Source organism: Rattus norvegicus, chromosome 13 (genome assembly GCF_021556685.1).
Source record: "Rattus norvegicus strain SHRSP/BbbUtx chromosome 13, alternate assembly SHRSP_T2T, whole genome shotgun sequence".
NCBI lineage: Eukaryota > Metazoa > Chordata > Mammalia > Rodentia > Muridae > Rattus > Rattus norvegicus.
Window position 1 is genome coordinate 48,017,241 of NC_141546.1, and position 60,948 is coordinate 48,078,188.

Here is a 60,948-nt window from a genome sequence, read left to right on the forward strand (position 1 = left end):
GGGGGCAGGACTCTGAGGCACAGGGCTCTATGGCTAGCCCGAGGGGAGAAGAGTCATGAAGTTCATTGCTACTCCTCTACTCCTGGTCCACATAGGGATGCCTTCACTTCCCGCCTCCGGCTGTGACTTACTCCTGTGTGCATTTTTGCTGGGGTTAAGGAAAGGAGAAGGAAGAGTTGCCATGCCAGACTCTGGTGGTAAACTGATTTTGAGCCCATTCAAGTGCCAGCTGCACACCCCTACACACACACACACACACACACACACATACACACACACATACACACACACACTCACACACTCACTTCTACACTGACTGCTGCCCACCTCTAGTCAATTGCCAGATTTTATTCTTTCATAAAAAATGGTTCATGTCTCCATTTTATATGTGACTCACTGAGTTTAATTAGCTTTTTTTTGGGGGGGGTCTGTATGTGGGTAGAAGGTTATTTACTGGAACAAGGGGCTACACTACTGAAGAAAATGACACCTTCCCAACACCCTTTAACTGCCAACAATCCCTCAGGGAAGGAGGGAGCCTTATGCAACCCCCCCCCCCCACCAATCTTAATCATGTACAGGTCTACATCATGTCCAGAGGACATCTATGCTGCCCGTCTCCCCTTCCTCTGACTCTCACAGTCTTTTCTTCTCCTCATCCTTGCTGATTCTTGAGCCTTGAAAGATAGCTAGCACCCCAGTCTTCATTTATACGCAGTAATTTCAACAGTTATGACCTGTATTAATTGTTCTCTGTCCCAGTAAGAAGCTTCTTTGAAGAAATCTGCACAGTAGTAACCTATTAGTATAAATATACATATTTAGGAGGCAGCTTGACAACATGACCACTTAGCAAAACAATATTAGTAGGTACCCACTGGGACCTTTGACTTTGCCAGCCACAGGTTCTTAACCAGAACAAAGCATGCGTTCCCTACATGCTTTGGTCACTACAAGTGGTTAGTCACCCCTTTAATAGTCATGCCACTATTGTACTAGAGGGCACATCTTTCCCAGTCATCATTGTAGCTTGTAGGATTCATGACTGGTTAGACTGTTGGAAGACTTTTCTTCCCTAGATCCCTGCATAAAACCTCTTACCCAGTGGAAGCTAGCCAGTGGGGAGGAATCTTTCAGCTCAGCTCCAACTTGATCTCTTTGTGAGCTATGGTCATGTGTGTTGTCTTCAGCAATAGGGTTTTAACAGGCTCAGGTGGGCAACCAAGACCAATGGCAATCCAGGTATTGTCCTGTGGGCCTCTGGGACTTCCTTGACCAACAAGTCTTAGGGAGGAGTCCCACACCTGACACAGGGATTTCCCTTTAATAACTCGTGGTTTCTGAGAGGAACATTATCCGCCCATGGACAGTACCTTGTCCAAACATTATATGTCAATACCCTTATAAACTAGAATAGGGTTCCATATGACCTTTTCATATGTCCTTAATATTGGCTACCAGCTCCTCCTCCCACTTCTCCTTTATCCTTCTGTCCACTCTATGCTTAGACCTTCTGTCTTAGGCTTCTATTGCTGTGATAAGACAGCATGGCCAAAAGCAACCCGGGGAGGAGTTTATTTCACCTCACACTTCCAGGTAACTGTCTATCACTGAGGGGAGTTAGGGCAGGAATCTGGAAGCAGAAGTCAGAGAGGCATGCTGACTACTGGCTTACTCCTCACAGCTTTCCCAGCCCGTTTTCCTACAGCACCCGAAACACTAGCCCAGGAATGGCACTGCCCATGGTAAGCTAAGGTCTCCCACATCAGTCATCAACCAAGAAAATGTACCAAGGTTTGCCCACAGCCACGTTGGAAGGGACACTGTCTCAGTTGAGGGTTCCTCTCCCAAAATGACCCTAGCTTGTGAAGTTGACAAAGCCAGCCACCGTTCTGTCACATTAAATATTAATTAATCCCAGCGTGGGGTCTTGCTACCCGCCCCAATGGTCTCTGTTCCCGAATGAAAGACACACACACACACAGCCTTTATCTTTTAATATACCTTAAGCAACAATAGCTGGGCCACTGCCTGACCTCATGCAGTTAACTCCAAGTACCTACTAATTCTATGTTCCATTTTGGCTGCACTGGACCCAGTTGGGCAGCCATGTGGACTGCACCACTTTCCCAGCTCCTTCACATGGCAGCCATGCCTCTCTGTCCTGCCCAGGCATGGCTCTCCCCTCCCCTCCACACTCTCCCAGCATTGTGGATCTCTCTTCTTCCCCCTTATCCTCCAGGTCCCAAACCCAGGAATCCTAAAATCCCGCCTCCATCTGTCCTCCCCAGCTATTGGCTGTTGACATCTTTATTTACCAATCAGAACAATGGGGGGGGCAGGTTCCCGGGAGCTACATGCAGTTTTGGGGGGGGAAATAATTAGCATTTGTAATACAAGCAGCTACACCTTTCCAAGGTCACTGTCCTCCTCCACTCTTAGGTCAAATGTGCCCCACTGCTTCCCTCCCTGAAACCTCATCCACTCTACTGAGCCCTTGTCTTCCGGTCCTTTTTTTTTTTTTTTTTTTAAGATTTATTAACTGTCTTCAAACACACCATCAGATCTCATTACAGATGGTTGTGAGCCACCATGTGCTTGCTGGGATTTGAACTCAGGCCCTTTGGAAGATCAGTTAGTGCCCTTAACCACTGAGCAATCTCTCCAGCCCTGTCTTCTGGTCTTTATCAGGACTCAAAGTTAAGTGCGATACTCTAAAAATGTGTAGCTAGGATCCACATTCGGGGAAGAACATATGGTCTTTCTGAGGTTGGGTCACTTCACTCAGTATAGTATTTTCCAGGTCAATCCACTTTTCTAAATAATACAGCTTCCTTCTCCTTTACCAATGGATAAAATTCCAGGCTGCGTGTACACCACATTTCTGTTATCCATTCAACTATATGGACACCTGGGCTGGTTCCCTTTCATCTGTGCTGTGATTAGCATCACAGCGGACAGGGAAACACAATTACGCCATTGTAGGAGTTAGAATCTTTGGTGTATATGCCCAGGAGCACTGTAGCTACATCACACAGCAGTTCTGCTTGTAGCCTTTTGGAAACCTGCACAATGCTGTCCACAGGGCTTCACCAGTCTCCATGCCCATCAACAGTGAGTAAGGGCTCCCCTCTCCCCGCATCCTCACCGGCCTGTATAGTTCTCTGTTTTCCTCATAGCAGCCATTCTTTCTGTAGTAAGATGAGATCTGAGGGTAGTGTCCTTTTGCATTTTTTTTCTGTGCCTAAGGATGGTGAATGCTTTTTGAAAGCAGTATTTATTAGCTGTTTTGTTTCTTTTGAGAACTCTCTGTTCAGTTCCATGAGCCATTTTAATAGGGTCGTTCACTTTCTGGATGTTTGGCGTATTCCAGGTAGTGATCCTCTGTCAGAGGACTAGCTGGCACTGACTGTCTCCCATCCTGCAGGCCACTCTTGATTGGATTAGCAATTTCCTTTATGACGAAGAAGCTTTCTAATATCATGAGGTTCTGCTTGTCAGCTGCTGGCTGTATTTCCTGGGTGCCATTCAGAAAGTCCTCACCCGTGCCCTTACCTTGAATGTGCTTCCTACTGTGACCTTTAGCCGCTTCAGAGCTTCAGGCCTGACATTGAGGTCATCGGCCCATCTGGAATGGACTTGGGTACAGGATGAGAGATTAGAACTTAGTCTCACCTTCTGCATTCAGATACTATAAAAAGACTGCACCTGCCCAGCCGTGGTCCCAGCACTCGGGAGGCAGAGGCAGCCAGGTCTCTGTGTTTGAGGCCAGCCTGGTCTACAGAACAAGTTATATGAGAGCCAGGGCTACACAGAGAAACCCCGTCTTGAAACACAAAGAAAAACGTCTTTTATAGCTTTACGTTATGAAGTACTTTTCTAAAATAATAATGGGAGGTGGTGAGTATTCTCTTGGTTCTGCTGCCAAAGTGAAAATCTCTGATTACTCAGGTTTTTCTTTTTCATTTACTTTTCCTTTAGAATGTAATTGAGTATGAAACTTAAAAATATCAATTTCTCCACTACAGAGTCCTCAAGTCTGAATCAAGTGGTCTGTGGCCTTCAGTCTTTATATGAGGTGGCTTAAGTAAAGCGTTCTTGGAGATGCTGTTCCAGCTATCCAATCTCAGGTCAGGCAGAGATAGACAGTGAGACCGTGTGCCAACAAATCAAAAATAGACAGACAGACAGAAAATGGAGGGAAGTGTCTGGAGAGATGGCTCAAAGGTTAAGACTGTATACTGCAGAGAACACAGGTTCTGTTTCCAGCATCCATGTCTGGAAGCTCTCCACTGCCTTCTGGCCTCCCCGAGTATGTGTACTCACACGCGAACATACTTTTCTATTGCTGTGAAGACCAAGGCGACTTACAGAGGAGCGTTTATTGGGGCTTACAGTCTCACAGAGTTATTGTCCTTAGCCTGCATGGTGGGGAGCATGGCAACAGACAGCAGGCCTGGCCTTGGGGCAGTAACTGAGAAACTTCAAAGACACACCTCCCCCAACAAGGCCACCATCTCCTACCCTTCCCCAATAGTTCCAGTAAGTGGGACCAAGCATGCAAGTCTATGAGCCTATGGAGGTTACCCTCATTCAAACCGCCACATGGCCCTACATAAACATATACTCTGTAATTCAAAGTAAATCTTAAAAAAAGAGAGTGCAACATAGTGATCTGCAAAGTTACTTTCAGCCAGCCGTAGTGGCTCGCACTTGCAGTCCCAGCACTCAGAAGGACAAGGCAGACAAGGGCAGCCTGAGCTAGGGTAGTGAGATGCTCCTGGAAGGAAGGGAGGGAGAGAGAAGCGGAGGAAGGGAGGGAGGGGAAGATGAAGGGGCAGGGAGGAAGGAAAAGAAAGCAATTTTCCTTTCCTGTTCAGATCTAGCCCCATTTTAATTCCAGCCCTGTCTGTGCCTGAGAATCCTTGAGATGGGCCCAAAAGGAGTCTTAATTCATGGGCTCAAGTGTAACCTCCTTTGGCCCAATCCTGAATCCTCAAAGTTAATGGATCCATAAAGACCAAGACATACCTTGAGCTCTGTGAAGGAGGAAGTGAAGGCAAGAGTATGGGTCATGCGGGATGCGGTGACAAACACCTTTGATCCCAGCATCTGGGAAGCAAAGGCAAGTGGATCTCTGAGTTTGAGGCTAGCCTGGCCTACAGTTTCAGGACGTCCAGAGCTACACAAAGAAATCCTGCCTCAAAAATGGTTGTCCTGATGTGTGCTCAGAATAATTAAGTGTCCCTCATTTTCTGGACTCTTATCAAACCCCAGCACTGATCAAGAGGAGGCCAGGCACTCTTTGGGACAGACAATTGGTACTTACTTTAAAATAAAAGCCAAGTGGCCTATCTCTGTAATCCTAGCTGTCAGAAGGCCAAATCAGGAGAACCACAAGATCAAGGCTAGCTTGGGGTCCACAGTAAGAGCCTGTCTTTAGACGGGTACACCTCAGTGACACAGCCTTTGCCTAGCATGTACAAGGCCCAGAGGTCAGTTTCCACAACACAAAATGAGGCTGACCAACCCTCTTTCTGAAACAAAACTAGAGCAAGCAATTAGGAAGAAAGGAATCTACACCATTTTGTGGCGTTTTTGTTGTTGTTGTTGGTTGGTTTTTTGTTTGTGTGTTTGTTTGTCTCAGAGTCTCTGGTAAAGGAGGAGAACGTTCAGTCTCCTAGCAGCCAAGGACATTCTTCAGAAGGGCAGTGGAAGCCACAGAACTGCTTCTACTATGAGATCAACCTGCCAAAAACTGAAGACAGAGTTAGATGTGCTGGGTTGGACTGGGCCCTTCCCAATTTGCGAAAAACCAAACAGACAGCATTTGTAGGAAGGGGTGGCTGTCAGTCCTTCCACCACAGGCACTGAGATGAAAGACGGGTGAGGGCTTCTGATCTGGCAAAAACCCAAGGACTTTGACAAAAGGAATTAGGAGTGAACAGAAGCACACCAGACTACCAGTCTTGCGGGCCAGATGTGTCTCCAGAATCGGAGGAGGAGAAGCAGCTGTTGGATGTCAGGCAGGGATCCAGCACTGTTGTCTCTAGGCTTTGCTAGACCTCACCAGTAGATGCAGGAGTTAAAGCAGGGAGGGAAGGATGCTAACCTTAGCATCCATCTTCTTTTGCTGTAGATGACCATGGGGTGGGACCTGAACTGCTTATGGAGCCAACTCACTACAGATTGGTGCTATCGGGGTGGGATTTAAGAAAGGGGGTTGGCAGAATGAATCATTCTCTTTAGTAAAGTGTTTTCCACTCTGGTGATGCCTTAGCAAAAGACAGAATGAGAACAAGTTACCTACCTACCTAACGGAGCCTGCATTATATCGAGATCCCACGTTTTCTAAGTGGTGGTGAGTCTGAGCTCAGTTCTGATCCTACCAAAAGAGGCTGGAGAGGAGGGGAGAGACTTTCTGTTTTGAGTGTGTGGCTCCCAAGAAGGAATTTCTGGTCCTGCCCAAAGTCAGAAGCTTTAAGTGATCCATTTCCTCCTCCACCATCTTTACCTGCTTCCTCCTTTATCTTACTGCAGAAAGTACTGTTATTTGGCGGGAGTGGGGAGGTAGGGGTTGGGGGGGTCTGAAGATCTCCCAAACACTACCTTCCACAGGCCTGCCCTGCCCCCCATTGTCCGTCGGCACTCCTGGCCTTTAACCTTCTTGGCTCTTCCTATGAGTGATTGGTTAGAGAATGTCAGGGAGGGAGTGCTCTTACAGCAAGGACCTCTGCAGAGTGCTCAGCCATCTCCTGGGACCCCGGCTTATAAGAGAAGCTGCTCTCTTGGCATCCCAGGTGTCTCTCTCTCTCATGCACATGTACACGCACGCACACATACATGCACTTGTTAGAATTAATATAAATAAATTCCATAAAGCTGTAGTGCATGGGACCAGCAAGTTGACTCAGTGGGTGAAACCCAGCAGCCTGAGCTCGACCCTGGAACCACAAAGTGGAAAGAGAGAACAGACCCCATTAGTCACCCTCTGACCTCCACACACACTGTGGCGTTCTCCCCTCCCCTCCCCCATCGCACCCCAAAAACCAAATGCAAAATAAAAATCTTTAATCACAGGATGCAATGCCAACAACATAAAAGTCTGTACACTTTTGTATGTACAAATGATGACCTAGCATTTTTGTATACAAGTGACGATCTAGAAAGCAACAATTCTATTTGTGGTGACTTAAAAATAAAATTCCTGGGTCTAGAGAGATGGCTCAGCAGTTTAGAGCACTTGTTGCAATTATAGACGACCCAAGTTTGATTCGCATGGCAACTCACAAACATTTGTAACTCCAGTTCCAGGGCATCCAGCACCTTCTCTGTCTTCTGACTTCCGAGGGCACTGGGCATGCAGGTGGCACACATGCACGCATATGGGCAAAACATTCATACGCATGAAATTAATTAAATAAGTCTCTAACAGTTAGAAATAAAATTCTTAGCAATAAAGCTAGCCAATGAAACAGAGGGATTGTGTTTCCCACGACAGTCTGTGGTGTACCTGAAGCATATACAATAAGATCTGTGAATACGGGACTGGAGAGATGGCTCAGCAGTAAAGAGCACTGGCCACTCTTCCATAGGTGGGTTCACTCTACATGGTGGCTCACAACCGTCTGTAACTCTAGTTCCAGGGGACCCGATGCCCTCTTCTGGCCTCCATGGGCACTAGGCACGCACATAGCACACACAGACATACATAAGATAAATAATTTTTTTAAAGATTCAGATAGAGAGATAAATAGGGCTGAGCTGGAAAGGATGAAAAGTTTCTTGAGCAAAGCCCCAGAGATGGTGAGAGGATGTCTTGACCCCTTGCATCCTGACACCTCCATCCGACAGCCAGCACTGGCCGTTCTTAAGGCTTTTGGTTCTCCCAATACCCTGGCAAATAGTTTTTGTTCCTTACCTGCTAGAGTCCATCTATGGGTCACTATCCTCCGATAGCCATTCAAGTTTAAGCAATGTCTTAAAAATAGTGTTTTGTTGACGCTGTTGATAAGGGAATCTTTAATCCAGTCTGGCTAGTGTTACAGAACTTTGCCGCCACACCCAGCTTGTTTCGGTGATTTTTATTATGCAGCTGACCACAAGTAGTTTTTACAGTGATGTCAGAGGAATGTAACAGTCAGTCACGAGGCTGACAAATAGTTATAAATATTTAGAAATGAATGTAACAGAGATCAGTGATTAAAAAAAAAAAACCTCTTTAAACTCTTGGTGACATTTGAACCAAGATTCAAAAGGAGTAAGGGAGCAGCCCCTGGCAACAGTTGAGGGAAGAGGATACTGGAGAAAGGAAAGAATAACCACAAATGAATAAGAAGAGGGAATGCTGGGTGCTGGACTGGTGGTGGAGTGGGACGGACAGCATAAAGGAAGGAGTCGGAAAATGAGCAAAATGTCTGGACATCAGTGGCCTTTGAAGCCACATTTAGCAATCAGTTGAAATTTAGACAGGTGAAGAAGCAGGAAAATAGAACCTAGTAGGAGACCAATAAACAGACCAAAACATGGCATAGATGTTAGAAGTAAGTACACAAAACACATGAGGATAAACATACTCTCTATGCCCAAGGTGAGGACAGGACAGGAATGCACATGCTCGGTAAGGAGAGCGTGGGAAAGAGAGCCTAACTTACTCTATGGAGTTTTGTTTAGTGGCTGGCTTGGTTGGTTATTTCTATCTGCTTGTTTTGGTTGTTGTTGTGAGCAGATCTTGCTGTGTAGCCCAGGATGGCCTCAAATCCATGATGATAACACTTTCAAGTGCAGAGAGTACAGGCACAGGCTACCACATTCCCCTGATCTGACTTCTAGATTCCAAAACCATACTGAAGGAAAATAACAGATTAGAAGCTCTTACAGGCATGTTCAGCCTTCGACATTGTCTTAGTCAGGGTTTCTACTGCTGTGATGAAACATCGTGATCAAAAGCACATGGGCGGGAAGGGTGTATTCCAGTTGGCACTTTCGTATTACAGTCCACCACGGACGGAAGTCGAGGAAGGAACTCGAGGCAGGAGCCCGAAGGCTGGACTAAAGCATAAGCTTCGGAGGACTGCCGCTTACTTTCCTGGCTTGCTGCTATGGCTTTCTCCGCCTTCTTTTTTTATAGCATCCAGGACCACCAGCCGGGGGTGGGGTGGTGGGACCATCCACAGTGAGCTGGTCCCTCCCACATCACTTGTCAATCAAAAGTATGCACCCCAGGCTTCACCACAGGTGAATCCTGAGGAGGCATTTTCTCAACTGAGGTAGCTTCCCTTTTCCAAAATGACTCTAGCTGGTGTTACGTTGACATAAAACTAGGCAGCACAGGCACTGTGACACAACACTGCCATTTATAAAGTTTACAGTCAAGGACTGTGTGGCCGAGTTAGAATTAATCTTCACAACGTTTTAAGCAAGTTCACAGCTTTGCGTTGGGCTGAATTCACAACTCTCCTCAATCATACAGGCTGTACGCAGCCCCTAGAGCACGCATGTTGGACAACCCTGCTAGAAGAAAAGACCACTGAGCTTGGAAACACACCAATAGAAACCATTCAAATTGTATCACCAAGAAAAGGTCTGGGGCAGAGCAGATGACTCAGTTTAGAGGTTGGTATGCAAACAAGAGGTGGCTCACAGTTAGAATCTCAACACTAGGAAGTCAGAGACAGGAAGGTCCCTGGGGCCTGCTGGCCAACCCGTCTATGCAAGTCAGCATGTTCCGGGCGCAGTGAGAGATCCTGTGCCTCAAAGAAGGCAGAGATGGATTGGGGAAGAAAGTCCAACTCGACTCGATCTCTACATATTCACACACTTACACGCCTTACACACAAACGTTTATACACACAACCCCAAACCCACAAGGTGTCAGGAAGTTGATGGAAAATATCAAACTAATAAATATGAAATCAGGATCCCAGAAAATGGTAGGCAGCAAAGATGGGCTTGTTGTTGTTGTTGTTTGGTTGGTTGGTTGGTTTTTGTTTTGTTTAAGATGACCAAAACTTTGAATTTGATGAAAGCTACAGATATCCAAGAAGCTGAGTGTACACAGCAAAGTGAAAGGAACAGGAGGAAAGCTTCGTCCAGGTGTGTCACAGTCCAACTTTGTTGTTGTTGCTATTGTTGTTATTATTATTGTGTGTGTGCTTATGCGCATGCGCATGTAAATAGAGGTGTCGCGGGTTTAGGGGTCAGAGGACAACTCAGGAAGTACATTTTCTCCTCCCTTCTCTAGGGCTTGGACTAAGGTCACCAGATTTGCACAGCAAAGCAAGTGCTTTTACCTGCTGAACCATCTTGTCAGCCTTCAAATCTTAACGCTAACCAGAAAAAGAAAATCTTAAAACACTGAGAAAAAAACCTCTAGAAGACCAGAAAAAAAAAAGGCATGGTGGACCAACCCAGTACTCTAAAGGCTGAGGCAGGAGGATCACTTCAAATGGGAGGCCAGCCTGAGCTATATAGTGATTTGAGGTCAACATGAGCTGTGTGACACAATACTGTCTAAAAACAGATCAGAAAATAAATTAAAAGAATTTATTTGAACAAAAGAAAGATAACACCGGTGTCTTAGGGTTTTACTGCTGTGAACAGGCACCATGATCAAAGCAAGTCTTATAAAGGACAACATTTAATTGTGGCTTACAGGTTCAGAGGTTCAGTCCAGTATCATCAAGGCAGGAACATGGCAGCACCAGGCAGGCACGGTGCAGGAGGAGCTGAGAGTTCTACATCTTCATCTGAAGGCTGCTAGCAGAATACTGACCTCTAGGCAGCTAGGATGAGGATTGATTAAATCCCACACTCACAGTGACACACCTACTCCAAATGGGCCATACCTTCCGATCATGCCACTCCCTAGGCCAAGCATATACAAGCCATCACAAACAGCTAGAAACTTGGATTTACACAGAAGAAATTGCTGGAAGTGGTCAATATGTGGGAACATATCAAAACTGTCTAACTCAAAAATACCTTTAACAGTGCTGAGCATTGCTGGCATAGGCCTTTAATCCCAGCACTCAAGAAGCAGAGGAGGGACAGATCTCTGAGTTCGTGACCAGCCTGGTCTCAGGACTGCCAGGGCTACACAAAGAAACCCCACTATAAAAACAAACAAACAAACAAACAAAAAACAAATAAATATCTTTAGGAGCTGACTTCTGTAAGAGAAAGGTATTAGAGTATTAGTCAGTTTATACCATCTGTTCTGTGAAATGTATGTTGGGAGCAAAGAAAGGGGCTGTGCTGGGGAATATGTTGCATGACAGCCGCAATAGAACAGAACAGACAGGGAGACCAGGAGGCTGGGGCGCCACCATGGATGGAGGAGCAACAACGGGAATAAGGAGAGCCCAGTGGGGAATGAAGACAGACTACATGGGAGAAACAGGCACAGAGAGACCTCTACAAGTCACGTGAGGTATGACTCATCTTGCCTTGTAGTCAAAGGCAGAAACTCACTTTGGGTTATTTTTTAAAGATTTAGTTATGTACATGGGGACACTACAGCTGTCTTCAGACACACCAGAAGAGGGCATCAGATCCCATTACAGATGATTGTGAGCCACCATGTGGTTGCTGGGAATTGAACTCAGGAAGAGTAGTCAGTGCTCTTAACCTCTGAGCCATCTCTCCAGTCGCACTTTGAGCTTTTTTTTTTCTCTATTGAGATACTTTAGTTGAATTCAAAGACAAGGTAAAGACAAAAATGAGACGCTATGCTAAAAATCAAAAGGTCACACTGACAGGAATAATATAAGAAAAATAACTCAGACAAAGACACACCACACACAATAGAGCCATAAATGGTGAAAACGTTGATTCCTAAAGTAGATAATAATATAAAAAATAGATATGTACCCAATGTTACAGTTTCAAAACTGTCCACAGTCTCAGTGTACCCCGTCTTCACTATAAAAGTCATAGGCATCTGCTAAGAAATGAAAAGGTCACCAGAACTTGTAAATGCATTCAGCAGTGGTGTTATGTGATGCAAAGTAAAAAGAAAAATCAGTGCATTTCTACTCATTAGCATAAAATAATTAAAAATTGAAACCCCATCTACAGTAGGGAGCAAAGATCAGTTTGACAAGAGATGTGTAGGAATGTTACCTTGAAAATTATAAAATGTCATTGGAAGAAGGCAGACGAAAAGAAAGCTGAGTGTTCACTGACCGGAGGAGTCAATCTTTTAAGGTGGCCACCTCCTCCAGATTGGTCACAGTCAAAGTTCCTATGGCGGTTTATAGAAAGCTATGTGGAAGCAGGAAAAAAGCAAGTGGAGATATTTTTACAATGCCAGGTTCTAAGGTTTATCACAAATGGACATTCTGTTATCATTTATTATCATCGAAATGGGCAAAGATTCAAGGAAACATGTCTCTGAGGAAATAGTGATGGCCAGTAAGCACACGAGAAAAGACCCCACGTCACCCCATGTCACCCCAGAGAATGGTCAGAATTTAACCACCTAACCATACCAAATGCTATTCAAATTCTCCAACACCTAGAAAAACATCTTAAATTATAGGGAAAGGGACAGGAATAAAATCCAACAACATGTATAGAAACGTCACAGCAAGGCCCATTGTTCTGCACGATCACTAAAACAATTAGTAATATATGAATGGCTCAACTAAAGTGACAGGAAACAATTGTTTGACAATGGAGCTGGAGAAGAAGGCAGAGGAGGCACAGACAGTGCATTGGAAGCCATGGGTAGTTACTAGCTTTCTGTTGCTGTGTAACAGATTACTACTAGGTTAGACATTGCACAGTACTGACTGTCTGCTGTCCCCAGGGTTTCTGTGGGTTAGGAATGCATAATGGCTTCCCCGTTTAAGGTTCTCTGTCTGGCTCCAGCCATGGTGTGCCTTGGGTGCAGACTCGTCTCATGACCTGACTTGGAAGGGATCTGTTACCTAAGGCTCTGAGATTATTGTCGAGGTCCAGGCCCCTGTGAGTTGTGGTACCTCGGTTTCTTATTGATTATTGGCTGGAGGCTGCTGTCTTAGAGACATCTCCTCGGGGCAGTTTAGAACCCAGCAGCCTGCTTTACCCACAGGAGAATCTGCTGACAAAGGAGACTATAGAAAATAGAAGACAGGCTTATCTGGCTGTTGATGTCCCAACACCCATACTGTACAGTGTCCTATTGATGAGAAGCAAGCAAGGGTTCCTGCCCATACAAAGTGACACTCCAGGGCACAGACTGCAAAGTCTGTCTGCCACAGGCAAGTTCCACGCTTGACAGGGCTCCTGACCTTATGTGGGTTTAGGCGTGTGTTAAAATTGAACAACTGTGAAGTTTGAGATGTGCAATGATTGTATATTGCCATAGCTGCAAAGGTTTACAAACAAAAATGGACTGATTGGCTAGCCAGGTGGTAATGATGCACGCCTTTAATCCCAGTGTTCTGCAGGCAGAAGCAGGCGGATCTCGGAGTTCAAGACCAGCTTGGTCTACAGAGCGAGTTCCAGGATAGGACAGCTAGGACTGCAGAGAGAAACTCTGTCTTGAATAGAGGTGGGGTGGCGGGGGGAGAGGCTGGCTAATTATAGACAAATACAAACAAGCAAAGGGTCCATGGAGCCATGACAGAGGAGGGCAGTCCCACTTGAACATGTGACATTTTCCATAGTTGAGAGTGTGGCGTTCCTACAGGAGAGGGAAATGACAACAGAACAGATTAACGATCTCAGAAACCAGCTCACAAGATGTAAAAGCCTGACTAGTGTCTGAGTGGGTGGGGTGGTGATGTCCTGCTGGAAACGATGTGTGGACAAGTCAGCATCCAGATGGGAGAAATAAAATGGCAGCACTCACCAGAACACGTTCCAGGGGAACGGACACTCAACCACTTCACTGCAAAGCCTTTAGGAGAGAACGCAGCCACGTCCTCATGTCTTTCATGTAGGGCGAATATTTTAAACAACACCAAAGTGTACACCACTGGAAACTATAAAAAGTGATCAACTTAACTGTCTCAAAATTGCGATCTGTATGCGTAAAAAATGCAGCGAATGAAATGACAACTGCACACAAAGAGAAATAATTTATAACTGAATAATGAATCTGAGCATATGCATTAAAAACCCTCAGAACCCGTAAGACAGTATAAGCCCTGAAGACAAACGGACAAACTATAAACAAGTCACTCACAAAAGAGATGGCATGTCCGTGTGTCTGTGAAAGATGCTCAGCTTTCCCAGAAATCAGCGACGCTCAAATTCCCGTCACACTGCAGTCGTTTTTTAAGTTTGACAACGCCAAGGCAGTGAACTCTTTCACCCCTGCTTGGGACACAACTGCAAAAACACCTCTGGAATAATCATTTGGCAGTGGCGTAGTGCAGGGATCCTACCTACTCCACTAGATGAGAATTCTAAAGACGCTCACATGACCGAAACATCACAGAGCCTATCTCAGCAGCACTCTGGTGAAAACCGCAACCCCGGGTGTCTGGCAGCGAGGAGACACACTGGGTCCTGTGCAGCAACTGAAAGCGAAGACTAACACTAGCCAGGTGTGTCATCGTAATCCCAGCTCTCAGGACACTGAAGAGGGAGTGTGGCGAGTTCAAGGCCAGCCTGGGCTACACTGCAAGAACCTGCCTTAGAAATCAAAAGAAAAACTGCACTGGAGCCGTACGTGGCAGTGTGGAAAGGCGTAAGTTCAGGGCGTGTCAGCCAGGGGTGCTGGAACACACACACACACACACACACACACACACACACACACACACACACACACACACCTGTGATGCCAGCACATGGGAGATGGAGGGGGAAATCGAGAGTCCTAGAGCCTCATATAGCCCAAGATGGCCTCAACAAACGCATCCATTTAACCGGGACTAGAAAGATGACTAGTCGGTTAAGAGTGGATGCTGCTCTCACAGGGGACCCATGTGGGACAGCTCACAATTGCTTATATAACTCCAGTGGCAGGGCATCTGACACCCTCTTCGGTCTCTCTATTTGACCACATACATGTAATTAGAAATAAGTCTTTTAAAGAAATAGCTTAATTTTTATTTTATGTGCGTGGATGTGGGGGTGTCAGATTCCCCCACGAACTGAAGTTACAGGTGATTGTGAGCTGCCATGTGGTTGCTGGGAATTGAACCGGGGACCTCTGAATGAGCAGCCAGTGCTTTTAACTGCTGAGCCATTGCTCCAGTCCCAGAAATAAGTCTTCTATTTTAAAATCCATTTGACACTGGGCACGGTGACCTGAGGGGGAGAACTGGAATAAGAAAACAAAAAGACAGGGAAACTGGACCAGGGATTATTGTGTAAACTGGTGGGTGACTTATGCCAAGCAATGCAACTTTATTAATAACTATGGCATTTTTTTATACAGATCTCATGGGGGGAAATGGAATAGAATCAACAGAAAACTACCATACCATTGGACAATGTCAACAGGAAGCTAGTCAAATACAAAAATATCATGGGATATATCAAGTGTGTCACAGACTCACTGCTCAGTGACCTTGGGACTGATGACCACAGCCCTTTAAGTGCGGGAAAGTCAGGTTCCCAGAATCTGGAACTGCAGCTCCCCAAGGCCCTTGCCCCAGGCCATTACCAACCTTGTCAAGCATGTTCCTAGTTTTAGACATGGCTCCCAACAGACACATGAGAGACCATACGCCCAACCAGAATCCGTGTGGTACAGACCAAAGAAGACATGGTGAGTGGGCCACAAGGGTCTACATGAAGAAAGCAGACACCTGGAAGCCAGGAGGGTGTCACCAAGAAATTTGTACAAGGCCCTCATGGAGGGAGAAAGCCAACCCTTAACTCTGCCTGGGAGGCCACATTTCAATGCTGCCGTAACAGCCCAGTCTGAGTAATGCCTTCCCTGCCTTTCACAGGCCCTCCCTGGCCAAGCGACAGCCCTGGAGGATGAGACACAGCCTGGGGTGGGGCCCACATGAGACGCTACCCCTCCAGCACCATTGCAGCTTCTGAGTGGATATTTTAATATCCTAAGAAATGTAGAGTCTGGGTCCGGGATAAAAGAAATAAGTGGCATCTCAGTAGTGAGGGGAACAGACTCAGTCAGAGACGGGAGTGGACAGGAGGCAGTGGGCTCATCCAACTACGGTAAAGAGGGTACCTGCCGCTATGAGAGTCGGGGCTGTTCACCCGGGAGCTAGGAGGTATGTGTGTGTGAACTGACTGAGGATATGGCTGCATTTCCAGGCAGTTCTGAGTGCCATAGAGGGGCATCATCTTACATCTAGGGAGCAGCGGACTGTCCTATAGCCGCAACTACTTGTTGGGGAATAGTGTGGACTGGACAGAGATCTGTGTCTATTATTAGGGCTTTCGGGTGAAACGTTGGAGGGGAATTAGAACAAGAAGCTGATTACAGACAGTCTACACCGGGTTAGGAAGGCTGTGAATATCAGAGGTCCTGACAGAATGAAGAATTGTGGGAATGGGTCCAGTTTATCAGCAGACACCCCAAATGGATAAACAAGTATGTTAGCATATTCAACCCCTTCCTCACCCCTAACCTCTTCACTTCCGTTCTTGCCATTCTGGCATACTCAGTGCACAGTGAGGGGCTAGAAAACAAGCCCTAAATCTTGGCTCAGGAGTTGTGCAACTGCGACCCCTACCCTGGTTCCTGTGTCCTCTTTCTGACTTCAGTCTAAACTGCTACTCTCTGGACTCTGTGCTTTTGTCAGTCCTCTCAAGTGTTTGGATGCTCAGGGACCAGGGATGGTTGTACAGCCTCAGTTGGGGAAAACGGTTTCTTTCTCTGGTCAGAATGTTTTCTGTGAGAGGTTTGGAGAGACATGAAGTACTTACTCCTTCTGATGAGGTCTGGGAAATCACAGGAAGCCAGGTCACACAGGCCCTTGTGTGCTAAAATAGCTAAGAAGGCCCTCCTGGGAGGAGAAGGTCTTAAGTGGATAAAGCGGGACGCTGAGCAGCTGTTCTGATGCCTCGATCTGAAGCACTAGCATGAGGAGCTGCCTGACGGAACGGCTGACCTGCAGGTTGAGCTGTTGTGGTGAAGGGAGGCAAAAACCACACTGTATTTCTCTAGCTTTGCTCTCCTGAGCAGGTGTCTGTTCTGCCCTCCCAACTCAGATCTCAGAGAAGCGAGGCCCTCTGCGCCCTCCTTTGGTGACGTGGCCTCGGTGACTAATGTGAACGATTTAACACGGACATATTCATTCTCTAACTCAAAGAGGGACGGTGGCTGCAGAGCTCTGGAGTCAGTCCATACTGGCTCACAGACGCCGACTGTTAAATTTTCCAGAACTTTGTGAGCTGGTTGTTAAGGACATACATCATTTGAAATTAAATTACATAAAATAACCATTACCTCACACTAAAAACAAGGCCACTGATTGCTCAGAACCCACTCACTTGTTAGTTATTTATTTTCTGTGTACCTGGGCTCTTAAGGTTACGGGCCTAACAGCCACGGCATGAAACAGAGTGTCATGTCACCAAGGGTCTCCTTCCCACTGAGATCCAGGGACTTCACTTTGGCAGATCCACACAAGTCATAGAAGTCAGCACCTACCCCATATTCTCTAGGAGCTGGGTGATAAATACCTCTGCATAGCTGGACTCCAGGGGCCTGGGGGAGCTCTATTAAGATGACCATACCCTCCAGAACCTGCCCCTTCCCTGCCCTGGGTTTTCTGTTTTCTGTGCATTTGCTTAAAGGACATTGTGGCCGGATGGTCTCCCTCAGAGAGGCTAAGGAGCCGACTGAGGAAATATTTGTCCAACCTGGCCTGGCTTCTCTTTTGACAGGAACAAAACTGGTTCAGAGGAGCGCAGATGGTGAGTAAGTAAACAAGGCAGCTGTGAGGTGAATTCCAGCTGGGGGAAAGAAAAGGCAACTTATGAGTCTGGCTCGCATAAAGAGAAAGTGTATAGATTCAGACTCTGCTGCTTCCTGCCCTCCCTTCTCCTGCCACAGGCCCAACTGTGTCCACACCGCCCTCAATCCCTTGATGTTAGGAGCAGCACCTGGCTGTGTCTCGGCTCCAGCTAAACTTACAGCTCCTAGATGCTTGCTTCATGGTGGACCCCTCACCTCTCTGAACCCACAGCAGTCAGTATGTCCCCCCCCAACCCCAGGTGCTCATCCAAGGTCCGTGCCCAAGGGTCTTCTGCCCCGAGCTGGAACAGCCCCCAAACAAAGCTGGTCATTTCACTTGAGTGCCAGTGGTCAATTAAATGACTGCAGCCAGTGGCCTCAGGAACATGCCCCCTCCTAAGCCCTGGGTTTATTCTTGGGTCACCACAGCTAGATGCAGAAACTAGGGTGAAGCTGAAGAACTCAGCTGTACTTTTGACCCTCTCTGAAAACCCATGATTCCCTTCCCTATCCCAAACCTGGTAGTGAGTTAAGTTCACACACATGACTGTGCATGCATAAACATGTAGGAACACTGCAGAAATACATTTTCATACTGGTCACTATTTGTTGTAATGTGAATTCAGATACGTGTGAGCCATGTGCCTGCGCATATGTGTTTGTGTGTGTGCCATTTCAGGAATGCAGGTGTGCTTGGCTGTGTAGCTATGTGAGTCCTGCTGACTGGGCCTTGATATGTAGATGTGGTCATGTGCAAGCCTGGTGGAACTTTTAGAGAATGACATCATCCTCTAAAATTAGCAAGCATGAAAGGCTTTGAAGAAAGAATTAAATAAAAAACAACAAAACTAAAATACACACCTCCAAATGTATCTCTTTGTTGAGATTCGCTAGGTTCTCCCCATCCTATGTGTATCAGAGAAGTAATGAAGATTTGCGTTTTTTCATTATGCCAAGGGCGGCTGACTGCCACGCAATGGTGGGATTCCATAATGGTCTGAGGCAGAGGGAAGCAGAACAGCACACACTCGCCGCTTCCCTTGCTCCTCTCCAGCTGCCGCCTCTGCCTCTGCAACACCTTGACCCGTCTTCCCATACTCAGTGGGGAGACCTGTGGCTGCACTTGGCTCCCAGGCGAGGCCCATACCCTTCCCCTCAAGTTCTTGTTCTGCAGATGCAATGAGAACCGAGGGAAATGTCTACTTCCCACAGCTAAGATAGAGGCTCTTTGAACTGTGCATGAAGTCTCCCTTGGGTGAGCCTGACAGGAGACTCAGCTCCAGGGAGATTTGGAATTAGGACCTTGAGAGGCATATCGTCAGCAAGGTGACCTCTAGAAGTTTTAAGACCACAATAATGTATGTGTATTTCACAGTTATTGTGGGTGCTTGGGTAAGAGTGTCCTGTATCCACTCACTGAACAACTGTGTAAGAACAATTATTCTTATTTTGCACATGAGGAAAATGAGACACAGAGATAGACATTTGCCCAAAGTTACACAGTTAGTAAATGATGGGTCCAGGAGTCCCACCAAAGTGATCTGACTGGAGCTCCTTGATGCTAACCACAAGGCTATCCAAGCCCTTTCAGCATAGCCCCAGATCTCCTTTGTTACTTCAGAGAATTTTCATTTTTTTGCTGCACACATATACAGAATACAGGGAGTGAGTGGCCATTGACAGCTTCCAATTAGCAAGAGTGTCACTCGTTAATATATGTGAAGTCACCCCATCAAAACCCAAGACTGAGGTTGGGCATGTGACTCAGTGCTACAGCATGCATAAGGCCTTGGGTTCTCTGTCTAGAATCACGAATATAAATAGCTGGATAAAGAGTAAATAAAAAAATGAATAAAATGTTGGCACCACCTTCCCTCACACATTTGGAGTTAGCATTCTATCCAAAGAGAAACTGACTCGCACAGAGAAAAACTGCAGGGCTCCCTGTGTGTCGCTGTTGTCAGCCATGAGGTGAGAAATGCCTCGTAAGTAAAAGCTTGCACTGCCTGATGCCCTCTGTCTCTGTGTCCTATTTCCTGGGGACCCTGTGATGGGACAAAAATGGCTCAGCACTAGCCAGTTCACAGCCTTGTCTCTGCAGACTCACTGGATGCATTTATCACTGCTCTCAGTACCCGAGGGGAAGCTACAGGGAGCTACTGGAAGAAGGTCGTAGTTACAGAGTGGGTGTTCAGGTAGAAATGGCAGGAACAGAAGCCAACAGGGAAGAGAAGGTCAGAAGACACAGAGAAGCAGACACCAGGCCAGCCAGAGACAGAGATAGTGACTGAATATCAGTGACTGCGGACGTGAGCTCGGCCCCATACAGCCTGAGTGAGCTCTGTAACTAGAGGCTGGTGTAGAATACACAGAATACCTAGTTACTTGTACTTTTAATGTTGTGTTAGAATGTACGTTCGAAGTTGTCGCATTAGAAAGTGTTTGCTAGTGACCCAGACGCTATCTAGAGTGTGAGGAAACACAGCAATAATGAGAAGCTTGATTGATATCACGTGGCTCCCTTGGGAGCCAGCACAGAACATTCCACGGAGACCCTGGGACCTGTTCTAGAAACATCCGTGCTGCCTCGGAGGCCATCGCTCAGTGGGCTCTGTACCTTTAAATGTCATGTCACTAGAGCTTGTAAGCTTACAAACACAATGCTGATAAACTCCTGGTCTCCTCCGGCCTGCAGGCTAGCTTGCTTTTGACTTCCGTTTTTTCTCAAGGTCACAAATGGCTTTGTAGTTCACTTGGCTCCATTTCCCTTTGGATCGCTGTGTGCTGGCTTTTAACTCTCCCTTGACATGCACAGAACCCTCAGACCCTCAGCTAAGGCACCTGGCTTTGATCACAAAACCTCCCTGGAGAAGCCGCCCTGGAAGATGACTGATTTGTTTAACATTTATTGTTACAAATATGAAAGCAGCCGCCTCCAGCCAGCTAGCATTTGAACCCACCTCTGTCCCCTCCCTGGAACTGGTATTTCAGGAAAGTCCTTGGATCTCTTTTCCACAGAGGTGTCGAGGTCTTCCTCTAGGCAGAAAATGGGGGAAGCAGCAAGAAAACAACGGGAGCAAGCAGAGAGTTTGCAACGGGGGAAATCAGGACTGTAGTACTCAGGAGGCCTGAGAAGTCCATAGGTCAGCTTGGTCCCCAGAATCGTATCTTAGCTCCCCAGGGTTTCCCTCACCCTTCCCTTACCTCATGCTGGGAAGCCCATCTGTCTGCTCTGCCCCTAGTCTAAAAATTCTGGGTCCTCTTAAAAAGTTTTTCCACCCTCACACTCCAGACTCTAGGAACATCACAGAAGAAGGATGAACAGAAGCTAGAGGACAGAGAGGAAGGCTATAAAGCTCTGTGCTCTGGACATGACACAGCCATTGCTCTCAAGGACTCACCGCCACTGTGGGTTTAACTGCACAAGGTCAGGCTAGGAGATCACATGAAGCTGGGAGGTGACACAATAAAGGAATAAGGAATTGAGGGAAGTTGTTGTGCTCAGGATACATTGTAGGCATGTATAATTGTCAAAGAATAAATTATGAGGAAGAAAATTTCCCTTCTAGGGCCTCAGGCTTTGCTCTGCCCTCTCCTTTGCCCTTAGTCAGAGTCTCTCAGGGTTAGATTCCGTAACGCCCTGAGTACTCCTTGCCTCAGTTAAGTTGTAAGCAACTGCTATAATGAAGAAATCTAAAAATATGTGGGGCTCCGCTCAAATATGAGAGATATTTATTTCTCGTTCATACAAGTTCAAAACAGGTTTTCTTAACTGGCAAGAAGCTATCTTCCAAGCAGTGGCTGGAATCCAGCCTCTTTTTAGTCTGTAGCTCCGCCATCTTCATTCCCTGGCTCTCAGAGTAGGAGGGGCAATCTCCAAGGACAACGGTGGGCGGGGCCCTTTAGGGGCTGGGACTGGAAATGCTTCTTTGCATCTCATAGCCCAGTTGGCTGGATCCTAATCCCGTGACCATGAGGTAGCCACAAGAAGGCCCCTGACAGGAAGCGTCTTCTCCAAGTCCCGAGCCACTCAGTCCCTTCCTGAAGCATGTGCAGCGGCCACTTCCAGCCTGGTTCTTCTGTGAGGCTCGGCTGCTGTGCTCACTTTTCTGGACCGGGATGATCAGAGGTGTCGCTTTCACGTGTGGTAGCAGCTCCCTCCGGCAATCTCTCAAGACGTTTTCTGAGGCCTCAGTGGGCCTCTGATGCCAGAACTGATAGAGTGGGTGTGGCAGCCGTAGCGCTGCTTTGGGCCACACCTCTCTATGGCATTATCTGGGTTGACTTTTCAGTGATTGTGTGACTTCAGTGGCTGTAATGGTTAACCCATAGTCAACTTGGTTGGGTTGAGAAGCGACTAGGAGATTAATAAAGCGACATCTCTAGACTGATCTGTGAGAGGGTTTCCAGAGACGATTACGAAACCAAGCGGCCCTGAATTCCAGGGGCATCGTTCCATAGGCTGGGGACCCAGATGGAATCAGTGCAGGGAAAGGAGAAAGCAGATCATAGAATTCTCTCTCTGCTTCCTGGCCACCACCATAGGAGCCTCTTTCCCTACTATACTATCCTCACCATAACAGATTAAAGTTTCCAAATGCACCAAGCCAAGTAAATTGTTCTTCCCTTAAGTTGTTTATATCAGCATTACTGTTAATATAATTGTCATATTAATAACATGTAATTATATAATATGTTATATTGGTCTGTAACCTTAACATAACATACAGAATATGTTATGTAAATAATATATAGTCATGTGTAATGTGTACATTATTAATATGGTTGTTATATTGTTAATATAATTAATAATAGCTATTACAGCAACAAGAGGAGTCACTAAATGTGGCCGCTGCTATCAGTCGAAAGGAATGTCACTGTGTATCACCTCCTCCCACTACCTCTGATGCTGCTTCCTCTCCCTTTTCCTCAGTTCCCCTGACCCCTGGTGACGGGGCAGGAAATGACCTACAGAGCAGTACCTATGAATGCTTAAGCGGGGTCAGAATACAAAAAGCAGCCTTGTGATGTGATCTAGGCAGTATGGCAAGGTTGCGTTGATGGCCATGAACAGCCATGATGTAGGAGTTGGCCTGCTGGAGTGAGCAGGAGTAGCAGAAGTCCCCAGTGCCACCCTGAATTCCACTCTGACTAGGGCAGGAAACTGAGATTAGGCAGTCAAAGTCATGTTTGTGAGTTTGGGCCACGCCACTGGCCACTGCACCATTGGGAGATCTTAGGAAGTAATACCCTTCTACTGTAAATGGCCTACATTCCTTCCTGATGCTCAACTCTATGCAAATGCATGCAGATCTCTCAGCGGTGCTTCTGTAAGGGAGCAGGGCTCTTGGGCTAATCCTGAGAGACGAGGCAACAGGGTAAAAGCTATGTTCCTAAGCCCAAAGGCGAAATAAATGGCCTGGCTCCATACAATGTCTCAGGCCTTGGGTTCACCAGAAATGCCTCTTACACATTCAAAGTTGCTGAGAGTGGACACGAAGCTGCTAATCCCAGTCTGAAGAGGAGGGTGCCACAGGTGATCCGAATACACAGGTTTTTAAAAGAACTGATGCTGAAGCTGGATTCTTCAGGATCTTAGAGGAGGGCTGCTCCACACAGACCAGCATACCAGAACTCTACAGTGTTGGGACCCGACGGCAGCAGTGGTGGCAGCTGGCTCTCACTGTGCATGTAGACGCAGCTTCTGTGGACTTTACACGAATGAGCTTCTTTTCCTCTCTCCATAGAGATAATTGCTACTTATAGAAGTAGGAAGGGGTCAGTCAGCACTGTGGGACCCTGGGGAAGAACACGAGGTTTCTCAGAGATTCAGCAATCCAAGAAAGGAAGGATTCCTAGGGGCCAGTATGTCTGCCCTTGACACCACCCAGCCTGTGGCTGCTTTGCCCAGTCTTGCTGTTTGAGTGGATGGGAGGGTGGAAGGGACTGCCTTCTCCTCCTTGTCAGCTCTACTACAGATGGGGAAACCCTGAGGCAGATCCTCCGTTAGTTACACAAGATCTGTTTGGGCCTTACATTCTTCTGGCCTCTGCTCCAGGGAATTAATTGTGAACCCATCGCGACCCCTTCTGTTCTCAGACAGGAATCTGCACAAGCTCTGCTCATAAACTTGGGGTTTCATGAGAGCCCGAGACTAGACACGGTGGGTAGGGTGTTGAGCTTTGACTGAATTGTTACACAGCAGCCTTCTGATGCCTGAGATGAAGCAGTGGAGTCAGGAGGTCCAGCCAGGCACCGAGGTCAAAGGGGCAGAGGTGGCCCATGAGTTTCCCCTGTGGAAGCCAGTGCTGGGACAGAGGGTGGAAAAGTTAATGGCTCTCCCAGATCCTGGCTATTGACTTTTTCTTCTGGCTGCAAACACTTCCCAAACGACCTATCCAGGCCTAACTGGTTTCTCAGTAGAGCCTGGATAAGCAATGCTAGGGTGGAAAGGTGAGCCGTATCAACAGGCCTCGGGAGCCCCAAGGATCTCTCTCTGACCTCGTTCTGGTAGGCAGCCTGGCCTGGCTCCCATTTCAGTAGGAGTCACAGGATAGTACTGTGTCATGGTCTTGCTCCTGCTCAAGCTCAGAGCTGTGGGACTCTATATTAATGTGTGTGTATGTGTATATGTATATATGTGTAAACATGTATATGTGTATATGCATATGTATGTATATGTGTATGTCTTGTTGGATGAGGTGTATCACTGGGGGTTGGCCCAGTCTTCTGACTTTCTGCCTGAAACTTGTTTATCGGATGTGAGTCTCAGCTACTGCTCCAGTACTCCGCCTGCCTGCCCGCCACCATGTGACCTGTCATGATGGCAATGTAAGCAACCTCCAGTTAAATGCTTCCTCTATAAGCCCTGAGATGGTGACGTTTTATCACATTAGAAACCCCAGCTAAGACAGCATGCATCACCATGCCTGGGCAGGCTCATTTCTCCCTGTTACAAATTACTCACTCAGCGCTTGGCTGTCAGATGGTCTAGCTCTTTATTGTCTGTAAAGTTTTATCATGGCCCCCTCTCAGGTACTCTGTCCCCTTTCTACATCACCCCTTTTGCCAGCTATGAAACAGTTAGTTCTGCACCACTCAAAATTCTCAGCAGCAGCACTGGGTGACCTCTGGAAAGGGGACTAATGGGCCATCCAAGTCATCCCTCTTCTTACCACCCTGAACATTTCCCAGGACTCAGAACTAAAACAGCCAGGCCGAGGGCTTCTTGGCCGGTCAGTCACCCCAGCTCTCAGAAAACCTTGAAGAATGTTCAGATCAGCTCGATGCAATCCTCTGGCTGCTTCTAGAGGCTACTTCATGCTCCTGTTTTGAATCTGTCCTCAGCGTCTGGGCCAGTAACACAAAAACCTCAGTCAGGTGTGCTGAGAAGCCCTGAACAGGAGAGTTGACTTCACAGACGACATCTGAGAGCTGTTGGGGTTTGGGAAACTCGTGAGGAGGAGATAAACATACTGGCTCGGGTCCAGACAGACTGCACCAGGCCAGTACAGATCCACGTGAGAGAGGTTTATTGTGGGGGACGGGGCAAAGGGGGCAACTAAGACGAAGGGAGAAAAGAGGGGCAAAGGTCAGGAAGGGCTTGCCTTTTATTTAGTCTGTGACATAACGGCTCGAAGGTAGAGGTGGGAATTGAGGTGGGAAGTGAGCCAGGTGGACTCTGGGACTCTGGGAATGTTTGGCAGTTGTCATAGTAACAGATGCACAGGTCCCTGTCGCCTATGGGTGACATCACTGCCATCACTGCCATCGCTGGATTCGGAGGCGATCTGTGATCTGCCACCATAAAGCCGGTTCCTGACTGTAAAGCCATTCTTGGTGCCAACACATACCAACTTCCTTGAATTTACCATTAGGCTCTAAGTCTTAGAGACTGCAGAAGAGCAGGCCTGCATATGGAATCTTCCGTCCCCAGTGATCCCCCAAGTCTTTCCTGCCCTATAAATCCCCTCAGGGCCTACACACCTCAGTGCAGTCTGCACTCCGCAGAGACTGTCGCTGTTGACCGTTCTCATTAAGGGACAATCCGCTTTTTAAAAGTCCACCCTGGGGTTGGGGATTTAGCTCAGTGGTAGAGCGCTTGCCTAGGAAGCACAAGGCCCTGGGTTCGGTCCCCAGCTCCTGAAAAAAAAAAAGTGCACCCTACCTAATAGGACAAAGGGTTTAGGGATGCTAATTAGGATTCCAATTCCCGTCCAGCCTCAAAGGGGCTCAAAGGGGCATTATTCTACCTATTTGAACGAGAGAGGGATTTTTACGGAGCAAAGAATTCTTTATCACAGCCTCTTCTCCATCCTAACTCTGGCCCTTTATGGAAAGTGGGAGACATCCCACAATCAGGCTACACAAAGTCCCATGCTGTGACCAAGCCCACGAGCTACAACTAACTTATCACCCAATAGTATAAGCAAATGACTGAGAGGTTTTTTTTTTCCTGTCCCATGTAAGGGCAGCCCCAGTTTCCAGCTAGTGACGAACTTCTTTGTGCTGCCTACCGCCAAACACACAGGTATTCAGGGCTAAGGAGAAAGCATCACCCTGACATACCCATCAGGTTCCCCAAGACCACAAAAATAAGGCAAACCCAGAGAAGGACATCTATTGGATTCTGCCCTTGTCCTATACAGGCTTATGGCCTTCATCCCAGGTACCCTCCGATGTGCCTCTGGGTTATACCAAGCTAACAGTGTAGACTCAAGGCACCAGGAATTAACCACAATGGTGGAAAGATTCACGAGCACCACCCTATCCTGACTGGGAATCTTGTGGATGAGTCTTGAGGGTCCATACTTAGGAGTCCTCGGACCAATGCTCATACAAGGCGTGGCCCCCCAGAGCACTCAACTGTATTTCACTGATTCTTTCAGGGACAGTAACTGGGACCCACTAGATGTCCCACTGGATGATGTTACCTTCCTCTTCTAGCCTGGAGCCACCATGTGTGAGTGTATCTCCATCCCTATTGGCTAGGCGTCCTGATTAGCAATGCCTGCTGGGGACTAGACTTCCTGGAACATGGCAGCTAGCCTGATAGTACCTTCTGCAGGCAGACAAGTGCTAGTGTGTTCTTGGACAATGTTTTAAACCTGGAGCCCACAGTCATTGATGAAGCTTGCACTGGTGGCTACTGTCAGTTTGTCTACCCAGAGAAGCTCATGGCAGGCAAGGGAAATGCTGCCAATGACTACACCCTCTGAGACTACACCATGGGCAAGGAAATCACTAATGTCATCTTAGAATTCACAAACTTCTGAGCAACACACAGGTCTTCAGGGCTTCTTGGTTTCCACAGCCTCGGTGAGAGAACAGGCTCTGTGTTCACAATCCTCTGACAAACATCTCTGTAGTTGACAAGCAGGATGTCTCTGTTCCCAGACCGTTGGTTTCCAGATTCAGTTGAGCTCTCTTGTATGACCCTCACCATCCACCCCACCGTGGAATACCCTGATTATGCCTTCCTGGGGATGCCAAGTCTATCAGTGGCGTCTGTTGTGGAAGCCTCAATACTGAGTACCCAACTTAAACCAATCTGAATGGTCTCCCTATTCAGATTGGGTCATCCATCACTGTATCTCTCAGACTTGAGGAAGCCTTAGATGTTAATCCTACAGAATTCCAGACCAGCCTGGTGCCCTACCACCACCAGCATCCACTTCCCTAGGGCCACATTTACCCCTGCCGTCAATGCTGAGAAAACCCACCATAATAGCTTTCTATATAGAGGTCATCACTGCCTACTTTGAGCAACCAACCAGATGGCAAGATAGGACAGCATAGTAAATACGTAGCTAGCTGTCTGGTGTACTATAGTGATGTGGTTCCCAAAATATCAATATTTCCATTGTCACTGAAACCAATTGTGGAATCCAGTTTCTAGGCTGGTGCCCTCTTCAAGATTGGCATTAACCACCAGTCTCCCAAGTACAAGGAGGTAGATACGTGGGACTCACTGGCCAGTCAGACTAAGCTACCTAGCCAGAAAAATGCCCTTTCAAAACAGAAAAGAAAAAAAATGGACACATCTGATGATTTGAATAGGATTGGTCCCAATAGATTCATGGTTGGCCATAAGGAGTGTCACTATTGGGAGGTGTGGCCTTATTGGAGTGGGCATGGCCTGCTTTGGAGTAGGTGTGGCCTTGTTGGTAGAAGTGTGTCACTACATAGGCTAACTTTGAGGTCTCCTATGCTGAAGCTCCACTCAGTATGAAATTAGATTCTCCTTCTGCTGCCTTTGGATAAACATGTAGAACTCCAGCCCCATGGACTGAACGTCTGAAACTGTAAGCCAACCCCAATTTTGGTTGTGTTGTCCTTTCACATCAGTGAACCCCTAAGCATGACAACCTGTGAAATGACAACCTAGGCACACATACTTTGACACACATATGTACACACACATAAAGAGGGAGAGGAAGATGAAGAGGAGGAGGAAAAAATACAAGCTACCCCTCTTCTCCCCAGACTCACAGAGGCAGAGGCTGTGGAGATGGGGCTCAACATTTCCCATTGTCAGCATATTCAGTTGACTCTGACTTGCTCCTATTTGAGAACCGCATGGTTCTGAGTCAAGTTGGTGACTTGATTCAGACTTCACTAGGATTCAAATCCAAACTATGACCTTTGGGACCCATTCAGCCTAGTCAACTAGTATAAAACACACATATAGGGACATCTTCAGTCTCCTGAAGTTCCACTGGTCTACTCGGAGGAAAAGGCTGGAAGAGACAACTTCTCCAAGGCGGGTGACATAGCTGGCAGCCGTTTCTGCTGGCTGCCCGACAGCTTGGTAAAGGTCCTTCTGAAAGGTTCTATTCAAGGCTGTTTAATGAACAAACACACTACATTTTTCCTTTCCCTGCAAAAGGAGCTATGACCAGAGCCAGACAGCTGCAGCTGTGGCCCAGGAAAGGAACTAGGGAAAAGGAACCACTTTCTGGGGAGCCAGGCCTCTGTGGAGGAGCTGGGTAGCAGGTTAAGGAGAGGGGATGTCTACCAGAAAGAAATAAGTTCAGGGTCTGGGAATAGGGAAACTGATTCTTTCTGCCCCTCAAGTGCTATTAGTACTTCTGTGCATCCGTGAGCAGCAGGCTGTGTTGTTTACCATATGCACATCTCTGAGGAACTCTCAGTGAGAGGGGGACAGTGTGGACAGGTCAGCCACTCACTGGGAGTCCAACAATGACCTTAATACTAACATCACAACCTAAGTCACAGCCCAGCTTAACCACATGAAGGTTAGGGCTGAATACCATACAGTGGTGAAGCAGAGACTTGAACTTGAATCTGATCAGATCTGTTGGATGCAAGCCTCTTGGAGAATGATGTAGCCCTATTCCCTGCCTCAAAGACTTAGCATCTTAGTCACCTCCAAGAACAGGGAAAGGTTTGACTTCTATTTTCTTTGGTTGGTTGGTTGGTTGGTTGGTTGGTTGGTTGGTTAGTTGTTTGTTTGTTTGTTTGTTTGGTTGGTTGGTTGGTTGGTTGGTTGGTTGGATGGTTGGTTGGTTGGTTGGATGGTTGGTTGGTTGGTTCATTCTTTGGTTAGTTGTTTGTTTGGTTGGTTGGTTGGATGGTTGGTTGGTTGGTTCGTTCTTTGGTTGCTTGGTTTGAGATAGGTCCTCACTATACATCTCTGGATGATCTCTGGATGTCTTGGAGACAGGGCTGGTCTCGAACTCACAGAGATCTGCCTGCCTTTACCTCCCAAGACCTGGGATTAAAGGTGTGTGCTGCCACACCTAGTCCCTGGCTTCTACTTTCAACTATAGTTGATCTTTCTTTCTTCAGTTCTCTTGGGGGGCCAGGGGTTTAACCTGGTCCCTGAGGTACCTTATGAATTGTGTTGAATTTGAGACTCAGGACGTACCACTGAACACTGTTTACCTCTCATACTCCAAGAAACCATTCACACTAGCATGTCATTGTGTCACCTGAATGTCCTTTCCCAGCCTCAGTTTCCCTGTCTGAGAAATAAGGAGGGCAACAACTTTACCTTAGGAATCTTTACCTTAGGAATCTAGTGAGGGTGTTCACACTTCCTAACTTTCCTCCCAGCTGAGGAACCAGTTTACTCAATGATAAAGCGATAGACGGAGCTCTGGGCCTGTGATTTCTGAGATGCAGAAGCCCTTGAGTTGACTTGGAAATTGGGTCTTCTCAGATGGAATCAAGTTAAACTGAAGCCAAGAGATACAAAGAATGCTGGGAGCCTCTCCAGGCTAGGAGGAGGCAAAATTCTCCCTGGAGCCTCCCAGCCCACCTTCCTATCAGTAACCGGATTTCAGACGTCTGGCTTCTAGACCTGAATAAACCAGATCCCTGTTGTTTAGTTTCTCTGTTTATATTCATGTGTTTGGGAAGCCTTAGGCAACTTCCACCACCTCTCCCAAGCCGGAGCTCAGCCATTGACCTTCCCTCAGCTGGAAAGCAATAGTTTCCATGTGAACCCTGCTTTACCCTTTACAAGGCAAAGACAAAATCCAAGTTTTCCCTCTGTGCTCACAACAACCCTGATGGTCTTGTTGACGCCACTTTAGAAAGATGTAGAAACTGGTAACCGGGGGTCAACTATCCCGTGATCACGTGACAGATACGCAGAAGAGGAGAGACGGAACCTAAGCAGTCTACTTACTTATTTTGACACAGGTATTGGATGTAGGTCTCAGCCTGGCCCTGAACCTGTTAGCCTCTGCCCCTGCCTCCTCATGCTCTGACTGCCGATATGAGCCACCATATCCAGCTCCCATCTGCTCCTTCAACGAGGTCGCTATCTTTTAAGTGTTTGATTGGGAGGTATAACAGCATACTTTCACCAGACCCCATTCCGACTCATGTGGCTTTAGGAACAGGAGGTGGCAGAAAAGGGCCAAAGCCTGTGTGGGTGCTGGAGGTGGGGGATAAGGGGTGTCTCAGACTTAGGTTGACCCTGAACTCTTCCCAGGGCATTTCTTTGAAGAAAAACAAAGCATAAAATCCAGGCAGGGGTGGCTGCCGCTTGTTTGAAGCTGTCAAATGAGAGGATTTTAACAAGAAGCAGGGAGTGGGGGTGGGGTGGGGTGGGAGGGGAGGACAGGTGCGGATGCTGTGGTGATGGTTAAAGCCACAAACCACACGCTGCCTCGGACAGTCTGTCCTCCATTGCACCTTCCTCCTCCCTCCTGTCAGGATGGCTCCTCTTTCCTGGCTGACTTAGCTAGATTCGCTCCAAGATTAGAAATTCCACCCCGTCTTCCCCAGAGGCAGGAGCAAACCTCAAAGCTTTTAGTCCCCCCACTGAGTTGGCCACCTTTCTCTCCTCAGACTTCTGGGATCCTGTTTTTCCTATGGAAGGATAGAGCAGGAAGGAGGAAGAGGATGGGGCTGTCAGAGAGCCACAGCCAGGAAATTGAGTGGCTTAACTCCCTGGGCCTCGGATCCTGCCCTCTGAAGCCAGGACAGAGCTTGGGTCGCCCCTTCCCTTCCTCCACCTCAGGAGATGGCTGGGTAACACCATGGGTGCAGGTATGAGACACCCACTCAGGCTCCCAGATGAGAAGAGAGAAGCTGTCAGGTCTTCCTGAAGAGGCCAGCCTCTCTGGATCCCCCCTACCCCAACACACGCGCGCGCGCACGCGCACACACTCACACACACACACACACACACACACACACGCACGCACGCACGCACACACCCACGCACACACCGGCTGTTCAAAGGGAAGGCTCCAAGCAGCAGCGTCTGCAGATGGGACCCAAGGAAGGAGATAGAGCTGCTGAAAGGATGGCAGAGCCTCTGGGGTCTGCTTAGCGGCTGTTAACTGCAGTCAGTGATGCTCTGTCTGGTGTCCAGGCTACACCAGTGAAGTCCCTAGAGAAAGGCAATCGACCAAAGGAAGATCGGGCAAAAGGCTCTCTCCTCGGGTATCCTCTCTCTTTCCTTGGGTCACGTGGATTAGATCTGTTGAAGAAAAGTTAAAATTCTCACGTCAAAGGGAGAGTTTGTTCTGGAGCCAAATACGAGTGACCATATCCCCAGAGCACAGTTGTGCTTAGGTTACCTCAAATTTCACCTTCCAGTGAGTTACCAATTTCATGAAGTTTTTCTAGAGAGTCAACCAAGACCCTTTTCTAATACATTGGTGACAGCATCTGATAGGCAGCTTACAGCAAAGCAGGGGAAACCTCTGCCATCGGCCTCAGCTGCTGTCTGATGACACCCTTACAGTTAGAGCCGGTTGTTGATAGCAGTGTGCAAAACTTAAAGGATTCCACCTGATAATCTCGAGGATGTTAGATCAAACATAGAGGTAGAAAAGGAATGGCTAAGAAGAGAGAGAAAGATAGCCCCACATAAATAGTAATTAGTCTCTGGACCTGCAACATTCCAACCTCTCTCTGGGCAGTCTGAAGGTTCTAATGGGTTGATGGACCTTGCAGAAGGTTGAGTGGAAGGTGCATCTTGGCTTTTCTCCAGGAGTCTCGGGGGCATCTGACTAGGGGAAGCTGAGGACTGAGTGCCAAGAAGACTGGCTGCATGGACCAGGAGTTGGAAGTCTGCTCCACCATTTGGTTCTGGCTCAGTTACTATAAATTGGAAGCCCTCATTCTGATTGGTCATCCGGAATATTCTTAATGTTATCACTGTACATGCTAAGCCTGCCTCTGCTTCTGAAGATAACAACAACTGTTAACTTACGGAACAGGTCTGTCCCACACTCTGAGGACTGAAGGAAGGATGGAGTCCCCACAGAGTTAACAGAATTACCAATGACCAAGCCATTCCACTCCAAGCGTAAATATACCGCAGAGAATTGGAAACAGAGACCTAAACAAACTCACATTTAAAACACACAACTCAGAAGAGCCAAAGGGTGGAAGCAACCAGGATGAATGAGCAGATGTCATAGAATATATCATATATATGTAACAAGCATAGTAGAATATCATATATATGTAACAAGCATAGTAGAATATCATATATATGTAACAAGCATAGTAGAATATCATATATATGTAACAAGCATAGTAGAATATCATATATATGTAACAAGCATAGTAGAATATCATATATATGTAACAAGCATAGTAGAATATCATATATATGTAACAAGCATAGTAGAATATATATGTAACAAGCATAGTAGAATATCATATATGTAACAAGCATAGTAGAATATCATATATATGTAACAAGCATAGTAGAATATCATATATATGTAACAAGCATAGTAGAATATCATATATATGTAACAAGCATAGTAGAATATCATATATATGTAACTAACAAGCATAGTAGAATATTATTCAACCACAAACAGAAAGGAAGTGGCTGAGAGATGGCCTAGCAGGTAAGCTGTTGTTTGCTTTCAGATAAGACAAGTTTGGTTCAAAGCACCCACATCAGGTGGCCCACAACCTTGCTGGGCACCTGTATTCATTCATTCATTCATTCATTCATTCATTCATCCATTCTTCATTCATTCATTCTCTCTGTGTGTACATATGTGTGTGTCTGACACATATGTACACACACTTTAAAAAGATAAAGTTTTTTAATTAAAAGAAAAGAAATAGCCTGTCAAGATCTGTATCTGTAATCCCAACACTTAGGAAGCTGAGGCAGGAGAATCTCTATGAGTTTAAGACTAGCCTAGGCTACAGAGTGAGAACTTGTCTCCATAAACAAGCAAACAAGTGGAAAGGTGAAAGGTAGACCCTGTGACCTGGTTGAACCTTGAAGACAACAAACACCCTAAGTGAACGAAGCCAGACACTGTGTGCTTCTTATAGCCAAAATATTCAGAACAGGCAAATTCATAGAAACAAAACAGATTAGTGGTTGCTAAGAAATAAGAGGGGGAGAGAAATGGGAGGGACTGCTAGTTGGGTACAGTGTGTTCTCTGAAGTGACAAAAATCTTAAAATCAGAGAAAGATGGTGGCTTCACAATGCTGTTAATGTACCCAAGGCCACCAAAGTGTGCACTTTAAAAGGCTAACCGTGTGAGTGTGGATCTCACTTCAATAAGCGCACATACATATCTTTGCCAAACACAGCCCTCGGTGTGTGGCTGCCAGCTAGCCTGCGCCTCTAATACGAGAAGGGTTGAAGCTGCTTCCACAGAGCTGCTGAGAAAGCATATTGCAGCCATGTTCCAGTACATATGGTTGAATTCAGCCTCCTGGGCCAGTGTTGCTGCCAGGCTGCCCAGGCATATGTTAGCCATGCATACACTGACGTGCCCACAGGCTGCAGGGCTCGGGAGCAGGGTTCCCACATGGAACATCCCTTCTGCAGTGAGCGAATATGTCTGAGAGACCCAGATTTGCCTATCAGGTAGCCTGGATTGATCAGTAAACACGGTGAGCTCCTGTGCACACGGAGCTTCTCCTACACCCTCCGTCATCAACACTTCTTCAGGCTCAAACATGGGGAAAATAAGACCAGGTTTCAGAGGCAACAGGAAAAAATGGTAAAAAACAGCCAGCAGGAGTGGGAGGCTTCGGGGACAGTGGCCGAAATGTAGTGCGTAGGCAAGATATGCTTTTAGCTAAACAGTGTGCTGTACTGTGTTCCCCTGGTACCTCCTCCCACACCTAAACACTAATGCTGTCCTTCAGGGGGTCTCTGGAGAGGGAACAGCCAGGAGAGGAGCCAAAGCCTGGGAGGGACATATGTGCACCATAGAGAAAGGAGGTACCAGATTGTTGCTGCTCTTGGCATTTGGGAACTGGTATCCAGGCCCTGTCCACTAACTAACTGCCTTGAGGTTCTTTAAAGATCCCAGATGGCCCGAGTAAACAAAACACTATGGTGCAGCCTTGAGTACATCTGGAAAAGGTAGTTAATTCTCTCTGGTGACCAAGGAGCAGAACCTACCAGCCTTCCTCATCCATCCCTGCCCCTGAGGTGCAGGGTAGGGCAGGTTCCTGGTCACTCTGACTAGCCCTGAAACAATCGAGGCCACAGGTGTTCCTGAGCACAGATAATTGAAATCAGATTGTTATCAAACTTGGGGGCCACAACCTGTGTTCTGAGTCTGCACTTACTATCAGTCCTCAGTGATCAAATGAATAGTAGAAAGCAAAAAAGGAGATTTACTCAATGTGGCCGTATTGAGGAGAAGGTCAACTAGATCCAGCAAACTTCACAAAGGTCCTAGAATGAGATCAAAGCTTAGGTAGAGGGCCAAGGATATGCAGACTGAAAGTGTCCTAGCCAAGGTGCAGTCAAGGCCGCCATTGACTCCTCATTGTCTGGGCTTCACCCTCTAAGGTGGTCTGACAAACTGTCTCTTCCGGAAGACAGGTTTCCTCCCTGGCTGTTGACCTTTCCTTCTCCCAGCATGAGATGCCTTGGGGAGGTTCCCCTTTCTTTGGGGTCCACTGTTTCAATAGTCCGATGGTCAGGTTAAGAAACACAAGTATCGGGTTGGGGATTTAGCTCAGTGGTAGAGCGCTTGCCTAGGAAGCGCAAGGCCCTGGGTTCGGTCCCCAGCTCCGAAAAAAAAGAAAAGAAAAAAAAAAAAAAGAAACACAAGTATCTCTTTAGAATATCTTGGTTTCTGCCAGACTTGTTACAAGACGACCTCCCCAGATTACAAAGCTAAGAGCAGAAGTGAGTCTATGCTGTAGGCTCGTGGACGCTGGGTGGGCACTACCACACAGGCTGTCCGAGCCCTGCTGGCAGCACCAAGATTCAAGATTTCCTCTACCTGGATGCCACAGGTTGAGGTGATATAATGGTTCCCTCATGTTTCCTTACACTTCTCCAAGCCTGAAGAGAAGCTGCTATCCGCCACGACCACGCCCAACACACCACCGCTCCTCCACTGCCACTACCTCTGTAGCCTTTCTGACAGGAACCAAGATTCTCCAAAGTAGGGTTATGGAATGGTTCCGAGGGCAAGAGCACCTGCTCTGCTCAAAAAAGGAGGACTTGAGTTTAAATCCCCAACACCCACATTAAAAAGTCAAACATGGCTGCCTGTGCCTATAACTCCAGCACTAGCAAGCAGAGACAGGCAGATCCCGGGAGCTCACTGGCCTGCAAGCTAGCAGAGGATGAGCCTCCAGTTTATAGAGAGACTTGGAATAAGGTGGAAAGTGATAAAGCAGGACCGGCATCATCAGAGATTAATTAAATTACAATGCTGACCTAATTAAAAGGAGCACTGTGCCTCTCACTTTGGCTAGCAGACTATTGAACCATTGCACCACGAGAAAGGGGAAGAGAGGGGCTCTGACAGCCCATGATGGTGCCAACTGTGGGCTCAGGGAACCAAGGGCACAGAACGGAGGGCACAGGAGCCCATAACAGGGACTCCCTCCACTCCTTAGCCTGGGAGTGTCATATGACTCTAATGGCTTCAGGAAAGTCTGTCTGCTCTAAGGAGCAGTCAGGAAAGGGGAACACTCACTGTTGCCTTGAGCCGGCAGAACAGGCAGAAGCCTGGCACCAGCCAGAGGGGAGCTTGTCTCCCAGAAAGAGACTTCACACCCTTCTGACAACTTGTCAGACTGCCTTGTAGGAGAGCGAGACAATGACGCTCTGAGCAGGAAGGCTCCTTGACCAGCTGCTGCTTAACTCTGCACCCTTCCTGCTCGCCGCCGCTTAGAGCCAAACCTCCTATCGGAACTTCAGAGATGAGCTGGGGGAGGGTGGGCGGGAGGGGGATTGCACCTTATATTTTCCTGATCCTCTTCCGAATGAGGCCTCACTGGCTAAATCTACATTCTCTGCTTCTCACTGTTTCCTGTGCTGTCTAACTTTTATCTGATGCGTATGGATGCTTTGCCAGCACGTCTGCCTGTGCACCGCATGAATGCAGCCCCTGCAGAAGGCAAAAGAGGATGGGGGGAGGGATAGAGAGCCGTGAGCTGTTGTGTGGTTGCTGGGAATTGAACCCTTGTCCTCTGGAAGAGCAGCCAGTTCTCTCAATCGCTGAGCCATCTCTTCAGCCCTATTACTTGATTCTTCAGGTGACCTTTTGCCAATGGGTGCCAAGCCTACCTTGGCTGCCAGGATCCTGTTGGTGGAAACACTGCCTTGCTGTTGGCTCTCATCAGTATGATCAGACAAGAGTCCCTGAGGGTGTGGGAGTCGAACAAACCCCTCAAACCGATCACACCTGTCACCCTCCTCTACACAAGACACACACACAGGCTCACGCCTCCACAAGGACCAAGTGTCAGGAGGGGGAGAATGACTGCTAGGAGGGCTGGGCTGCCTGCTGAGCAGTGCTCCGTGGTTTCTGCGGCTTTCAGTTTACAGAGAGTGAAAGGAGAAAATGAAGACGTGAAGTGCCCTGGTTTGCTTTCAGTTGCTGTGATAAACACCATCGCTGGGATAATATTCCTGAACACTGTGTCACGGCTGTCTTTGTAGTTCTCAAATGTTGATTTCCATGCAGGCAGAGTTGAGTGGAGACCGGATGTTGGCATTGTCATTTTGTAAAAGAATTATTTATTTTATGTATATAAGTACACTGTGGCTGTCTTCAGACACCAGAGGAGGGCATTGAATCCCATTACAGTTGGTTGTGAGCCACCATGTAGTTGCTGGGAATTGAACTCAGGACCTCTGGAAGAGCAGTCACTGTTCTTAACCGCTGAGCCTTCTCTCCAGCCCAACATTGTTATTTTTATTGGAACATCTCCTGCTTGGGTATTTTGTAAACATCCCTTCCCTCACCTTCTGATTGGTTTAATGGCCTATAGCACAGGAGGAGAGACTAGGCAGAGATAGGCGCTCTGTGAAAGAGTGAGGCTCGGGAAGAGTCACCAGCAAGACTTGGAGGAGGACTAGATAGAGACTGAGAGGTAACACACCACATGGCAGGCCTTAGACTAGAATAAACAGGTTAATAAGTTATAAGAGCTACTTGGGGACAAGTAAGATAAGGCCTGAGTTAATATAAATAAATAAAAGTCTCCGTGTTGTTATTCAAGAGCTGGCGGGCCAAGAAAGTCCCGTTATATACCAGGAGCAAAAGTGACGTAGGGAAGTAAGGTAGCTTTACTTCATTTTACAGCTTGTAATCCACTGCTGAGGGAAGTCAGGGCAGGACTCAAACAGGAGCCCAGAGGCAGGAACTGAACCGGAACAGTACTGTCTACTGCCTTGCTCCTTATGATCTGCTCTGCCTGCTTTCTCTCGTACAACTCAACTCCACCTGCCCACGGGCGGCTCCGACACAGTGGGCTGGACGCCCCCACACCAGTCATCCATCAGTAAAAATGCCCCTAACACACGCTTACAGGCCAGGCCATGGAGACATTTACTCAGCTGAGGCTCTTTCTTCTCAGATGACCCCAGCTTGTCAAGTTGACACTAGAATCAGAACAGGAAGTGGGGACAGGGGAAGGAAGAAGGGGGGACAAAAGGGAAAGGAAGCAAAACTCGGATACTTTTCTTGCCTGCAGTGGCCAGTGCTGTCCCATCCCTCCCTAAGTTCTGGTAGAACCAGGTCTTGCAGAGCAAAGGACACTGAAGCTTCCAGCATGCATGGGACCTCCAGTCACTGCTCCATCTACCTAAATTGTTCCTCCTGACGTGCCCACCCCTCTTTGGATGTACCCAGGTCCCTCCCTCACATAGAGGTCACTGAGCACAGTAACAAGACCAAGCACGGTCCAGCACTGCCCTATAATGCTTTATTTGGTTTGATTTTCTCTAAATGGCAGCCCTTGATCACAGCAAACCCCACTAATTAGTGCTGTTGGCTTCCCTCCTCCAACAAACCCACATGGCCAGGGACACAAGACCTTCCTGGCTGAGAGGGCTTCCTCTTGTCTTGCCTGCTTGTCCACTTCCTCTCTTGTGTCTGGGCTCTCTCACCTCCTGCTGAGGAAGGACGAGGTGTCTGACAGCTGCCATTCATTGCAAGGCATGGGACCTCTTCCCAGGGTCTGCAGTGTTTGGGTACAGTATGGAGGGTGGGCAGGGACTATTCCTCAGAAATGCCAGTACAAGTCTGGCCCAGATTCAAAGAAGCCTTAGGCAAGGGTGCAGAGAAAGAAAGGATAGGGAAGAAGGCCTTTTCCCTGTGTCATTTAGGTCTGCATGGAGGGTTGGGGGAGCTGGAGGAAAGAAAGAGCAAGGTATACAAGGACCTCAATGGTCAAGTGACTCCTCCGACAGCAAGGGGCGGAGCCTCACCACCACCTGAGCACATCTTGTGGAGTTTCAGTGCTCTTACAGCGTTTTCCATCAGGCGGTCTCAAACCAGGCGGAGCCTCTGTGTATGCGTGGGTCATCGCGGGTCATCATGGGTCATTGTGGATTACAGTGGGTTATCATGCCTTTTCAACCTTTGATGAGACCAGAAACTCAACAGCAAGAGAAACAGGAATGGAGAAGGACTGGAAGTGCCTGGGAGAACCCGAGGAAAATCTCGGGCCTTCCCAGAGGTGAATCATGGACAGCAATGGCTCTGGGCAGGCAGTGTGCTCAAAGGAACCTGAGTTCCACTTCAGCTTTCTTCATTCATTCATGAATTCAGTTGTCAGTTTGTACTCAGTGCCTGATGTTGGGCTTCTGTTTAAATCCCAGTTCACTTCTTAAAACTTCAATTTATGGTCTGCGTTACACAGGTAGCTGCGTCCGGGCTAGAGAGATGGCTCCGCGGTTAAGGGCACTGGCTGCTCTTGTAGTTCAATTCCCCACACCAACAACATAGCTGCAACCATCTGTAACTCCAGTTCCAGGAAGTCCAACACTCTCTTCTGGCCTCCACGGGTACTGCATACGTGTGTCATAAAGACAAAAACATAGGCAAAACATATACACACATGAAATAAAATGAAAAAAATAGCAGTTGTGTTGCAGGGCTTTATAAACACTGAATGAAATTATGTGTAGAGGACAGAGCCTGGGACTTTTAAAGTATCAATTTAGGCTGGAGAATGGCTCAGTGGGAAAGTACACTTGCTACCAAGTCCTGTGACCCAAGTTCGATCCCCAGGATGCACAGGTAGAAAAAAATAGAGCCAACTTCTACAACTTGTCCTCTGACCTTCACACATGGACCATAGTGCATACACTACACATGCACACACACACGCATGCATGTGTGTGAGCAATAAATATAACAGTTCTTTAAATCCCTTTCTTCCCTGTATCATCCTCTAGAGCGGTCTCTCTGACCCTTGACAGCACTGTCGAGGTCTCTCTTGAAGCAGTTGATGCAGCAGGAGCTGGAGAACGGAAGCAACACATTGAGAGAGAGGACGGGGCCAAAGGAAACCTAGGAGGCCAGACAGAAATGTCTCGGGGTGGTGAAGTTTGCCGCTAACTACTGTCAGGGGCGTGGGAGAAAGCAAGTTCTCCCACAAGGATGCATTTCCCGACGCGGTTGACGATCTAAGAGGTGGGAGGTGGCGAGGGAGCGAATCTATCTGTATCTTGATCGAAGATCAAAACAACGTCTATTCCTGCAAATTCCCTTAGAAATGTAGCCTCTTGGGGACTAGGAATGGAATGTATCTCTTCTCAAAGCCTGCCAGGCAGCCTGGCTTGGAGCCAACTGGCAGGGTTCCCACAGGAAAGTCATGGAAGAAACAAGAATGGCCCTCATGACACTGCAGCAACGGACAGGAGGAGCTGGCTTGTGGTTCCCGCCCTCACTTCCCCACAGCTCAGGTCCTCTTGAGCTGGGGTAGGGCAGCACATGAGCAGCTGTCCAGCTGGGGTGCATGCCCTAAAACTGTGCTGCCCACCTCTGGGGCTCCTAGGGGCTTACCAAACCCCCAGAGAAGCACAGCGTGTCTGAAACACCAATTTTATTCCAGAAGATTTTCATCAAGGAAGTGTAGAATCCTACTGAAGTAAACATGAATGTTCTGCGAGGCAAGATTTTTAACACCAAGTGTGAGATCTGGATTTGAGGGGCTGCTTTGGGCTGTGCCCCTCGATCAGGGAGCCATTCTCCTTCCCTTTCCGACTGCTTAAATGACTCCTTTTGGAGGTCACTGTTAAGTGAAGATTTTAGGTCATCATGCCCATTCCAAATGAGACTCTGTGTCCGGCCACTCGCTGAATGAATCAGGAGATGGGTAGGAGGCCCTCTGCACAGTTGCAGTGACTGGAGTGGGCCTGGGTGTGGATCTTTCCCAGAGCTAGTGCACTGGTTCCAGTGCTCACCCAGGGCTGGGAACAGCCCTCTACCATGGAGCACTGGGTAGTCAGAGCCTAGACCCTTTGGTCTGACTAAATCTCCAATTCTGTTGTTCATTCCCCCTGCCCCATTGAAGACAGATATGATCTATGTTGCTTTTCCCAAAACCACCAATATCCTGACTAAAACCAGTCCCCCCCCCCCGCCCCTGTCTCTCTACAGATTTAAGACAGATCCTCCATCTACTCAGTATCAGAACACACAAGGTAGACATTTTCTAAGCACCTAACACACACAGAGCCTGTGCTGGCAATTATCTTCCTGGGATGGGAATTGAACCCAGATCTGTGTGTGCCAGGCAGGCCCCCTACCACTGAGCTACATCCTGCCTGACTCAAAATTCCATTTCTTTTCAAGACAATGGCATTGCCTTCCTGGATCCTCGTCTAAAAGGGGTTTTCTTTAGTCACTCAGTCAGTCAGTCAGTCAGTCAGTCAGTCAGTCAGTTAACTGTTGCTTCACTGCAGGTTCCAACAGAGAGACTAGGCAATAGAAGGAATTACAGTTACTTGAGAGTCATTCTTTCTGATCTTTATTGAGCCCTAATGAAGCTAACTCCCCATCCTCAGACCTTTAGATGGACGTGGGGTAACTGTTACTGGTTTTGATGAAACAAGAAAAAGAGACTCGTGTCAGAATCTCGCATGGGTACAGCTAGCCTCCAAAGGCCCACCCTAGTAACTAGCCAGCCAGTCTCTCTCTTGAAGCTCCCACAGCCTCCAAATACAACGCCACTCCCTGGGGACCAAGTGTTCAAAACATAAGCTTATGAGAATGCTTCGCTTTCAGACGGTATGAAAACCCAGTAGCTCACAAGATTAGTGTCATTTATTGTCCCTCCCTGTGCTGGTGAAGCTTTGCCAACTTGACTCAAGCTAGGATCGTCTGAAAAGAGCAAACCTCAACTCCGAAAATGCCTCCATCAGATCGGCCTCTATGTAAGTCTTGGATGATTGATGAGGGAGAGGCCAACTTCTGTGGGTATTGACACCCCTGGACTGGTGCTCCCGGGGTTATGAGGAAGGAAGCCAGTGGGCAGCATTCTCTCCTGGCCTCTGCTTCATTTTCTGCCTCCAGGTCTGTGCCTTTGAGTTCCTGCTCACCTGTAAGACGAAGGTAGAGTGGTGCCTGTCTACTAAGGTTGTGGTAAGACCCTCAGATGTGGTATCTGGGTTAAAGGCTGCTCTACATGCCCACTCTCACCTGCAACAATCTCTGTGCTTGGTACCATCCTACAGACTTCTCTGCCTTGGGGTTCCCTCCGGCCTTAGCTCTTAGCTTCTGTGCAGAGCAAAGATGACTCTCGTGTACGGAATCACTGAATGGCAGGCCGGCTAGGCTTCAGGTCTGCCTTCTTCCTTACTGAGACCTCGTTCTTTGAACAGCCCCATTTCCTAAACCAAATACACACTCTAGAAGGTCCTCCTCTGTGGTTCATCTTGTCATCATCATGCTAATCACATGTAACATGTGGGGAATGTACTGTGAAAGTATTAAGTGACATTCAGTCAAAGAGCAAAGCCACCAGCATATTAGGCAAGGTTTTCTTGAGGGACAGAATACATGCACACATGCACACATGCACACATGCACACACAGATACTCCCACTAAAAGGTTTTTAAAGAATGTGGGGGATTTATTGAATTGACTTACACAATAGATGTCTGGGCTACACTGTGTCTCAGGCAATCTTGAGATGCATAGTGGAGGCTCTGTTGCAAAAAAAATAAGATAAAATAATAAAATAAATGGTGGGGATGGGCACAAAGAGGCTAGAGGTAATTGTGGAAAGCCAGTAAAGCTATGTGCATCCTGGAAAAACAGAACGGAGTAATTCCCCTAGCCTGAAAGCTCAGCAATGCCAATGTGATGCTGAAAGCCTGGAAGCTTTCTGGAGAGTTGCTGCTACCAAGAGGACAAAGAGGCTGGAGTCCGATGTCACTGAGGATCTTATACCACCTCCGTCAACACTGTTACCACCACCATCATCACCCCCACCATCATCACCACCACCATCACCACCACAGTCATCACCATCATCATCACCACTATCATTACCATCATCACCACCACAGTCATCACCTTCATCACCACCAGCCTCACACCACCATCACCACCACCACCACCATCACCACCATCATCACCGTCAACAGCAGCAATAGACCCACCATTGTGAAAAAAATACGAATCCATGCAGATTTTTTTCATCCAGATTTCCGATTAAAGGTATCCCTCACACTGACAGGGGGTCTTCCCCCTAGTACCCCATCACTCTTCAATATGTCAGTTCTCGGGAACTGCTCCCACAGACACATAAGCCTCACAAGTCCTTGTCTGTCAATCCAGTCAAACCGACAACCAAGGCCATCCACCACAGCTGTTCTCTACCTCCCATTGGAACGGCTCATATTTAAGACTCACGCAAGGTGCTGTGTGCTATGAGGAAAGCCTTGCTTAGCTCCTCCTCTTCCAGAGCAGAGGTCACTCTTGCTGAGAGAAGACTAGAATATACCAGACTTTTGACAGAGACCTCAATGTCAACGTGAAGCCTATGAGGAGGTTCACAGCCTGGGCATCCTCATACCCCTCACACCCCTATCTCCAGGGCCCTCTTTGCCAAGGCAGCATCTACCCTCTCTGGGGCACACAGCAGTCACTCAGTCTGTACTTCTTGGTTATATAAGGAACATGGGACTTGAATTGCCAGCTCATGATTAAGGGGAGGAGTTTCAAGTCCCATCTGTTCCTAAAGCTTTTCAGATTCAGAGGTGAAGGAGCTAACATTTTGGCCTAAGGCATCTAGTAGGCTGCAAGGTATATGCCCTACCTGAGAGGCCAGGCATCGTGACCACAGCACTGCCAAGGCAGGCACAAGGCTCGTCTAGGCCAGACTGTCCCAGTTTTGTTGAGGAGTATATGTTGGCCAAAGAGAGTGGGCCAGTTCTTCAGATAACACATATGGAAGTGTTGCATCCTCCAGGGGCCAACATTTTGCCAAAGGGGAGAGGCACCCTGAGTCATGGACAGAGACATTCTCCATGCTCCTGTGACACCGAAAGTACTTCTCTGATATCCTTTATTTCAAAAAGATGAGTCTGGGAAGAGGGGCGGCAGTCATCACCACTGCCTTTCCTCTGGGTCCCTCTGGGGACATGTCACCTAAGCCCCTCAGTCACAGCAGAGACCCTAAGGTACAAGTATGGATCCCCACTGGCCTGGATCACTTTAATGTGGCTGTAGGACCTCCAAGCCTACTGGTTATAGCAATGCAAGATGCTTCTTGGCTGCTGCCCGGGGTCCAGCTCAAGTGTGCTTGAAGCTGGGCATTCTTTTGTCTCTCATGTATGGTACGCATCATCTAGGATGCTCCTACTTCATCTGGGAGACCACCTACTTCCCTAGAAGCTTCCACATGGGGTTACTCCTGTTGATGGGGACTGAACAGCATCCAGAGGCTTCCGTGTCAATCATCTCTAGAACTTGGGATTCCAAAATAAGTTCCATGAAGCGTGCATGGATGCCACCAACTCACTGGCAGCATCCTGGTGCATCTGACATGATACTTAGAGAAATTCCTCCGGAAAAACTGCAGAGCTCCGAAATGTCCTGAAATCACCCTATAGTCAGGAAGAGGACAGTTAGGTTCCTCACACACAAGGGTCTCCATGCCAAAGAATTGCAATGTTCTTGGGTTCCCAAGCAAGTAATGGTGAACTTGGACTGACACCGGCCAAGGAGGACAACATCCTCCTGAGGGCAGTCTTAGATGCTTCTCGTATGGCCCTAGCTTAGACACTTGTTGCATAAAGACCTTCAGGAAATTCCCTCACTCTGCAAACACTAAGACTTCACATCCTCCCACACTGAAACCAGGAGCAAAGAACTTAACTCCTCATGACCTCACAAGGTGCTGTGAGCCTCTGGGAATGGAGTTTCTAAGTGGCAGCCAGTGAGCCACAAAGATGATAGGGTATCTGTCTGATCTTCTGGCAGCCAGGCAGGCTCAGCTCCAACAGGTCCTAGCTAGCCCACAGCTCAGTAGGTGGTTTTGCTGAGGTCAGAGAGCGTGCAGATGTTCTCATGACCCATGCCTATCACTTGCTCACCTTGGCCAGGGAGGAGCAGCAGGGGGACCTGGCCAGGCATCCATTGCTCTCCTCCCTGGGGCCTACCGCCATACCTTACAAGCAACTCTGCCATACCAACAGTGTGGTGGGAGCACAAGGAAGCTCAGGGCATCTCAGTGACCCCTGGTGTCTCCGCCCAAGGCCCTCTCTATCATCTTAGCAGACTGGCAGAACGATTTCTGGAACCCTCAGTGCATCTCCTAGGGTTTAGAACTTAGACTTAGGTCTTGCTCCTCTTGCAGATGAAGGAACACAAGTCTTTCCACAGCTCAGATCATAATGGCCTCTTCCTTCTGGGAAGAGCAGACTGTCTGAAGGCTCTTAATGAGCCCTCAGTGCCAAACGGATAGGGAAAACATCTCTCCTGGAAACTTTTGGGGCACTATTGTTTGTACCAGTGAAACTGAGACTTTCCATTGAAATATCAGACTAGTTAAATTCCCTCCATGGCGTCAGGAGACTTCGGGGATAGGCCAGAAGGCCTGGATTGTGTTAGCATGGCCGTCTTCTACTGACCTCTTTAAGTCTAGTCAAAAATCTCTCTTGCGTAGACTTTTGGTCTTTCCTCCATGGCTGGGCTGTCTGGGATCAAAGGCTAGGTCATTAACGTAGGTCCCTTGGGGAGTAGAGACAAGGGTTTGAAGCCGACATCTCTTTACTGATGAGATCTGAGTCACAAGTAACTTCATCCCTCCTAGACGGGTTGGTCCAACATCAGAAGCAATCAGTTGTGCCTGTGGCTTGTGGTTTAACCTGACCTTTTCTGGGGAGGGAGGAAATGACAGTGGGCCCCTGCACCCCTGGAAAATCTAATTGGCTTGAAGGATGTGAGTTTTCCTGGCCCAGTCAGTAGTGGCTACTCCACCCAGGACTGACTACTGAAGACACTCGTGGGTAGCCCAAAACTCAGTTCTGAATCACTGAATGTCTATCAAGTCCCTTGTACAGCCAGCTAAGGGAAGGGGACACTGAGTGAATGTTATGGCCGTCTTTTTAGTTTGCAGAACTGGACTGTGTTGACTCAACACCTTCAAGATAACACTTGTGCCTACCATGGACTCCTCATATGTGAAGTCTCTCTCCATTCCAGGGGACATCTGTATGCTGTATTTGGCTTCCCATGTAGAAGGCAAGCTCTGAGGTCCTACATCTCAGAACCAGAACAAGAGAGTGTCAGTTAAAGTAGAGGTTAGAGCCTCCTCTTGGAGCCTAAACAAGGCACCTTTAATAGTGCATGCTCCTAGGGAATTCTGCCTCACAATCATCTCCGGGCTTCCTACAGGCCACCTAGGTGATGGGGGAATGAAGACCACGGGCAAAGCTCACTGCTCAGATGCTTCTTTAACAGAGCTCGTGTGGGAAGGATTCCTGTTGATGTTTGGTCCCTCACTGATCTGCTGGGATGCTGGGATTTTACGAAATAAACATTTGTAGTTCATAGGTTGAGTTTACAGAGCTATCTGGGCCCATCTAAGAAGTGTCAACTGGCTGGGCATTTTGGCAACACCTTTAATCCCAGCACTTGGGAGGCAGAGGCAGGTGGATCTTTGAGTTCGAGGCCAGCTTGGTTTACAAAGTGAGTTCCAGAAGAGCCAGGGCTTCCAGAGAGAAACCCTGTCTCAAAAAAGAAGGGGAGGAGGTAAGTGTCAACTAAGTCCAGTCAGAAAGACCAATGTCCACTGCTGAGAAGTTCTCATTGATTAGAAAATTGTTCATTTTTCTCCTCACATTGAAGCCATTCCATCTTCTTGTCTTTGTCTATGTGTGCATGTCTGTGTGTGAGCTGTGCATGTGTGTGTAGTGCCCACAGAGGCTAAAAGGAGGTATTAGGTCTCCTGGAACTGATGTTACAGCAGTGAGCTGCCAGTGGGTGCTGGGAACTGAACTGAGATCCTCTGCAAGAGGTTAACAGTGCTGTTAACCTCTGAACTATCCTTCCAACTCCTGATGGCATTCTGTCTTACCGACAAGATCAGACATGTTTTTATTGGGAACACGCATTACACCGAAGCCTTCTGTGTCCTCATCACTTAGGACCACGTCTGACCCAGTAAGGATGTTCCTCCTTACTAAGTGTAAATAAAGTACATAGGAACCCATCCCTCAGCATCCCTTATCCCTACACACCCTGGAGCCCATCCCTCAGCATCCCTTATCCATATACACCCTGGAACCCGTCCCTCAGCATCCCTTATCCATATACACCCTGGAGCCCATCCCTCAGCATCCCTTATCCATATACACCCTGGAACCCGTCCCTCAGCATCCCTTATCCATATACACCCTGGAACCCATCCCTCAGCATCCCTTATCCCTACACACCCTGGAGCCCATCCCTCAGCATCCCTTATCCATATACACCCTGGAAGCCATCCCTCAGTATCCCCTTATCCCTACACACCCTGGAACCCATCCCTCAGCATCCCTTATCCCTACACACCCTGGAGCCCATCCCTCAGCATCCCTTATCCATATACACCCTGGAGCCCATCCCTCAGCATCCCTTATCCCTACACACCCTGGAGCCCATCCCTCAGTATCCCCTTATCCCTACACACCCTGGAACCCACCCCTCAGCATCCCTTATCCCTACACACCCTGGAACCCATCCTTCAGTATCCCTTATCCCTACACACCCTGGAGCCCATCCCTCAGCATCCCTTATCCATATACACCCTGGAATCCACCCCTCAGCATCCCTTATCCCTACACACCCTGGAGCCCATCCCTCAGCATCCCTTATCCATATACACCCTGGAACCCATCCCTCAGCATCCCTTATCCATATACACCCTGGAACCCATCCTTCAGTATCCCCTTATCCATATACACCCTGGCTTCAGCACAGCGACAACAGAATGCCTGTCACCCCTCTACCCTGCTGACCTGCTGGTCTAGAGCTATAGAAGAGTGTGTGCTTTGAAGTCAGTAGACTGACTTGATAACCTTATTCTCTGTTCCTCTTCCCTGTCAGTCACCCTGCATCAGGAGTCCTGTTTCCAGGGCCAAATGGTACAATGGTCATTAAAGGAGATGACCAATGTAAAACAGACTCTTTTTTTTTTAAGATTTATTTATTTATTCATTTATTATAGTTAAGTACACTGTAGCTGTCTTCAGATACACCAGAAGAGGGCATCAGATCTCTTTACAGATGGTTGTGAGCCACCATGTGGTTGCTGGGAATTGAACTCAGGACCTCTGGAAGAGCAGTCGGTGCTCTTAACCACTGAGCCATCTCTCCAGCCCAACAGACTCGTTTAAAAAGAAAAGATTTATTTATATGACCACCTGTTGCTGTCTTCACACACACCAGAAGAGGGCATCGGACCCCATTACAGATGCTTGTGAGCCACCATGTGGTTGCCGGGAATTGAACTCAGGACCTCTGGAAGAGCAGGCATGCACTCTCAACTTCGGAGCCAACCCTTTAGAGTAGGGGGACACTCCCCTTCCAGGCAGCCTTGCTCTAACTCAGCAACCGCTCGACTGGAAGCCCTTCTAAACTTTCCAAACTCAGACCCGCTGAGAGTTTCCCATTTTGTATTTCTTTAAATTAAAGGGTGTTTCTTGAGTGTGGCTATGAGCCAGGAATTTGAGGAAAGAGCATTTAGACCCTGGCTCATCTAACTAGACTCAGCGTAAGCCACAGTCTCGTGGTTCTCAGGGGTTTCCCCTAGTCTCTCAATTCCGAGTTCAGTTTCAGACCCAGCGGCCTGTCTGCCTCTTCACTGGAATGTCTAAGTGGCATCTAACTTTGCATATCCGAAGTGTAACTTAGATTTCTCAGCCTTCCGCCTCTTTCCACGTTGTGCAATGGTGCTTCTGTCCACCCAAGGGCTGAATTAAAATTCATATTTGACTTTCTCTAACTCAGCAGGTAAGAGCACTGGCTACTATTCTGGAAGACCCCGATTCAATTCCCAGCACCCACATAGCAGCTCACAATCATCTCTGACTCCAGCTCCAGGAGATCTGACGCCCTCTTCTGGTGCATATGGGCACTGCCTGCATGTGGCACGGAGACAAAACACTCCTCATACACATAAAATAAAACCTTGTCAGAAGGTAAATCAAATCCTAGTGAGTCTCCTTCCTAAAACACAGTTTTAAATATTTAGGCTAAAATCTCTTCTGTTCTCTTAAAAGCTCCTCACTATCCAGAGCCAGCCAGTCCCTCTAGCTTCATCTTCCTGGCTTAGGTATTCCACATCAGTATAACAGTAATAATTAGAGTCCCTGATTTTCCATGTGTTCCCATGGCAGAAAGGTCTCAGTGGTCGCCATCAGCCGGGGGCAGAGCAAGACCACCAGCCATCATGCTCCCCCACACACTAGTCTAACATCTGGCTACAAGGGGTGCTTGAGCAAGAAAGATAAGTACAGGCTCCCTAGGGACCAGGATTGCTGAGAGAGTTAAAAGGTTCTTTCTCCAACCTTGGCCCTCCCTCTCTGTGCCTGCTTTAGGGGTTTAATGAGAAATCCAGGCACTGCACAAGAGACTGCAGAAATAACTTCTGGGGCATCGCTAACTCATTCGGCAGCAAGACCTCAGGCTGCCAATGCTTCAGGGAAGATAACCCAGTGGAAAGAAGGTGGTTTTTACAGCCCCGGTCAGACGGAATTTTGCAGAGCTGAGTGTGAGCTCCTCCCCTTACAGGACTGAAAAAGCCAGCTTAGGCTTCTCAGCCCCTCTTCAAGATATTTGATTAGGAATTCGGGGGCGGGCCCTGGCCTGGCACAGACTTGCACACTCTCCGTAGGCACTCACTCCTCTCTTTCCTCTCCCACATTCTCCAACCCAAGGAGGCCAAACAGAAGGACGTGGTCACTCTGAACGGTTCAACCCAAGGTAAGTGTGGTCCTTTTTCTTTAGGTTTGGTCCCTTGCAGTTCTACAAAGAGAAACAAAGGGTGGGAGGACAAGGTGGGGAGAAGAGTGGGCAGAGATGAGTTTCCTCCCACCTGGTCCATGCCTCCCAGGGATGCTGAAGAGAGGCAGCAGCAGCAGGCACGGGCTCCGGCATGTTACCTGTCTCCTATAGCTACCTGCAGGTCTTGGGGGCCTCTATTTCACTGACATGAAAACGTGAAGAAAATTGCAAAGCCTCTCTGTTGCTACCCATGAGTCCCAACATGTTGGGACTCCAGGTCTTTGGGAGAATCATCTCTGAATGTCCCAGAAATCTCTTAGAGAGGGGCATAGTGCCTAAATGTTAGAAGGCAAGCTTTGTGTAATTTGTGTGTTATTGGGGTAAAAGGGAGAGACTAAAGAATTGATCCAAGGAGTCATGGATGGAGTGGTGGACCACTCAGACCAGTAGATGGTTTTTAGTTTGACCTCAGCTCTGATAGGAGAGAGTTTCCTCAGAGTGAAGAGACAAAATAGTACATTCGTAGCTCCTGAGTCAGGGTCTCCATGTCTGAGAGAACCACTCCTGGAACCCTCACACTGAAGAGAGGGTCTCCAGTGCAACAAGAAACAATGTAAGGGTGTGCGACCCTGAATCTACATTCTAGATCGGGTGAGGTAAGGACAGGCCTGCATTCCTACTAAGCCTTCCCGGCAGCCATACCTCTGAGGGGAGGCCACTGTGGCTGGGCATGAAGCCTCACAGAAAGCTGAGCTTTGAAGAGGAAGGTAAGTCCCCTTCTGCCAAAGTGCCTTGTCTGGAAGTGGGAGAAATGGACAGAGGCTTAGTGTGCCAGCCCTCTCTAAACAGCCACCTTGGTCGGTCCTGCAGCAGGCCAGGACTGAGCATGGAAAAATGCTCTCTTGGCAATGGGCCGCTCCATCCGTCTTCTCTCCTGGCCCAAGTCAGGGACCAGCCAGTGGGCAGTTGAGTCTGCTCCTCAGAAACACTGCATCTCTTTGTTCAGGGACTGTGGCTGCCCAGGGATGAGCCAGGGTTCCCATCCTGAGCCATCCAGGGAATGGTGGCATGAAAAGTCATAAGGGAACTGTGTTCAGGGAACAGAGGGGCCTGACAGGGATGCTTCCCCAAAATGGGGTAGTTGGACTATCATAGTCAGGGCTCCTCTCATCAGTTCATGGGACTGTCCTGTCCACAGCTGCCAACCCCAGCACAGCCTGATGGAGAGAGCACCAGGAAGAGTTCTAAGTATTGTGTTTTAAGAGTTGTGTCCTGGGAGGGCCCCCTGCTCACAGGGATGATACAACACCCCTGGCTCCCCACCATCTATATCTGCAGATTCCCTCCTGGAAGCCCCGGCATGCCTTGCTTGTCTTGCTAGCAAGCTCGAATGCAGCAGACTCTTCAACAGAGTAGGTGCTAACTGAGCCTGGAAAGACAGGTGACATCACTTGAAGGAGGTAGCTTAGAAGAGAAGGGGTGCACCTCATGTGGCACATGCCTTTAACTCTAGCACTCAGGAGGCAGAGAATGGTGGATCTCTGGGAGTTTGAGGCCAGCCTGGTTTATATAGTGTGTTCCAGGACAGCCAAGGCTGTGTAGGGAGACCCTTGTCTCAAAAAAGGGGTCCAAATCCCCCTCCTTCTCTACCATTCCTACTGCAGTTCTCAGTGTCCCTAATTCATTTCCACTGCCCCTCACATGGCTCTTGCGATCCCCATGGTGAGTGAGAGGAGTGTGAAGTCCTTCTGTCTTCAGGCCCACAGAAGAGAGAAGCAGACCAGGCCAGACACAGTTCGGTCAGCCCAGAAGACAATCATTAGAGCCATACTGGGATTCCAGTCTGGAAAGACTGAAGTCTGGCTACACACTTACCCACAAGCTGCTAACCAGTGCGTTTTTCTCGCCCAGAAGACTCACGGGCGATGGCACTTTGGAGAATATCCCAGACCCTGTGGTGGCCACAGGAGAGCCACACCCTCCCACACACTCAGGACCACAAACCCCCCAGGCTACCCACAAGACCCTCAGGATCTTCAGGAAGTAGCTAACTATTTCCCTTTGAAGTCTCAGTCCTTCCTGGAGGCTCCCTGGGCATGGGAAGAACCGGGAGACTCTTGCCCTTGGATTCTCAGAAAAAAATTCCTCAAAGTATCCCAGCATATACAGGAAGGTATATAATTGGGGGTGGGGGAGAGAGAAACAGAGAGACTCTGCGAGGTTCTCATCTTCAACAACAAAACCTCTGGGTGCTGGAGGATGACAAGAACCTGCCCTTCCCAAAACTGTAGCCCACACCTCTCAGGTTCTTCTCTAATCTTGGGCTCTTTTTATTGCTTCAAGACCAGAAGCTAAAACACTGACCTTCCCTGGACACCCAGGCCCAGCTCCCCAGGTATACAGAACCAGTAGGAGGGGGCACCTGGGGTGCTGGGGGTGGGGGAGTGCAGCTCCTACCCTCCAGTGTGTGACTTGAGTCACAGTCTGCATGGCTCAGAGCCTATGGCCACTGTGAGCCACCCAACTGCCCTCTTCTACTTTCACTCATGCCCCCCCTGCTCTGTTGTCTCCCTTTCTGCAGGGACAACATGCAGTGGGCCTCCATCCTGCTGCTGGCCGGGCTCTGCTCGCTTTCCCAGGGCCAGTATGAAGAAGACTCTCACTGGTGGCTCCAATACCTCCGAAACCAGCAGTCCACCTACTACGACCCCTACGACACTTACCCCTACGAGACCTCCGACCCTTACCCCTATGAAGTAGAGGAGGGCCCAGCCTATGCCTATGGTGCCCCACCTCCACCAGAGCCCCGTGATTGTCCCCAAGAATGCGACTGTCCCCCCAACTTCCCCACAGCCATGTACTGTGACAACCGCAACCTCAAGTACCTGCCCTTTGTGCCCTCCCGCATGAAGTACGTCTACTTCCAGAACAACCAGATCGCTGCCATCCAGGAAGGTGTCTTTGACAATGCCACCGGCCTCCTCTGGATTGCTCTGCATGGCAACCAGATTACCAGTGACAAGATAGGCAGGAAGGTCTTCTCCAAGCTGAGGCACTTGGAGAGGCTGTACCTGGACCACAACAACCTGACCCGGATGCCCGGACCACTGCCTCGGTCCCTGAGAGAGCTCCACCTGGACCACAACCAGATCTCTCGGGTCCCCAACAACGCTCTGGAGGGCCTGGAGAACCTCACAGCATTATATCTCCATCACAATGAGATCCAAGAAGTGGGAAGTTCCATGAGGGGCCTCCGGTCCCTGATCCTACTAGACCTGAGTTATAACCACCTTCGAAGGGTTCCCGACGGTCTGCCCTCAGCCCTGGAGCAGCTGTACCTAGAACACAACAACGTCTACACCGTCCCTGACAGCTACTTCCGGGGCTCACCCAAGCTGCTGTATGTCCGGCTGTCTCACAACAGTCTCACTAACAATGGCCTTGCTACCAACACCTTCAATTCCAGCAGCCTTCTGGAGCTAGACTTGTCCTACAACCAGCTGCAGAAGATCCCTCCTGTCAACACCAACCTGGAGAATCTTTACCTCCAAGGCAACAGGATCAATGGTGAGATCTGGGGGAGGGAGGGGGCTCCTTGGATGCTGATGGGAACACCAAAAAAATAAGCTTAGGGAACCAAACGAACGAACGATCACGTACGCTGACCACCAAAGCCCTGTAGTCAGCTTGGTGCACACTGGTCCTCCCGAGAGGTAAGAGAGCTGACTACAAAGTTGGTTGGCGCCAAGGACCACATCCTAGGAGAAGCAAGATTTGGACTAAGGCTTTCAAGGTGAGCACATGGTCTGGGGAAAGGCGGGATGAAGACAATTAGCATGGGGAATTGGTGGAAAGAACTGTCCACTTAACAAGTCACAGATAGGGGACAGCTGAGGATGCAATGGTTTAGGAGCACGGAGAAAAAGTTTAAAGAAATTTTAGAGCAGCAGTTCTCAACCTGTGGGTCGCGACCCCTAGGGTGTTGAATGACCCTTTCACAAGAGTCGCGTATCAGATATCCTGCACATCTGATTATGGTTCATAACAGTAGCAGGATCACAGTTATGAAGTGATAATGAGAATAATTGTATGGTTGGGGAGTCACCACGGCATGAGGAGCTGTATTAAAGGGTCACAGCGTTAGGAAGGTTGGGAAGGATTGTTCCAGGGGATATTCACGGAGGAGACTTGATGTTATCTTCTGGGACCCTTAGGGAGCGGTTAGACTGGTAATACCAAGGCCACTGAGCATCCTTACAGCCACCTGAGGATGCAGACTGTCACACACGCACACACGCACGCACGCACGCACGCACGCACACACGCACACATACATTCATACACATACACTCACACACACACACTCATACACACATTTATACACACATACACACACTCATACACACATTCATACACATACACTCACACACACACACACACACACACACGCACGCACACCTGTGACTCCTGCCTGCACAGCTAGTCCCCTGACTTGATGTTTGTTTTTTAAACTTACCAGTTGATGAAGGAAAATGGGCAGCCTCCCAGAACTGAATGTGGGACTTCTTGGCAGTTCTCCCTGGAGTCCAAGGAGCCCCTGGAGGCAGGGCAAAGATCCTCCCTGAGGCAACCTCCCAGAAGCCTTGGGGAGAGCACAGGACTGGGTGTTTTATAAGAATTTCCCTGCACAGGCAGGACTACCTCTCTGAGACTGAGATAAAAAATGAATTTCTGATTGCCTAGTGGCCTTTCAGCCTCTTTCTGTTAGGTTCTCATGCTCAAAGTATGCTTGCATTACCCCAGTGGCTTTTGATGTCTTGCTCTCAGCTCGAAAGCACCGGGCCAGCATTTAGCCTCCTTCCCCCTGTGGCTCAGTCCTCTGCTCTGGGGAAGGGAGGCCTGGAATGGCCAGGCACGGGCTTTGAAGTTCTTTCAGCCTGCTGAGAAGGAATGAGCCAAGGAACAGCAGTTGAGTCCCTGTCCTGGCCTCTCCTGCTCCCTCTCTCTTCTCAGGAGGCAGATCAGTCATTTAACAAGATGTTAGCAGCCAGACAGCCTTCCTCAGGGGGATTAGGGAGGTCGCAATGGGGCTCTGAAGTCAAAAGCTATCTGTCTGGTCCTTTCATTTGAACGGCAAGGCAATGTACGGACAGCCGAGGCTGGCTTAGAGGGGAGGAGTCCTGTAAGTCCCAAGGTGACAGTGGGAGTCATTTACTCTACCTTAAAGATATCACACACCAAAAGAAAAAAAAAAGATATCACACAACGCCTGAGCTTGGCGTTTTCTCACAGCTTTACGTCCCACCCTGCAGTCACCTGCCACCTACTCTGAATCCAGAAGAGCTATCCTGTCAGAAATGTCACACTGTATGCTGTACCTCATCCAAGTGTAACTCTGAGCATGTGGCAGGAAGGCAGTCTGGAAAGAGAGCATGAGCCAATGCCTGACTCTCCAATCAGAGAGAGGCGGCAAGGATAGACTTTGTCACAGCGTAAAGTCACCCTTCTGTCTTTAGGCAGAAACATCCCGTCAGATAAAAGGCAATCCCTCTCCCAAAAGCTGATTGGAAAGTAAATTATTCAATGAGTTGTCCCGAGGCCCTGCAAGAAAGCTCTCTGTTCAAACCCCTGGAAATGTCAGCACCTACCCCAAATCCCTGCGTGCCAGGTTTGGACCTAATTCCTTCCTTCCTGGTTATCCATCGCCAAGTCTCTCTCCCAGCTTCTCTTTAACAAGCAAAGCCCCCCCCCCCCGTCCATGCCTTATCGTTCTCACATTAGCAAGGGCATGATCCAGAGGGCCCTGTGCACAGTTTCCCAGTCAATCACTGGTAACACAGTGTCAGCTTGCCTTCTTGATGCCTTTTTAGAGTGGTGACCATGTTGGGGTGAAGGTGTGGTAAGGGAGACCCAATAGAACAGGAGCTCCAGGCCTTCTGGAGACTAGACAACACACACACACACACACACACACACACACACACACACACACACACACACACACCCCTCTCCCTCCAATGCCTCCCTCAGTTTTTCCAACCTGGCAGGAGGGGGATGGTGGAGCAGACAGAGCCATGGAATGTTATTTGGAAGCCGTGGGAGATCCAGTGGAGTGGGGCAGGATTGGAATTTGGAAAGACTCATGTCAGTATTTAATCGGGGCTGGAAAAATGTCTACCAGGGCCTCCTGACAGAAGCCCTGACCTACTGTGGGCTTGAGGAAGGGGTGCTCTTAGAGGCCCCATGAATATCTGAGCTCAGTGCTGTGTCTAGTGGCTCACAAGTATAGCCCACATTTATGTGCCCACAGCTGGGAGCTTGGATGTTAGCACAGTCTGCAGGCTCCATGTCTGGACCTCGAGCTCAGTCCAAATAGGATGAAGCTCAACCACTTCATGTCCCCCCTGTCCCCGTACACAGGTAACAGACCCAGGCCCCGCCTGCACTATACCCACTAAATCTATTCCCAAGAACCAGAAGGAAAACACCAAAAACCATTGCAGATCTTCTGCTCCTCCTCAAAGTGTGCTTCATAGTTCCACTCTTCCGGGGACCTATTTCTTCTCCGGGTCTGAATTCTGCATGCAGTGCAATGTGGTTTGTTACAGCACACCAACCGTGTGTCAGTTCTCAATGGAAGCTACAAACAACCGTTGGTGTCAGTTCAAAACCACGTTCCTCTTCAGCCTCAGCCTTCTGCACCATCTTTCTTGGGAACCTTCATTTTCACACTCCTCACCTCCCCCCAGGGGGAACCCCCATTGTCTCTAAAATGATCAATTCTGATTAGAGTTCCAGACACCTTTGCAAGATAAGGGAAGTCTCCCGTGGGCCAAAGCCAGCCCCGCTCTGCACCCACCTCGCAGCTACCAGCATCTGCAATGAATGAAGCTGCCAGCAGCTGTGAAGGAAGGTCACACCACACCCCTGCCCCACCTCCAACCCATCCCCACCCTGACCTCATTCTGAACCATTTCACAGAAAATGACAAGAGTGGCCTTCTGGGGAGCCTAGTGCAAGGAAAGCAGCCCTGATGCTTCATGGCTTCCAGTGAGGACTTCGCTGTCTCCTTTAAAGTTTGATTATCCTCCTTTCAGGTTACTCACAGTACACTGCGGTCTCATCCGAGAGGACATCAGAGACAGCTGTGGGAATCTCTGTGTTGAGACAGACCCAGAACTAGGATATATGTTTTGTGGCTTAGGGGGACTCCTCTAGAAAAGAGTCCCCAGAGATTTCTGAGAGTAAAGAGAGCCCATTGCCTAAGGGGATGGCTCTGTCCCCATCCCCAGCCACCAGTCCAAAGTTCAGATCCTCAGAACCTACTAGGTCTTGTGGGAAGGACACCTAAGGACACTCAGGGCCCTTGAAGTGGGTGGGGAGTCATGGGGGCAGGGCTGCAGAAACTGGAACATTCTCCTAGTGGTGGTGACAGCTTACTTGTAATTCTAACATCAAAAGACAGATGATCCCTAAAGCAAGACAGCTACTTACCAAGAGTAGAGACACCGGCAAGGTCTGGGTTTGATCGAATGACCTTCCCTCAGGGAGGGTAAGCAGTTGATGAGGGTCCCTGACATAAGCCCTGGGCCTCCCACACGTGTGTGCACACACACAAACATAACACACAAATGTGAGCACTACACACACACACACACACACACACACACACACACACACACACACGAAAACTGAAAAGGAAAAAACTAGGAAGAGGCAGACCTATAAGGTACATGCTGTGACAACCCACACACTCAGGAGGTGACACAGGAGAATCTGGAGTCTGAGGGCTATGCTTAGCTACTAGTAAGTTTGAGAGAGGTCTGGACTATATGAGACCCTGTCTCCCAAAGTAAAAACGGTCTATGTAATTGTACAAGGAGGCAGGGGATTTTTTTTTTTTTTGATACAGGGTCTCTGTGTAGCCCTGGCTGTCCTGGAATTCACTGTGTAGTTCAGGTTGGCCTCGAACTCACAGAGATCTGCTTGCCTCTGCCTGCCTAGTGCTGGGATAAAAGGTTTGTGCCAGACGCCTGCCTGTTTATTTGATTTTTGGCATTTCCAGCTTGCCCTCTCCTTCCAGCCCCCTGAAGCTCTGGCACCCAGACATTTGTCTCTAAGGCCAGCATTTCTCTCCTTCACTTCCTACTACTTCCTGTACCTGCAAAATGACAGGAAATGTTCAAGAATGGTGTGCCGTTCCTGGAGCGGCCTTCTTTTAGTGGGCCAGCATGGGGCAAAGCCGTTTTTTCCAGAAACAGCCAAGCCTTTGGGGACTCTGTGAGCTCCACCTACCCTCTGCTTCCCCCTGCTGCCTACAGACAGGAAAAAACAAGGTCTAGTGGGAAGGACACCCAGGACCTGGGAGAGAGTGGGGGAGTAGGAGGTTGAACTGGGGAAGCTCACACAGGACAGGCTCTGTTCCCGGCACAGCCCCCAACAGTGCTAATCCGTCTGACGCCAATTCTAGAATACTGTAGCCCCCCGTCTCAACTCTTCTGCCCCACACCCCCACTCCAGTCTTTATTCTTTATTTCAGCAGATTCAAAGAGGCCCTCTGTGGCTCATTTTGTATCTGCTTCCTAAGCCGGGCTTCTTCCACCCTTCTTGTCCCACCAGAGTTCTCCATCAGCAGTTTCTGCACGGTGGTGGACGTCATGAACTTCTCCAAGCTGCAGGTGCTACGCCTGGATGGGAACGAGATCAAGCGCAGCGCTATGCCGGTGGACGCCCCACTCTGCCTGCGCCTTGCCAGCCTCATCGAGATCTGAGGGGCTTCGCCTTGGGCTCGGGGCTCCGCCTTGGACTCCAGGCTCCGCCTTGGGGTCGGAGATCGGGGCTCAGGGCTCCGAGCTCCGGGCACTGGACTCCGGGCTCCAGGCATCGGGTACCGGGCACCGGGGTCCCGGCATATGCCCTGCCACCTGCTACACTCAGCTTGAAGGTCTGGTTTGGCTTTTGCTGGATGGTCTGGGACAAGCACGTGACAGAAGTCCACAGGATCTTATTCAGTCTCCTTCCGATAGGCAAAGTTAGGTGGGATCAGGGGCCAGGCCAGTTTCTGCAGGGGATGAAAGTGGTGGTAAAAGAAATGGCCGCAGAGTCTAGCCCCCAAATCTTACTATCCCTCAACCCTTCCCCATGACCTAGTCTGGCAGACCATCCCCTTGCTTGGATAATAGCATATAACCAGACAATCTGACTTCAGCTGTGCTCACTCAATGGCTTGGCCAGTTGCTTCTGCAGTCGCTCTGGGCTCCTACTCCTTGCTCCTCAAAACATCAAAACGTACTTCCTGCCCAGCCACTTCCTCTAGGCCCAGCTCATCCCCTCTGCCCTCTTTCATTGAGGCCTCTTCTAAGGTCTTAGACAATCAGGAGACACCCACACCCCAAGGTTGGTGGGGAGCTGTCCAACAACCTGTGGAGGAAGACCACACATTATTATCTGAGGTTAAAAGGATATCTAAAACCATCACACACACACACACACACACACACACACACACACACACACACACACACAACGTCACCTGTTTAAAGTCAGCGTATTGAACAGTATAATGGTGACTGATAGTCATGACTTAATTACAAGGGGATAACCAGCCCTATAATGGAGGATCCATCAGAGGAGAGAAGGGTCAAATGCTCATTTTTAGGATCCACAATAAGATGGGGAAGAGTCACACCTCAGAATGGCAGGACTGAAGGGGCAGCCCCCCTTCCAGCTTCACCTGACCAACATGATCTGTGCCCCTTCTTGGGCTTTTAGTATCAAAGGGGCCAGTGTGGTTTCCAAACCATGAGAAAGAGCCTCTGCCCATCCTTGGATCCAGGTATGGAGGTTTGTTACACAGAGGCAGAGGCAGACTGTGCCAGCCGTGGACCCACCCACTAACCCAGACAAGGGTGTGATCTCCATAACTGGTTTGTCCCTAAAGCTAGAGTTTAAGGTACCAGCTCTTCTGGAGATGGTCACTGGGGTACAGGAAGCCCTAGCCAGGCCCAAGGCTTACCTACACTAGACATAGTTTCCTCTGCTTCCACACTGTGGGACCACACCTTATACTGATGGTGCCTGTGATGTGTAGCTTGTCTGAGAGCAACCCTGTCTTCTCCTTTTTAAAGGTGATGTTGCCTAGGTACAGCCATCGGGTTCTCTAGACTCACTGGGAAAGAGCCACGGGTAGCCAGTGGCAAGAACCAGTTGTGAGATGTTAGCCTGAGGTAGGTCCCTTCCCAGATGCCTTAGACCCATGACTCTGTGTGCACTTAGGAGCAAGCTTCCCTGAAAAGGACAGGGTGGGGTGGGGTGCTTAGACTGTGCCATGGGTTCCAGATCCTGAAATCCACAAAAGCCAAACCAGCTTGTTTGAACCAGGGAGTGCCACATGTGGAGCAAGGCTGCCCTGCCCAGAGCTCTTGAGAAGCACCTGCATGCAGATACCATCTGGCCTCTATAAAGGGTCCTCAGCAAGAAGCAAGCATGAGTGGTGGCCAACCTGACCAATAAAGTTATTTTATAAGTGCATCTGCAAGAATGGATTCGTTGGTGGCAGCCCTTGGTGTTGCCTTGGGGCATCTAGTCAGTCACACAGACCTTGAACGGTATCAACTCTTTCTTTTATAAGTGCTTTTAAAAAAAAGTAGCCTATTTAAACTCTCAAGTTAGCAAGTGTTGTGTTATGAAAGTTCCTAGTTTTAGTCTCATTATTTACACACTCATTTGTCTCCCAAGAGAAAGAAAAACTGTTTGAGGGTTTTTTGTTTGTTTTATTTCTGTTATTGTCATCGCCCCCCCAACACACACACACACACACACACACACACACACACACACACACACACACACACACACACACACACACACACACACACACACACACACACACACACA

The 60,948-nt window shown here is 48.4% G+C and overlaps 1 protein-coding gene and 2 long non-coding RNA genes across 6 annotated transcripts in view; 2 read left to right on the top strand and 1 right to left on the bottom strand.

The window, feature by feature from the left end:
• The window catches only part of LOC134481558 (uncharacterized), a 15,466-nt gene extending 4,903 nt beyond the window's left edge, over positions 1-10,563 (top strand). The window contains 1 exon segment of the long non-coding RNA NR_203095.1: positions 10,244-10,563. This is a non-coding gene — a long non-coding RNA (uncharacterized LOC134481558).
• Positions 10,564-37,326: 26,763 nt separating this feature from the next.
• On the bottom strand, positions 37,327-56,935 carry LOC148001617 (uncharacterized). 3 transcript variants are annotated; one of them, XR_015635935.1, is made up of 4 exons: positions 54,569-54,938; positions 42,706-42,764; positions 41,952-42,154; positions 37,327-39,616 (listed from the first exon to the last, which is right to left on the bottom strand). It is a non-coding gene; the product is annotated as an uncharacterized LOC148001617 (long non-coding RNA). The 3 variants fall into 3 exon arrangements; XR_015635936.1 differs by lacking the exons at positions 37,327-39,616; positions 54,569-54,938 and adding an exon at positions 56,548-56,935 and having other exon boundaries at positions 41,468-42,154; XR_015635934.1 differs by lacking the exon at positions 37,327-39,616 and having other exon boundaries at positions 41,468-42,154; positions 54,569-55,195.
• Fmod (fibromodulin) lies at positions 49,949-60,582 on the top strand. Of its 2 annotated transcripts, none has more exons than XM_087581570.1 (3): positions 49,949-50,035; positions 52,634-53,619; positions 58,672-60,582. In XM_087581570.1, exons 2-3 carry the CDS (start codon positions 52,641-52,643, stop codon positions 58,821-58,823), a joined length of 1,131 nt encoding a protein of 376 aa, XP_087437696.1. In that variant the 5' UTR covers positions 49,949-50,035; positions 52,634-52,640; the 3' UTR covers positions 58,824-60,582.
• Positions 60,583-60,948: the final 366 nt, after the last annotated feature.

Bases quoted from the DNA above. Each gene is read 5' to 3' on its own strand.
- Fmod (XM_087581570.1), top strand. From the start codon at position 52,641: ATGCAGTGGGCCTCCATCCTGCTGCTGGCCGGGCTCTGCTCGCTTTCC. The intron at 53,620-58,671 runs GTGAGATCTGGG...TTGTCCCACCAG, and splicing joins CCAAGGCAACAGGATCAATG to AGTTCTCCATCAGCAGTTTC.